The sequence below is a fragment of the Piliocolobus tephrosceles genome, chromosome 16 (assembly GCF_002776525.5).
Source record: "Piliocolobus tephrosceles isolate RC106 chromosome 16, ASM277652v3, whole genome shotgun sequence".
NCBI lineage: Eukaryota > Metazoa > Chordata > Mammalia > Primates > Cercopithecidae > Piliocolobus > Piliocolobus tephrosceles.
The window spans coordinates 18,115,992-18,170,348 of NC_045449.1; the positions used below are offsets into that span (position 1 = coordinate 18,115,992).

General features: G+C 57.3%; 4 protein-coding genes across 10 annotated transcripts in view; 2 read left to right on the forward strand and 2 right to left on the reverse strand.

Annotated features, from left to right (window-relative positions):
* Window positions 1–3,935: 3,935 nt before the first annotated feature.
* On the forward strand, window positions 3,936–18,618 carry LLGL1 (LLGL scribble cell polarity complex component 1). The gene is made up of 23 exons (XM_031934340.1): window positions 3,936–4,005; window positions 4,134–4,251; window positions 6,752–6,833; window positions 6,929–7,059; window positions 8,061–8,219; window positions 8,296–8,458; window positions 8,552–8,687; window positions 8,928–8,982; window positions 9,118–9,272; window positions 9,368–9,591; window positions 9,751–9,818; window positions 11,016–11,169; window positions 11,244–11,348; window positions 11,897–12,189; window positions 12,485–12,632; window positions 12,874–13,027; window positions 15,005–15,300; window positions 15,864–16,128; window positions 16,298–16,412; window positions 16,578–16,690; window positions 16,923–17,043; window positions 17,157–17,236; window positions 17,985–18,618. The coding sequence occupies exons 1-22, from the start codon at window positions 3,936–3,938 to the stop codon at window positions 17,233–17,235; spliced, it is 3,204 nt and encodes a 1,067-aa protein (XP_031790200.1). The 3' UTR covers window position 17,236; window positions 17,985–18,618.
* On the reverse strand, window positions 18,558–32,833 carry FLII (FLII actin remodeling protein). 4 transcript variants are annotated; one of them, XM_023191734.2, is made up of 30 exons: window positions 32,585–32,690; window positions 30,862–30,972; window positions 30,476–30,547; window positions 29,140–29,220; window positions 28,725–28,810; window positions 28,476–28,637; window positions 28,034–28,137; window positions 27,498–27,673; window positions 27,255–27,412; window positions 26,431–26,515; window positions 25,962–26,109; window positions 25,644–25,780; window positions 25,241–25,453; window positions 24,820–24,999; window positions 23,084–23,166; window positions 22,885–22,959; window positions 22,550–22,633; window positions 22,300–22,471; window positions 21,659–21,763; window positions 21,387–21,578; window positions 20,893–21,081; window positions 20,662–20,801; window positions 20,340–20,577; window positions 20,054–20,208; window positions 19,908–19,968; window positions 19,674–19,802; window positions 19,480–19,586; window positions 19,291–19,396; window positions 19,097–19,162; window positions 18,558–19,015 (listed from the first exon to the last, which is right to left on the reverse strand). In XM_023191734.2, the coding sequence occupies exons 1-30, from the start codon at window positions 32,645–32,647 to the stop codon at window positions 18,881–18,883; spliced, it is 3,813 nt and encodes a 1,270-aa protein (XP_023047502.1). In that variant the 5' UTR covers window positions 32,648–32,690; the 3' UTR covers window positions 18,558–18,880. The 4 variants fall into 4 exon arrangements, with proteins under 4 accessions (XP_023047502.1, XP_023047501.1, XP_023047499.1 ...); XM_023191735.1 differs by having other exon boundaries at window positions 18,881–19,015; window positions 25,644–25,777; window positions 32,585–32,660; XM_023191733.1 differs by having other exon boundaries at window positions 18,558–19,162; window positions 25,644–25,777; window positions 32,585–32,833.
* Window positions 32,834–34,174: 1,341 nt separating this feature from the next.
* On the forward strand, window positions 34,175–39,437 carry MIEF2 (mitochondrial elongation factor 2). 4 transcript variants are annotated; one of them, XM_023191747.1, is made up of 5 exons: window positions 34,199–34,372; window positions 35,139–35,362; window positions 36,363–36,516; window positions 36,736–36,898; window positions 37,367–39,437. In XM_023191747.1, the coding sequence occupies exons 2-5, from the start codon at window positions 35,349–35,351 to the stop codon at window positions 38,419–38,421; spliced, it is 1,386 nt and encodes a 461-aa protein (XP_023047515.1). In that variant the 5' UTR covers window positions 34,199–34,372; window positions 35,139–35,348; the 3' UTR covers window positions 38,422–39,437. The 4 variants fall into 4 exon arrangements, with proteins under 4 accessions (XP_023047517.1, XP_023047515.1, XP_023047516.1 ...); XM_023191748.1 differs by having other exon boundaries at window positions 35,208–35,362; XM_023191749.1 differs by lacking the exon at window positions 35,139–35,362 and having other exon boundaries at window positions 34,175–34,372.
* A 7,701-nt stretch (window positions 39,438–47,138) lies between these two features.
* Window positions 47,139–54,357, reverse strand: part of TOP3A (DNA topoisomerase III alpha) — a 34,469-nt gene continuing 27,250 nt past the window's right edge. Inside the window, exons 14-15 of the mRNA XM_031934341.1 lie at window positions 51,091–51,773; window positions 47,139–48,438 (exon numbers count right to left, since the gene is read on the reverse strand). Of these exons, the coding sequence (XP_031790201.1) occupies window positions 48,260–48,438; window positions 51,091–51,773 (862 nt within the window). The 3' untranslated portion in view covers window positions 47,139–48,259. The remainder of the gene's footprint in view (window positions 48,439–51,090; window positions 51,774–54,357) is intronic.

A 54,357-nucleotide genomic window follows, 5' to 3' on the forward strand; every position in this document is an offset into this window, starting at 1 on the left:
GGCGCGGGCGCGGGCGCGGGCTCGGGCGGGAGGGGGCGGGCCGGGGGCCCGGGCTGGGGACCCGGGGTCGGAGCCACGTCGGGCCCGGGGGGGCGGAGGCTGGCATGCAGCGCGGCGCGGGGCGGGGGCTGGGCCGGGCCGGGCCGCGCACCCCCTCGGCGGGCCCAGCTCTGGCTCGGACTCTGGGTGGGTCTGGGTCTCCGGCCGACTTTACGTGTCTGCTCCCGAGTCTCTGCGGGCCGCTCTGGCCCTGGGTCTGCCAGTCTCTGTGTCTGGGTCTCTCTGTCTCTGAGACTCTTTGCCTGTCTCTGGGTCTCTGCCCTTCTTTCTCCGTCGCTGACCGGCTCCCTCGCCCCAGTTGTGCCTGTGTGTGTGGTGGGGGTGTCTCTGCCTCTGCCCCTTCCTATCTTTGCCTGTCTCGCTTTATCTCTCTGCCTCTCATTTCTCTTTCTGCCTCTGCGTCTCTGAGTCTGCCTGTCTCTCCCTGCGTATCTCTCTCTGTTTCTGTGGAGTCTCTCGATTTCTTCTCTGTCGCTCACTCTCTGTCTCTTTATCCTTTTTCTTTGGGGCTCCTTTGCGTCCCTGCTCGGCCCTTGGGACAGCCCGGGGTCCCGGTTTGTTTTGTGCTTTGGCACCCAGGAGGGCGAGAGAGTTAGTGGAGGTGAGGCAGCTGTGGGGGGTGCGGCCGGGAAATCCTTTCAAGGAGCCTCTCCTTCCTTCCCCCACTGCTCCAGGCTCTGCCTTGCCCTGCTCTCCCCAGCCCTGCCCGGGGCCCCACGTCCAGGGGACATGCCTGGCTGTGTACTACACTGCCCTTCACATCGTGGGGCCTCAGTTTCCCTAGCTGTGAAATGAGGCTACTTTTCTCCTTACTGTGGGCCCTGGCTCCCTCTGCCACATGGGCCAGCTGTCCTGCTGCTCCGCACCAAGGTGGAGTGAGGTGGATGGAGGCTTTTCCTTCCTTTCCCCAAGTGGGACACTAGGGGCCAGGGAAAGGGGCCGCCTCAGCCCCGGCCTCCCTATGCACTGATGTTAGAGCAGGGCCTCAGCCTGCTCCTGGCTCACTCCTCTGGGGGCGTTGGTTTTGTCCTCATTCTTACCCCAGAGCCCACTGATTGCAGAGCCTCTCAGTGCTCTTTGAAATTAGAGTTATCTTCAAAATACAGGTGAGAAAATTGAGGTTCTGAGAGGGGTGACGGTTTGCCCAGAGTCAGAGTGAGCTGCACCAATATCTTTCTCGAGTTCCTGTGTCAGTGGGGTTGGATTTTAGCCTTGAGGGGCAGGGATTTTTCCAAGGTGCTGCTGTGGTCCTGGGCCAGTGTTGTGCCAGGTGCCCTGGGTTGCCTTGAGGAGACCCTTGTCTTGGAGGAGGCTCTGGGACGGTTGGACCTGGAGTAGCAGAGGCACTGGGATGTCTCAGGGTTTCCCTGCCTAGGTCTGCAGTGGTTGCCGGTGAGAGCTGCCAGGACCTTCACAGGGTGGCTGAGAACCTGCCAGGAACCTGAGAGGGGGCCCAGAGGGGAAGCTGGTGCTCCGTGGTCCCCAGATGGTGCCTGTTTTCTGTGCTGGGGAGGCTATTCAGGCCCTTCAGGGACAGGCAGCAACAGGCACAGGGCTAAATGTCACTTTTTTTTTGAGACAGGGTCTCACTCCCACCCAGGCTGAAGTGCAGTGGCATAGTCACAGCCCACTGCAGCCTTAACCTCCCTGGCTCAGGTGATCCTCCCACCTCAGCCTCCTGAGTAGCTGGGGCTACAGGCTCGTGTCACCATGCCCGGCTAGTTTTTGTGTTTTTTGTAGAGGTGGGGTTTCACCATGTTGCCGAGGCTGGTCTCGAACTCCTGGGCTTGAGCTATCTATCCATCCATGTTGGCTTCCCAAAGTGCTAGGATTACAGGCATGAGCTACCATGCCTGGCCTAAATGTCGTTTCTTCAGTCAGTAAATTGGGGTGTGTAGTGGGGACTGGAGACAGATGGAAATGAAGCTCATCCCACTCTGTCTAGCCTTGGGGTGGTGGGAAGTAAGGGCCCTCCACTGAGGATGAAGTGTGGGCAGCAGTGGTGGAAAGTGGGGTGGTCTTGGGGAAGGGACTTAGTCACCTAAGTGGGTCATAGGGGATCGCTAGGGAATAGGCTCCTGATTCCTGAGTTTGGTGGGTGGGAGACAGGTCAGGAGTGAGCAGGGACTTTGGACTCCGAGTCTTGGGTTCAAATCCAAGTCCAGCCCACATGCCGCCTGTGGAGTGTGCCTTCTCTGTTAATACTGAGCCCCACTGTGTGTGAGGTCTCCAAGGTTCTGGGAACAACAATAGTTATCAAAAAGGACAAATATGTCTTAACTCATGCAGCTGATACACTAATGCAGGAGACAGTGAAAAGCCAAAACAAAAAAATAGACAGTAGTTGGGATGTTAGCCAGTGCTGTGGATCAAATAAAGCAGGGCGAGGGGGTGGGAGGTGTGGCCAGGGCGGCTGCTGCAGCCAGGGTGGCTTAGGGAGGCTTCTCTGAGGAGATGACTCCTGAGCGACAGGAAGTGCTGGAGGAAGTGCATGCCAGGCAGAGGGGCAGTAGGTGCAAAGGCCCTGAGGCACAAGCCTCCCTTAGCTGGGAACCCCAGGAGGATCCTGAGCAGGGGAGGGACGAGGATCCGGCTGTGGCTTTCATAGGATCCCTCTGGCTTCTGTGTGGGAACAGACTGTAGTGAGCACCAATCCAGGTGGGTGACAGTGGGGCCTGGAGCAGGGAGGGGGGTGACTTCTGTGTGTTTTGAAACTGAGTTGATGGGGCTCAGAAATGGGCTGGGCGTGGGGTATGAGGGAAGCAGATGCTGGACAGTGCATGTAACCTCCTTTCCTCTTCTGTAAAGAGGGAAGGCTGTGGGGATTTGTGATGCAATGTCCTGTCTGTGGACCCTGGTTGTAGCAAGGGACTGGCTAGACAAGGTCAGGTGCAGCAAGGGTGTGGCATTATTGGTGGGAGAGAGAAGCCCCAGCCAGATGCCCAACTCTGTCCTTAGTTGGGCTTACTGTCCCCAGGGCCCTTGTGAGAGACGGAGGCTTGGAGAGTACTGTGACTTGCCCAAGGCCGGACAGCTAGGCCATGACCAAACCAGCTGCCCAGAGGGCTCAGTCCCCACCTGGATGGGTGGAGACAGGCAGGGAGGGAGGTTGGGGTTACAGGCTGGGAACTGGGGTTTCTTACAAATGTGCATCTTCCTGAGGCAGTGGGTCAGGAATTACCAGTGGTAAAAGTAAAAAATAAATAAATAATAACAACAACAAAAGAAAAGGAGTTACCATTGGCCCACATGGGTGTCCTGTACTGGTGTTCAGGATGGGGCTGGAGCTCAGCTGTGCAGGCTTCCCAGGGAGGGCACAGCCAGGCCAAAGACAGGAAACCGGTACAGAAGGGCCTGCGCTGCGAAAGGGGCAGGGGAGCGGGTGGGAAGCTGTTCCATCGACACTCTGGGCACACAAACCCTCTTAACACCATCTCCGCCGCTGATGGGCATGCGAGTCATGTTGCCTGGCTGTTGGCAGGTGGGGAGGTGGGAAGGTGCCTTCAGAGTCCAGGCAGAAAGCTGCCCTCTCTGAGTCTCCATCTCCCTCTGTCTGGGAGGAGTCAAAAGCCTCTGCCTAGCTGATCCTGGGTTTTGTCCCTTGACCTCTGACCTCCACTCAGGCCCGTGTTTGGGGAGTGTCATGGCCATCACGTGGGGCTCCTCAAGCTTTAGTCTGTGCCTCTAAGAATGGGGTGCGGAGCCCTTCACGGAGCAAGTGGGGCCTCATCAGTGCCTGCATCTCTGTGAGCCTTGCTTCACCTGTTTGTTGCTGGAGCCTCCATGCAGTGGGGTCCACATGAGCCCGTGTGCATTGAGGGGCACGGGGGCTTGGCAAGGGGCGGGCCTCTGTGGGCCATGCACGCGGTAGAGTCATGGCGGAGCCCGGGGGTTTAGCCACCTCCCCACCAGCTGGAGGCATGGTAACCCATTTCACAGTTGAGGGTACTGAGGCACAGAGCAAGTAGACCTGCCTCCTACCCGCAGTGTGTCAGCTGCAGACCCTGGAGGCTGCCATGGGGTGGGCCTCAGGGTGGGCCACGGCAGAGGTGCCTGGGAGTGCTGACCCCCAGCAGCCCTCCCCTCCTCACAGACGGTGGAGCATGGCTTTCCCAATCAGCCCAGCGCCCTGGCCTTCGACCCTGAACTTCGCATCATGGCCATTGGCACCAGGTCTGGGGCTGTCAAGATGTATCCTTTGCAGGCTAGGTGTTCAGGTCTGTTCAGGACCACCTGCCTGTAGTTCCTGTGTTCTGGGGTCCTGGTCTTGGCAGCGTCCAGCTCGAGAGTAGAACAGAGGTGCTCTGCTGGGCAGTAGTGGGGGCTTCTGTGGGCGCTACAGTAAGTGCTGGGATCTTGGTGGAGGTTGGCGTGGCTTCTGTACCTGAGACGACTGTGCAGAGATGATGGGGTCCTTTTGCTGAGAGACGGGTGGTCAATTTGCAGTAGCACAGCTGTCCCTTGCTACATGTCAGCCAGCCAGTTACCTAGGCGACCCTGCCATCGTCCCAGCAACTCTGGGGAGGCCAGGGAGGGGGGCTGGGCCGTGATACCAGTGGAGGGTGGCAGGTGGGGCCACCCTCCTGCCAGGGTGGCAGGTGGGGCCCTGGTGAGCCAATGCACACACGTGTGAATGTGAAGACACATGTGTTCAGCCAAGGGGGCTGGGGGCAGTGCCAGGCTCGGCATGGTGAGTGCAGCACGGCCCCCACCTGGATCCTGGCTGCTGCACAATGGGCTGTGTGAGCCACACAAAGCGGGCATTTTCCCTGCAGGCCCGGGGTGGGGGTGGGGGGCAGGCCAGCAGCTCAGTGTCTCCTTGCTGGCCCTGGAGAGTCCCACCCCAACTGCTCTTGGGGAAGCCGAGGTGCCAGGGTCTGGCTGATGGCGACTTGGTGAGGGGTGCTGACCCCTACCCCTCCTGTGTGGCCCTCTGAGTTTCAGTATCCTGGTTTCGGACATCAGTTCCCAGAAAATGTGTCAATGCTGGGAAAGGGGAGGGTGTGGGATGGGGGTCTCCTCACCCCAGGTCTGGGGGCACTGGCCAGGCAGGGGTAGGAGTCTGAGCCTGTGGTTTGTGAGCTCTTTGCCTACTCTGGGGAGTGTGGATGGGCTGAGATGTCCCCTTCTCTCCCATGGCCCCAGCAGCACCTGTGGGTGACTAGGGCAGTACTCTGGGCCTGACATGCCCCACTGCCTGGCCTGCTGCTCCCACTCCTGTGGGTGCTGCGCTGCCATCCGCACATGTATCCCTGCAGCCTTCAGGTGTCCCTCTTGTGTTGGAGTCTCCTGTGCTCTTGTCCTCAGGCTCAAAAAGAACCTGAAGTGCAGATGAGGAGACTGACCCTCAGAAAGGAGGCTGGAGCCCGGGGTCCTCTTCCCTTCTTCCCCTGACCACCACTGCCTGGAGCCCCTCGGGTTGGGAAACTGAGGCTGGAGAGGGCCAGCCCTGGTCACTAGAAGCTGCCCCTCCCCCTGCCAGACCGGCCCCATCTCCTTGACGACCCTGGTTCCCGCCCAGCTGCTCCTGTCCCCTCTTTTGTCCCTTCTTCAGAGTTTCTCGCGGGGCTCCTGTAGGGAATCCCAGCTCAAGCTCCAGGCAACGGCTCCTGTGTTGTCACCGGGGCAACGTTGCTGACTCCTCCCTGCACCCTCTGTCCTGGGGCCCTTTCAGGCCCTGCTGTCCACCATCAGCCCTGGAGTTGCCGGGACTGAGGCACTGACACTGGGCACTTCAAGCAGGTCACCCACCCCCTCCGAGTCTCTGTGTGCTCATCTGTTAAATGGGCAGGCTGGGGTCTCTCCTCCCTCAAGGTGGCAGTTGTTGGCTGCCCGCCTTGGAGGGAGGTGGGTTTTCTTTTTTGTTGTTGTGTTTCTGAGACAGAATCTCACTCTTTGTCGCTCAGGCTGGAGTGCAGTGGCACAATTTCGGCTCACTGCAGCCTTTGCCTCCTGGGGTCAAGCAATTCTCTGCCTCAGCCTCCCAAATAGCTGGGATTGCAGGCACCTGCCAGCATGCCCGGCTAATTTTTGCATTTTTAATAGAGACGAGGTTTCACCATCTTGGCCAGGCTGGTCCTCAACTCCTGACCTTGTGATCCACCCACCTCGGCCTCCCAAAGTGCTGGGATTACAGGAGTGAACCACTGCACCCGGTGGAGGTGGGTTTTCTTACCCATGGCTGAAGTTTGGCCTGAAGCTATGGGAAAAGGCAGTCTGGACTCTCTTGCTCCCTGGCTTTCTTGTCCAGGCCTTGCACCTCTGGCCTGCCTGATCCCATCTGGCAAGGCGCAGCTCCCAGAGCCCATAGAAACGTGGGGCTGAAGTGGAGCGGAGCCCCAGCCTCTCACCAGGCTGAGGCCAAGCCTGCTGGGTGTGTTTATTCTCACTGGATCTGCAACAGCCCTGTAAGGTGGGCGTCACTGGCCCAGTTTACAGGAAGTGAAGGTCCTATAGCAGCACCTGACTTGCAGGAGTGAGTGGAGCCTGCACACTGATCTTGGGGATACTGTAGGGGTGAAGGGTGGGAGCTTTAGGGAGGGGGGCCTCCGTTCTTCAGGGAGGCCTCCTGGATGGGCAGGCCCATGCCGGGGTCCACTGGAATAGTCCGGGTTAAGGAGGAGCCTTGGGTGTCTCCCTCGCCGTGGTTTGCTGGTCCATGCCTGTTTCCACCTTGACCTGCCACCCTCAGCTATGGTGCACCTGGCGTGGAGTTCACAGGCCTGCACCGGGATGCAGCCACCGTCACACAGATGCACTTCTTGCCCGGCCAGGTGAGCCTCTGCTTCCCACTGGCCATCTCCCTGTGACCCCCATATCTACTCACCCCCCTAGGCCAGACTAGTTTTCACCTCTGCTCACACACCAGGGCCGCCTCCTGACCCTGCTTGATGACAGCAGCCTGCATCTCTGGGAGATTGTCCACCATAATGGCTGTGCCCACCTGGAAGAGGCACTCAGCTTCCAGCTGCCCAGCCGGCCCGGCTTTGATGGTGCCAGGTACTAGAGAACTTGGCTGGGGCCAGCCACTGGGCAGGGAGGATCTGGGGGAGTCTGTGGGAACCTGCTGTGCAAAGGCAGCATGGAGACAGGCAGCTGTCAGTGGGGGCTGTGGTTCAGGGCAGGATGCTTTGAGCTGGGCCTGGGTCCCAGGCTGCGGCTATTGGACCCTGCTTTACTGAGGTATACTCTGTGAACTTTTCAGGTTAAATGGGAGGTTTGGGTTGAGTCCAACATGAGCAGGTAATTAACATTGTGAGCAGCAGGAGGTACATGCATTATATGCCAAACTCCTAGGACCTGAGGCCTGGCACTATGCTTACTGCAATGATGGGGGTGTCTAGGGGTTTGGGGCAGGGCCTAAGCCAGTTAGTAACAGCGAGGGTTCCCTGGCCACTTCAGTTGTGGGTGGGCGACAGGCCTTTCTGTGCACAGGTGAAAGGGCAGGGTTGAGGGCAAGGAGGGTCCCACGGGCTGTACTTGGTAAGGTTCTGGCAGCATGCCCAAGCTGGGTGAGAGTATGAGGAGTCTCTCCCCCCACCCCTGCCTGAAATAGCTGGAAAAGGGGAGTCCTAACCCAGGGTTGGATTCCTGGTGCCTCCCAGCTTCTGCAGATGAGGGTATCTGGGGCCCTCTTGTGAAGTCAGGAGATGTCTGAGGGCTGGCAGCCGGAATCCTAGGAGGGACTCAGCGGGGAGATCTGGTCCTGGCTTGGGCAATGCTGTGGTTCCTGCTGTCCTCTCCTGGTGGGTGGGAGGAGCTGGGAGCCCAGTCTGCAAGACCTGGGGAACCTATTTTTATCTGTCTCCCTGCTGACATCCTTATGAATAATTGAGCGGGCTGATTATGATGCAATGTCTTCCTGGGGTGGCTCTGTAAGTAGGCCCTAGTGAGTGCTGTGGGGTCAGTAATGAGTTATCAGCAGTGGCCCAGCTCCTCACACCCCACCTCAGCAGGTGGATGGGCTTGCACCCTTACTCCCTTTCCCTTTTTCCCTGCAGTGCTCCGCTCAGCCTTATCCGAGTCACAGTGGTCCTGCTGGTGGCTGCCGGCGACATAGCAGCTCTGGGCACTGAGGGCAGCAGTGTCTTCTTCCTGGATGTTACTACCCTGACCCTGCTCGAGGGGCAGACGCTTGCCCCAGGCGAGGTTCTGCGCAGGTGAGAGGCTGGTGGGCTTCCCAGCACACACTGTGTGCCCAGGAGGTTCTACTGGCTCACCTGCCTTTCTCCACAGTGTGCCAGATGACTACCGCTGTGGGAAGGCGCTGGGCCCCGTGGAGTCACTCCAGGGACACCTGCGGGACCCCACGAAGATTCTCATTGGCTACAGCCGGGGCCTGCTGGTCATCTGGAACCAGGCCTCGCAGTGTGTGGACCACGTCTTCCTGGGGAACCAGGTATGTGGGTGAGGCCTGTGTCCCCTCAGCCTGGGCCCCTTGTGCGTGCCCACCATGGCTCATGCCTGCCTGCCTGCCCCTGCCTGCCCACAGCAGCTGGAGAGCCTGTGCTGGGGGCGTGATAGCAGCACTGTGGTCAGCTCACACAGTGATGGCAGCTACGCTGTCTGGTCTGTGGATGCCGGCAGCTCCCCAACGCTGCAGCCCACGGTAGCCACCACACCTTACGGTGAGTGCTGGGGAGGCCTTAGCCAGAGGGTGGTGATGGGAGGGGGCACCACTGAGCCAAGCCAAACTGGCTGAGGAGTGACTCCCCCGAGGGGGTGGTCTGGTGGCAGTGTGCCTCCCGCCGACTTCCCGGGGAGGCAGGAGGCAGCTGCAAGGTAGAGAGCAGTGGAGGGCAGAGCAGGAATGGCAGAATTGCTAAGAACCACCAGCGAGTCTGGTCTGACGCTGTCCCACCCCTCAGGCCCCTTTCCCTGCAAGGCCATTAACAAGATTCTGTGGCGGACCTGTGAGTCTGGGTAGGTCAGGGGAGCGGGTGTCCGACGTGAGCCGGGTCTGGCTAGGGGGCTGGAAGGGTGGGCTCTTCCTGGGTTGTACAGTATGTGCTCGGGACCCAAGTGGTTCATGGCTCACACAACTCTCTATGCACACAGGGGCCACTTTATCATCTTCAGCGGTGGCATGCCCCGTGCCAGCTATGGTGACCGCCACTGTGTAAGTGTGCTTCGAGCCGAGACATTGGTGACGCTGGACTTCACCTCCCGCATCATCGACTTCTTCACAGTGCACAGCACGCGGCCTGAGGATGGTGTGTGCCCTGCCGTACCCTGCCCTTTCCCAGCCTCACCTGGCGCCCTCTGCCACCTATGATTGTGCTCACCCCATACCCGCTCTGTCCAACAGAATTTGATGACCCCCAGGCCCTGGCTGTGCTGCTGGAAGAGGAGCTGGTGGTGCTGGACCTGCAGACTCCTGGCTGGCCAGCTGTGCCTGCCCCATACCTGGCCCCACTGCACTCATCTGCAATCACTTGCTCGGCCCACGTGGCCAATGTGCCCGCCAAGCTGTGGGCCCGCATTGTGAGCGCTGGCGAGCAGCAGAGCCCCCAGCCTGTCTCCAGTGCCTTGGTGTGTGCGGGGATCAGGGGGGTCTTACAGGGTGGAGTCTTGAGGAGGGCGAGAATGTTTCACTTCTAAGCCTGGAGGTCAGAATGTGCCATGCTCGGGGTGAAAGGGAGAAGATGTTTGTTCTAACCTTGTGCACACATCTCTGCCACCCCCTCCCAGAGCTGGCCCATCACTGGGGGCCGAAACCTGGCCCAGGAGCCATCGCAGCGAGGGTTGCTGCTGACCGGGTAGGTGTGCGTGCTTATGTGGGTGAGTGGGCTCCTTGCTGTTGGGGGAGAACTCATCCTGGGCCTGGTGGGTGCAGAGGTACCAGGAGACTCAGGCCTGGCCCCTGGCCTCGCCCAAGGTGGATTAGAATGAAACCTCTCTGGACCTTGGTTCAAGGTGCTGCCCTGATCTGCCTTTTGGCCTGGAACTGAGCTCTACCAAACCCCAGGGCTCCACCCGCCCAGCCTGCCTGCCCTGGGACTGGAAAATCTGGGCTGGCCCACGCTGAGCTGCCCAGGGAAGGTGCCAGAGAGCCCAGCCTGGGCCTGGCGGGCGCTGACGTGCCCGGTGACTCAGGCCTTAACTTCCTGCCCTGCCCCCACTCCCGCCTGTGCTGGGACCCTCAGGCCTCTGACTCCGGTGTGCCCTTCCCTGCTGAAGAGCTTGCTGTGGCTTTCAGGGCTGCCGGAGTGAGTCTTAACCACCCCACAGTCACACACCTCTCACACCCGCCCCCAGTCACACACCTCACACCCGCCCCCAGTCACACACCTCTCACCCGCCCCCCAGTCACACACCTCTCACAACCACCCCACAGTCACACACCTCTCACACCCGCCCCCAGTCACACACCTCACACCCGCCCCCAGTCACACACCTCTCACAACCACCCCACAGTCACACACGTCTCACACCCTGCCTCTGGGCTTTCACCACTGCCCGGGGCCCTGCTTGGGCTCTGCAGCTGTGTCCCAAGGCTGCGCCGTAGATCTGCTTCCTTCCGGCCTCTGCAGTCTTCCTGCTCCTCCACCTACGTGATTGCCTCGGGCCCCAGGCAGCTCCTCCCCCGTGATGCCCCACGCTCTGTTCTGTGACTGCCTTGCTCTTGATCACCTTTGATGGCTGCTGCAGTGCAGGCAGAACCCCCATAGTCCTCTGTTCTCTACATGTCCCCCTTGGCCACCTGTTAATCAGGGTGGTCATTTCCACCCTGTGGTTTAAAGGGCCGTGGTGCATGTGGCCTGGCATATAGCAGGTGCACGGTGCGCCTGTGCTGTATACAGTAGGTGCCTATTGTTTTTTGTAACAATAAGATTCCGGTCAGTGTTTGGCACGTGCAGTAGGTGCTTAGTGAGTGGTCATCAGATGAGTGAATGGAGGGGTGTGCAGGCCTCCCAGGAACCCAGGGGTAGCCCTGACATCTTCCTTCCCTGTAGCCATGAGGATGGCACCGTGAGGTTCTGGGATGCCTCGGGTGTGGCGCTGCGGCCGCTCTATAAGCTGAGCACAGCTGGCCTCTTCCAGACGGACTGTGAGCACGCTGACAGCCTGGCCCAGGCTGCCGAGGACGACTGGCCACCCTTCCGCAAGGTGGGCCCCTCCCCTGGCCCTGATGAGCTGGTCCCAACTCTGCCTGGACTCATTATTCCTTCCCATCCCTCTAGGTGGGCTGCTTCGATCCCTACAGTGACGATCCCCGGCTTGGCGTGCAGAAGGTTGCTCTCTGCAAGTATACAGCCCAGATGGTGGTGGCTGGCACTGCAGGCCAGGTAGGGCTGGGTGTCCCCTGGGTTGGAGATGTCAGGGAGGGCTTTCTGGAAGCGATGGGTCGAACTGAAGGGTCTGGTGGAGAGGGAGATGGACTGGCACAGGCAAAAGCCAAGGTGGGAATAGGGCTCTGGGTGGGCCTGGCTGGGGTGAGGACAGATGGGAAGTGCGCCTGTCGCTGGGGGAACCACAGTGTTGAGGAGGGGCGGGAACTCATGTCAGTGCTGTGCTCCGGCACTCACACTACATACAGGAGGGGCTCAATGTGTCCTTATTGCTAAATGGGAGATAAAGGCTCAGGGTAAGGGTGAACATTTGCCCTTAGAGGGCAGGGACTAGTGTGTCTTGGTCACCACTGTGTTCTTTGTGCTCAGCGAGGGCCTTGGTATACAGTAGGCATTCAGTGACTGCTTATTTAGCTGATGAACTGAAGACAGTCCTAGAACCACCTTGGTGGTGTCTGGGGCTGCTTCAGAGGCTACAGGCTGAGTGGGGCCCAGGGCGGCCCCTCCCCTGTGCTGATGCTCACCCTGCCTGGCTGTGGGCTCAGGTGCTGGTACTGGAGCTTAGTGATGTGCCGGTGGAGCAGGCGGTCAGCGTGGCCATCATAGACCTCCTCCAGGATCGCGAGGGCTTCACGTGGAAGGGCCACGAGCGGCTGAGCCCACGCACGGGACCGCTGCCCTGGCCTGCTGGCTTCCAGCCCCGTGTCCTGGTGCAGTGCTTGCCGCCAGCTGCTGTCACCGCTGTCACACTCCACACCGAGTGGAGCCTCGTGGCCTTTGGCACCAGTCATGGCTTTGGCCTCTTCGACTACCAGCGCAAGAGCCCTGTGCTGGCCAGGTGTGTGGGGTGGGGGCGGCTGGGCAGCTGGAGCCCCCAGCGAGATGGGGTCTGGGCTTCTGTTTCCACCTCTCGTGTTTGGTGTGGCAAAGGCCCCACTAACCTCCATTGCCCCATAAGAAATAACCTGGCAGCTCCAAGAAGGACATTCTCAGCACCAGCAGCAGCTAGGTCCACAGGACTGCACCAGAGGGGCTGTGACTCCCTGACCTGGGTGCCTCCACAGGCCAGCAGGAGTGTGGTGGCTGCTCCAGGAGGCTGCTCTGTAGCACAACTGGACCCTGTCTTCCCCCAGGTGCACTCTTCACCCCAACGACTCCCTGGCCATGGAGGGGCCGCTCTCCCGGGTGAAGTCTCTGAAGAAGTCGCTGCGCCAGTCTTTCCGGCGCATTCGCAAGAGCCGTGTCTCGGGCAAGAAGCGGGCTGCTAATGCCAGCAGCAAGGTGAGCTGGGGTGGGCTGCATGGGAGCTGTGCCTGTGTCCTGTGCCTTGGCCTGGCCCTGGTCTGGGACCCCTGGGGCCTGCTTAGCTCAGTGCTCCTCCCTCGGCAGCCCCTGGGCCCTCCGGACGGATGGGTGAGCTGCGCTGGGTGGTGGAGGAATGGTAACAGAACACAGGGCGCAAAGCAGGATGCAAGCCGCGGGGGTGCTAGGGAGATAGTGTTCAGGAGCCCCTGCCCGGCAGTTGCAGGAAGCCAATGCACAGCTGGCCGAGCAGGCCTGCCCCCACGACGTGGAGATGACGCCCGTGCAGCGCCGCATTGAGCCCCGCTCTGCCGATGACTCCCTATCAGGCGTCGTGCGTTGCCTATACTTTGCCGACACATTCCTTCGAGATGGTAAGGCAGGGGCAGAGAAGGGGCAAGGGTTGGGGAGGCTGGCCTCAGTTGGCCACGTGGGAGATGGGTGGTGGGACTGCACCTTCCCGGAGGTTTGAAAGTTTTACTGAATGTGGCTGGGCACAGTGGCTCACGACTATAATCCCAGCACTTTGGGAGGTCGAGGCGGGTGGATCACCTGAGGTCAGGAGTTTGAGACTAGCCTGGCCAACATGGTGAAACCTCATCTCTACTAAAAATACAAAAATTAGCCAGGTGTGGTGGTGGGCACCTGTAATCCCAGCTACTTGGGAGGCTGAGGCAGGAGAATTGCTTGAATGTGGGAGGCTGAGGTTGCAGTGAGCGGAGATCGTGCCACTGCACTCCAGCCTGGGCAACAGAGAGAGACCCTCTCAGAAAAAAACCCTTACCATCCAGCTCCCCCAGGGGGACTGCTGGGTCACCCCCCATCTCCCTTGGGGGGCTGGATGGTAAGGGATTTTTGAGTGAGCTGGGTGGGCCTCTCAGATCTGAGCCAGGAGAAGGGAGGTCGAGGCCTGGTGGATGACAGTGAGGGGCACCAGCCAGTGCCCAGGTCCTGGGGCGGGCATATGTGTGGGCAGCTGCCCAGCCACTTGGCTGGAGTGGAGCAGGTGAGGGTCGAGGAGTGTGCCCAGGGAGGTACTGCTGCTGGCCAGAGGCTGAGGACCTGGCTTTGATTCTCGGTGGCCTGGGAGCCCTGGGAAGGTCCTGGGTTTGTCAATTGAGTCACTGATTGATTTTGAACTTGTACAATGGGAGAATTTCAAACATACACAAAAATAGAGAGGTGGAAAGTTGTCCCACATATCTCACATGCCTGCCACCAGCCGTGTGCGCCTTGCGGAGTCTGCCCACCTCCTCCCCCACACTCTTTGCTGGTTTTTTGCTGGGGTATTTTAAACGAAAACCCAGACAGAAGCACTTCAGCGTGTTCCTGACAGATGTCACTGACAGTCACTGCTCACATCATGTCCTGTAGAATCGATGTGAATTCCTGAGTGTCATCTGCTTGGTCTACGAGCCCAGCTTTCTGATGCCATTTATTTGTTGAGAGTCTTTGTGCAGTGGATTTTCCCACTGTCTGGATGTGGCGGGTGCAGCTGGAGGTGGGGAGTTCCTTGGCTTTTTGTTTTTTCTGACTACAAAGACCCAGAAGAGGACAGCCTGGGGTTTTTTACTTGTTCCACTGTCCTGAGAAGGCTGACAGGTTCATGTTCATGGCCGGCTGGGGCTCCTGTTGGGCATGTTTTGCGTTGTGCAGACACTTAAACTGCCTCAGGATCCATCGGGTCATCAGAGAGCAGGTGGCGAGTCTGCTCTTGCTTCTGCTGGGCTGGGCTCCGATTCTCCACTAAAGCTTGTCCCCCAGAGGTTCAGTTCACACAGGCGGAGCAGGGTCGATGGATGGGCGTCCTAGGTGTCCCCAGGCTTGGTGGCTTCCTCTGGCTGTCACATAGGGAACACACTGAAGACGAAGGGGGTGAAGCAGGGCTGAGACAAGGCGCACCTGTCGACAGGACTAGCAAGGGGATGCGGGGGTGGAGGGAGGAGTCGGGGTCTTCTGGGGCTTGGGGCCTGAGTGATGCTAGGATGGAACTGCGTTTACTGAGATGGGGGCTGAGGGTGCAGTGGGATGGGGCTGGAGGGCTCAGGGTCTGGTTTGGGTGCCCATCGGCATCCTGTGCAGATGCGCTACAACTGTTCGGGCCTCTGCAGGAGGGCTGCATCCTGGGCTCTGACTGCAGTCAGCAGCATAGAGCTGGGGTCTCAGGCTTTGAGACTGGAGGTCACCAGGGAGGCATGGGACAGGAGGGAACCAGCCCTGAGTCCCAGGGTGTCATAGTTAGGAAGCAGGGGTACAAGAGAGGCAGGGCGGGACCTGCAGTCTGTGGGGAGACCACAGGGGAGATGCCTGGCCCACAGGGAGCTCCCTCTTCATGCACTTGTTTTCTGCAGGGGCCCACCACGGGCCCACCATGTGGGCTGGCACCAACTCAGGCTCCGTGTTCGCCTATGCACTGGAGGTGCCGGCAGCAGCGGTGGGTGGTGAGAAGCGGCCTGAGCAAGCGGTGGAAGCCGTGCTGGGCAAGGAGGTGCAGCTGATGCACCGGGCGCCTGTAGTGGCCATTGCCGTGTTGGACGGGCGTGGCCGCCCACTGCCCGAGCCCTACGAGGCCTCACGGGACCTGGCGCAGGCACCTGACATGCAGGGTGGTCACGCTGTGCTCATCGCGTCTGAGGAGCAGTTCAAGGTGAGCCACTGTAGTCTGGGGGGGACTCCCCTCCAGGCCTCAACCTCATGGACACCACTGGACCCTCTAGAACCCCTTCCTGCCTGTATCCCCCACTGTTGGGACCCTAATTCCCTTGCACCCCAGAAAACACCCCCAGTCAGCAGAGAACTCCTACCGAAGAACCCTGATACCCCCTCAGCCTGCTCAGTTCCCCTGGGAGGGCAGGAATCTAGTCCTATCTCACTGTGCCCTACAAGGCTCCTGTACCCTGCCCAGACCCCTGATTCCAGTCCCCAGGGGCTCTGCCTCGAAAGAACTCTAGGTTTGGTGGGGATACCAGTCTCATAATCTTGGCACTCTGTGATTGATTTTGTCACAGATCGAGAGAGGGCCTGGGAGGTTTCTGGAGTAGTGTGAAGTCTGGAGTTTAGTGGGGCAGTCAGGTGTACAGGCAGGGAAGGCCACGTGGCAGTGCAGCTGGGCTTCGTGGTGGGAGCTGGTGGGTCAGCAGCTATGAGGGTGAGAGGCCCTAGGGATGAGGACAGGGCCAGGCTATGTGCTCACCGGCCACCTGCTGTCAGGTGTTCACACTGCCCAAGGTGAGCGCGAAGACCAAGTTCAAACTGACGGCCCATGAGGGCTGTCGTGTGCGCAAGGTGGCACTGGCCACGTTTGCCAGTGTGGCCTGCGAGGACTATGCTGAGACCTGCCTGGCCTGCCTCACCAACCTGGGTGACGTCCACGTCTTCTCGGTGCCTGGCCTGCGGCCCCAGGTGCACTACTCCTGCATCCGGAAGGAGGACATCAGCGGCATTGCTTCGTGTGTCTTCACGCGCCATGGCCAGGGTGAGACGGGGCAGAGGCCGAGGAGGCCTTCCTTAGGCGAGCGAGCTGAGCGGGACCAGTACTGCCTGGGAGCAGGAAGGGCACTCCGGGTGGGCACTGGCCCAGGCCACGGAGGAGCTGTGGTTGGTGGCATCTCCTAACTGCACTCCTCATTCTTCTGTTCACCCAGGCTTTTACCTGATATCCCCGTCAGAATTTGAACGCTTCTCCCTAAGTGCCCGGAACATCACAGAGCCGCTCTGCTCTCTGGACATTAAGTGGCCCCGCGATGCCATCCAGGCCAGGTGGGTGGAGGGGCAGCCCCTAGCCTGGGGGACCTGTGACCAGGGCCAGGTCTCATCCCACCCCCGAGATTTCCTTCCCTGGGCGTGGGTGTGGGAGGGCAAGGATCTAGGGTGCCAGCCTTGAGTCATCCACCTATGGTCCCCATCATGGCCTCATCTCTGCAGTTACAGGCTCCGAGAGTCACCCAAGCTGAGCCAGGCTAACGGGACCCCAAGCATCCTCCTGGCCCCACAGAGCCTTGATGGAAGCCCTGATCCAGCCCACAGCAAGGGACCTGGTGAGGGGGGCATGAAAGGGGTCCAGACCCTGGCCCCACAGTGCCCTGGGGGAGGGAGTCAGGACTCACATAGCTCAGGGATCGGGCAGGCTTCTGTAGAAGATGGGTGGTTGTGTGCTCATTGGTGCCACCCCTCACCATGGGCTGGCTGCCTTTGGATCTGTGTCCCCAGGCCCCCAGGTGCAGAGGGTGCTAAGGGTCCTGGTAAGGGCTGATCACTTGCTCCCTGCAGACACCCCAGAGCCACCCGAGGCTGCACTCTCACCCATGTCCATCGACTCAGCCACCAGTGCTGACACCACGCTGGACACGACAGGGGACGTCACAGTGGAAGATGTGAAGGATTTTCTGGGGTGAGGCTGGTGGGCAGGTCCACAGGAAGGGCTGCCCTGTCCCCTAGGCCTCCTCCCCAGGGCTGCCAGGGGCTTCCCCGCCCCAACCCCTGAGCACCATCCCCATCTTGCAGCTCCTCTGAGGAGTCGGAGAGGAACCTGAGGAACCTGGCAGAAGACGAGGCCCATGCCTGTGCCATCTTGATCAAATGAGGTGCTGCAGGGGTGGGGCCCTGGTCCTCACCACTGGCAACGTCCACCCCCTTCAGCCCCTGCCTGGGTACCACTTGGCCCTGCTCTTCCACCTGGGACCGTAGCAGGCCCCTGTGATGGTGGCACTCTGAAACCTGGCTGCCTTCCGTGGAGTGCCTCAATTGGGGCTCACCCAGACACCAATGTCATGGCTGGGTATTAGAAAAGCAGGGCCAGCCCCTCAGCCCTTGCATGTGGCAGGTGGTGGTTAGGACAAGACCAGATTAAACCACTTAGAGGTGGCAGTAGTTTGGAGCTTGGGAGCTGGTTTGGCCAGTCTGTTTCATAGATGAGATCACTGAGGTGCATGAGGTCAGGTCTCATCGGTTGTGCCCAGCAAGTGGCTGACTTACCCTGCCCGAGTCTGTGTGGATCCTCACCTAGATCTGGGGCCCATAGATCTGCCCAGTGCATTTGCTGCCTCGTGCTCCCAGCCACCTGCCTGGGCCATAGCCTCACCCTGCACAGGACATGGACACCTCCCAGCTCTTTGGTGCCCCTCCCTGGCCTCAGTGGGGCATATGTGGCCTGGTGCTTGGATACCCACCTGGAGACTCAGCAACCCCATCTCAGGCGGTTACTGAAGGGCCCTGCCTGCCCTGCAGAGGAGACAGTGGCAGCACCTGTGTGGTCCGGCCACTGTGGCAATCCATCTGCCCTCTTTGGCCCTCCCTCACTTTCTGCTGATATCCCTTCTTTCCCTCTCCCAGGAAGGCCAGAACTATCCCGACCTCCACCTGCCCTGCTCGGAGCTGGAGTGCTGGATCCCTGGCACCTGCCTGGCCCATTAACATAGACCCACGCCTGCTAACCTGTAGGCTCCACTGGGACCTGCTGTCCTGTCCTGCCTGACCCTGGACCCTGGAGCAGCACCAGCCCCAGGGTGTGGGCCTGGAACGTGGGTCAGAACTGAGCCCTCCTGCAGGCATTTGGCTGCCCTGGGGGCCCACTGCCTAGGGAAGAGGACAGGTGGGGCCCAGCACCTTGTGCCACCTCCCACTCCACACACCGTCCTTCCCCCTCACTTTGCAAAGAGTATTTTTCTAGCGCCTGGGCTGGACAGTTGTTTCTAAAACTATTTTGGTACCTGCTCCTGGGCCAGTCCCCAGCCTGTCGTGAGTGTGTGTGTGTCTGAGTGTGGATGTGACTGGGAGCTCTGCTGGGCATCCACAGCTGGGGCCTAGTCAGGTGTGTGTGTTGGGGGGGTAGGGAAGGCCCAAGATGAGTTTTCCTGTAGATTGTACCTTGGGGTTTTTTCTGTTATTTTGTTAAAATTAGCGCCATTTTAATATTAAAAATACTGATTTTTAATATTGAAAATAAAAGCATTTAATATCTCTTAAAGGGCAGCCACATCTGCTTTATCCCTGGCAGAGAAGTGAGGGGGTTTCACACATGTGCTCACACTGTGGAGGGAGTCGGATTTCCCAGACCCCTGAGGGCACCTGTCAGGGTCATCCCCATTGGTGCTGCTTGAGGCTACTGGCGACTGTGGCACTGGACGTGGCTGGAGCAGGCGTTGTCACCTCAGTACATTCTTTGCTAGCAGACAGTGGACGAGGCTCCTTCCTCTTCCTCACCAAGCCTGGGGCTGTGCCAGCCTGTCTTAGGCCAGGGTCTTGCGGAAGGCACTCCAGGCATGGAAGCAGCGGGTAAAAGCGTGCTGCTCGTTGCCCTTGCGGACCAGGCGCAGCCGGCGCGGCCGCTCGTGTTCCTTGGACCGCATGTGCTGGATGTACACCTGGCAAAGGGACAGTGAGCCTTGGGTGATGACCCCGCCCTGCCCACAGGCCCACCTCGGCCCTCCCTCCACCCAGCTTACCTGGCAGGCCTTTAGGCTCAGCTTGATCTCCACCTGGCTAGTCTGGGTCCCCACCCACATGTAGACCTGTGGGGGCAGCAGAGGAGATACGGTCGCATGGGTGCCTGGGAACACCCCCTTGCTCCTGGCTCCAAAATTCCCACTTATAAGTCTACGGGTGCCTCAGAAGGGCAGGGCCAGTGGCAACATCGCACCTCTTGGCCGTTGTCTAGCAACATGATGTCGTCATCTGCCAGGTCATCTTGACAAAAATCGGAGCATTTCTCAGTCACTGCAAAGTAGCCCTTCTCGTTGGAGCACCTGGGAATCAAGGGTCAAGGTGAGGCCAGAGGTCATAAGCAGCAGTGCCAGGACCGAGGGGAGGGTCAGGGCCCTGGCCTCACCGGAAGAGCCGTGTGTGCTTCATGTACTCGGCATCGTCATCATAGGGCTTCTGTGCCCCAATGCCCACCCAGAAGAAGTTCTCAGGCTCCTCGCCTTCGTTGATAACCTGTGGGAAAGGCCAGTCCAGCCCAGGGCCCCTGCCTGCCCTGGCTCCCCTGTGTGTGCCCGCCTGCCTGCCCGCCTGCCTCCTGACCTGCTTGCTGTAGGAGGTGTCAAACATGGTGTTCAGGATGTCTTCTGCCAACTTGGCTTCGTCAGGGTCTGATGCCCGGCCCACCCAGGCATACACGATGCCCTGGTTGTCCTCACTCTCAAAGGGAACCTGGGGAGTGTGCAGGGGTGGGGGTCAGGGTGTTTGTAGCTGACTTAGCCCCCAAACACCCCACCCCTTGGTCCACGGAGTCCTGGCTCACACCCACAACCCCACCTTGAGGATGAAGCAGAACTCGGAGTTGAGAAGGCTGGAGTCAGTGTTGATCTGGATGCACCTGTGGAAGGGATGGGGGCATCAGCAAGGAGTCAGGCCTGGCTCCCTGACCCCTGCTCGCCACTGTGTCCCCCCCAGCCAGGCACCGGGTGCAGAGGGCGCTGCCGTTGGTGCGGATCTGGTAGAGGCTGGGCTGCTGGGCGCCCTGGGCCGCCTTCCTCTTGCCCCGGTGGATGATGAACTTCCTCTTGAAATGCGACAGAAACTTGGGGTTCTCCTGCTGCTGCGTCATGCGTACCACCTGGGGATGTGGAAGTGTTAGGGGCAGCTCCCTGGACCCCCACCTTCCCCTTGGGAGCCTAACCTTCGCTGGGTCTGGGCCCCACCACACCCCTCCGCCTGGCCTCGGGCTCGCGGGGCTGCCAGGCACACCTCCAGCTTCCCAGGGAAGAGGCTCTCGAACTTCTTCTGCAGGCTGAAGGTGAAGGTGAGCCAGCCCATGTTGGAGGCTTCCCGGCCCTGCCAGAAGTACACAATGCACTGGAAGTCCTCCTCTGGCTGCTTCTCCTCTGCCTCAGCTGTTGCCTCCTCGCCTTCTTTGCCCTCGGCCTTCTCCTCCTCTTTGTCTTCCTTCTTTTCCTCCTCCTCATACTCCACGGGCACCCAGTACCTGCCGGGTTGGAGGGTTGTGAGCAGGGGCTAGAGCCCCCAGCACTAGGGGAGGGACCTAGGGAAGGGAGTGCTGAGGTGGCACCTGCAGAGGAAGACGTAGCAGTCCTGCGTATAGAAGTGGCCAAACTCCTCTTCTGGCAGCCGTGCAAACTTCTTGCCCTCCAGCACGAAACCCTCCATGCCGTCTAGGTCTTCGTTCCACTCCTCCATCAGCTGCTCCGCCTGCAGGCGGCAGGGACCCGCCCCGCGGCAGGTCAGAGTGCGCTGTGCGCATAGGGCCCGCCCTCGGCCCGCCCCCTGGCCCCGCCCCCACCTCCGCCACCGACATGGGCGGCTGCCTCGGCAGGAAGAGCGCAGTGAGGTCAGCCTTCATCTGGTCTTTCTTCTCGGCGTCGCGTTTCACCTTCCCCGAGAGACCCGGGCTCTGCAGCACGGCCTCCGCGTTGCGCGTGTAGTCCACTGTCAACACGTCGTCCCAATTCTTGAACTTGGCCTTGAACACCTGCCAGGGAGGCCATCAACTAACCATGAGGGGTGCGGCATGGTTAAGGTTAGGGTTGGAGGAAGTAGCCCGAGGCTTGAGGCGGGACCCAAGGGAGATCTAGGGCGGGGCTTGGGAGGCGGGGCCTCGGACGCGGAGGTAGGAATAGGAGTGGCAGCTTGCAGATGGGGCGGGGTCTGGGCAGAGTCAGCAAAGAGGAGGTGGGTTTGGGCCCAGCTCTGTAGGGAGACAGTGGAACCACAGGAGGCAGGGCATGTCAGGGTGCAAAGGATCCTGGAGAGGGGCCTCCGAAGCAGAAAGCGCACCTGCGCCTCGGTGCCCTCGAGGCTGCGGCTGACCGTGGCATGGCGTGGCCGGTGCAGCATCCCGCACAGCTCCTGACCCAGCTTGAGGGCAGCAGCGCGCACCAGGCGCGGGGACTTGCGGCCGAGCCAGATGAACACGTCGGACCAACAGTCCAGAATGTACACGCAGCGTGTGTCCAGCAGACTCTGCAGCTGCGGACCGAGAGCCTGGAGGTCAAAGCCCAGCCAACAAGGAGGGATCCGGCCCCGCGCCCTCCTCCTGCATCTCTTACCAGCCGCATTCTTGGCATCAGCTCCACCTTGGGACGCTGCTTATGTTCCACGGAGAGCTTGTAGTTGATCTGCGGCAGCTCCAGGTAGCCCAAGCCCAGGCCCACCTGGCAGGAAGGATGAGCATGGCAGGGAAGGGGTCTGGAGACAGGAACCTCACCCACACAGCCCTCTGCTCTGGAACCAGCCCTGCCCTGCAGCGTGGCTCACTGACTGCTCCCGTTTCCCCCTCCCCGTCAAAGTCTTTAGGGCTATCCTTTCAGAAGGGCTTTTAAATGGTGTTTTCCCTGCCTGCCCTCTCCAGGCCCTTCATGTCATTTCTAATTCTCTAACTTGTCCCTTTCCTGTTCACAACAATCTGGTTAATTGAGCCAAGGTTCCCAGCCCTGGCACTAGGTGCTTCTGTCTCCCCTCCGGCCCCACCATCCTGGAAAGACTCAGTCAGGCTACTTCTGGAAAGCAGCCTCTGGACCTTTGCTCATACTGTTCCTTGTCCATAAGGTGGCACCCTCTCCCCACCAAAGTCGAGAAGTCGCGCTGGAGCCCACAGCCAACTACATGGGTGTGTAGCCTATTCCCCCCTCCCCCCCGGGTCAGCGGGTGAACTTGGGAGGCCAAGGTGGGCCTCAGCAGCAGGGCTCACCTTGTATAGCTTGGGCTGAGGCGGCCAGAAGTCATCAGGCACATGCTTCTTGATCTCAGAGGGCTCCCCACCCAGTGCCTCCCAGAACTCTGGGAGCTCCTGGCCCTGCACCAGCAGTGTGATCTCGGCCTTCCCTTTCCGCTCATTCTTGTTAATTTTCTCTGCAAAGAGCCTGAGAACAGGACGCAAAGCCATCAGCGAGGCTCACACCCCTTTCCTTCGCACAAAAGACCCCACAGCATCCTCGTACCTGGCCTTGGTCGCGCTGCTCAGTGTGGCCTGGGCCCCCCGCCACACGTAGATGTCTAGCCCTCGGTCCAGAAGGAAAACAAACCTGGACAGAAAGGGGCAGGAAGGAGCTGTGATGGGGCATGGGGCAATGGTCACCCCATACTCCTGACCCCACCAAAAAAATCCCTCACTATGGGGTTTCTAGGTAAGCCTCAGGGATCCCCCGCCAAGCTCGTGGGCAGGAGTTAAAGGGGTTGCTAGAGGGCCTCCTCTTCTAAGAGGCCCACACCTGCCCCCACTGGTGGGGAGGAGGGTGAGGGTGAAGCACCTCCACCTCACATTGTTGGGGCTCACCTTGGGTCCAGAGAGGCCCCCTTGAGGGGCACAGGTTCCAACTTGATGTTCTTTTTCCCATACACACGATACATCCTGGGCGCAGGACAAGAGTGGCTCAGTGTAGGCACCAAGGGCCTAACTTAGCCACAACACCCTCCCCTCCACCCCTTGCCAGCAGACTCCAGGTCCATGGCCCCCACTGCCCCCATGCCCTCACCTGGTGACGTAGTGTGTGTCTTCCACAGTGTAGAAGCCACTGGCTGTTCCACCCTCAATGTAGGAGATGTCGTTGTCAAACACCTGTGTGTGTGAGGGTGTGGTTCTTCATCACTGAGCTGCTCCCTCCCCCACCAACCACTGCCTCTCGGGTGGGGTACAGAGTTGCATACAGGTGAACTGAGCTACAAATCCCAGCACTTCAGGAGGCCGAGGTGGGTGGATCACCTGAGGTTGGGAGTTCGAGACCAGCCTGATCAATGTGGAGAAACTTCGTCTCTACTAAAAATACATAAATTAGCCAGGCGTGGTGGCGCATGCCTATAATCCCAGCTACTCAGAAGGCTAAGGCAGGAGAACCACTTGAACCTGGGAGGTGGAGGCTGCAGTGAGCCAAGATCGGGCCTGGGCAACAAGAGCAAAACTCTGTCTTAAAAAAAAAAAAAAAAAAACAGATCTGGCTGGGCACAGTGGCTCATGCCTGTAATCTTAGCAGTTTGGGAGGCCAAGGCAGGTGGATCACCTAAGGTCAGGAGTTCGAGACCAGCACTACTAAAAAAATACAAAAATTAGCTAGGCATGGTGACACATGCTTTTAATCCCAGCTACCTGGGAGGCTGAGGCAAGAGAATCGTTTGAACCCTGGGGGCGGAGGTTGCGGTGAGCCAAGATTGTGCCACTGCACTCCGGCCTGGGCAACAGAGTGAGAGTGCGTCTAAGAAAAAAACATACACAGCTGGGCATGGTGGCTCATGCCTGTAATCCCAGCACTTTGAGAGGCTGAGACGGGCGGATCACGAGGTCAGGAGATCGAGACCATCCTGGCTAACATAGTGAAACCCCGTCTCTACTAAAAATGCAAAAAATTAGCTGGACGTGGTGGCAGACGCCTGTTGTCCCAGCTACTCGGGAGGCTGAGGCAGGAGAATGGTGTGAATCCGGGAGGCGGAGCTTGCAGTGAGCCGAGATCGCGCCACTGCACTCCAGCCTGAGGACAGAGCAAGACTCCGTCTAAAAAAAAAAAAAAACATACACATCTGTGCCTATAAACATACACACACTGGGGTGTTAGGATGTATGAAAAATATGGATGCGTTCACCCACGTGTGTAAAGATGCCAGCAGTAGGTTTAGATGCATGCGTATCAGGGTACACAAGCAAGTGGGTTCATGGAAGAGTGGAAACCTGGGTGAATATGGGTAAAAAAAATCTCAGGCGGGGGGTATTTGTACATAAACTCCATGTGTGTGTACGTGCGAACATACGTCCAGGTATAACCAGCTGGCGGCTAACACTGCTCAGTAATTTATTCAAGACTGGACTCTGGTCCCACCCTTGGCCCCACCTCCTTGGCACCCAGGTGTGTCCCTGCCTCCTAATAACAGGTTTTGGCCTTGCCTCCTCACTGCTCTCAACAACACCCCTTCCAACCTACTCTCAGCTCCCGTGTCAGCCCACTGGTCTAGCTCCCGCGCCCAGCCTTGTACCCTTACCCTTGCCCGGCTGAATTCTGCCCCATGTTCCAGAACTCTCCTTTACTGACCCGGGCTTTGGCTACCTTAGACCTCACCCTGCCATCTGCCTTAGGTCCCGCACAGTATCGTTGATCCAGCCCCCTTTAATCCCAGCTCCCTACCTGCCCACCTGTTCTGCCTACCTTCCTTGGGCCCACTGCCCCTGCACCAGAGTTCTCTGGGTCCCCCACTCTGTCCACCCCCAATTTTATTGGGCTGGCACCTGTAGGAACTCCTCGCTCTCATCGCCCATCTCCTCCCGGACAGTGCGGCACTCGGCACCCAGGTAGTTGCGCAAGTTGACAGCGTGGATGGCAGAGCAAGCTTTCTTGTCGAGTGTGGCCTCCCCACCAATCCAGTAGTAGATCTCCCAGTTGAGGGAGCCGCTGTCATCCAGAAAGGTCTGGAAGCCAAGGCCCCGTCCACATCAGCCTTCATCCTGGCTTTCCGGCAACCCCAGAGAGGCCACTCTGAATAGCACAGGCTTCCCAGCCCCTGGGCAGTACAAAGGTGCCTGGAGCACCTCTAGCAGCCTGCCCACCTCCCACCTGGCCTCCCTGAACAGAACTCGAGAGTTGGGGACTAAGCCATCTTAGAGGAAGGCACCGGGCCACACGGCCCCTAACAGCATGCCAGGCCCTCACCTTGAGCACGATGTAGCAGTCAGCCTCGTAGAACTTGCCGTGGAAGGCTTCCTCCACTAGCACAGGCACGAAGTTCTCGATCTGCCAGATAGTCAGGCCGGGCAGCTGGCCCACGTCCTCCGTGAAGAACTCGGAGTAGTCAAGGCGTGGCTTCTCCAGGCCCTGGTCCCAGCGCCGCACCTTCCCGCCGGGGGCCCGGGCATCTGCGCTCTCCTGGGGGCAGAGTCATAGAGCATGGCTTGACTCTGTGAAGCCACTCAGGCTAGTCTTTACTTGCTACCCACACCTCAGGGACTTTGCACAGCTGTTCTCTCTGCCCAGCGCCCCCCATCCCTCTTGGCCAGGGTCAGCCTTCAGTAGAAGTTAAGGCTCCCTGCCCTGTCCCAGCCCTGGCCTGGCTCACCTCCTGCTTTTTGTTCTTCTCCTGGGCAACATCTGACATGCCTTTCAGCACCTGCTTGGCCTGGTCATCCTGGGCTGAGTCCTTGCGCCTCCGCAGCCGCATCTTGCGAGCCATAGGGTCCTTGGGCCCACTCCCTGCTTAAGGGAGGGGCAAACAGCTGAACCTTCACTGGGTCTGCTGCCCCCTTGGGCATGCGACCCACCAGGGGCCAACTCTACCCACCAGGGTTCAGAAAGCTGTACGCCACCCCATTTACATGGTGTCATCTGAGGCCTGGAGAGGAGCCCCTGCTCCCAGGCCAGATCCTTCCCCACTCACCAGCTGCAGCCGCAGCCACGGTAGCAGGGGAGGCACCTGCCAGCCGCAGCTGGTTCTGCAGCGAGAAGTCGATGTTGTACCACTCAGCGGCACGGTCTGCGGGCTTGGGCGGCATGACCAGGTTGGGGTTCTCCCGCACATCCAGGACCTGCCCCGTAGGGTGAGCAGAGCTGGCACTGAGCCTGGGTCCCACCTCCCAGACACACCAATCCAGTTTCTTGCTCTTGTCTGCAGCCACCAGGGCTGAGAGGTCAGGGACCTGGGTTCTCCTCCCACCCACCTCTGGGGCTGGTTAGGGGTTTAAATGAGACTGTGGAGTGTACTCTGGATGCAGGGAGCTGGCCCACCTTCTCCCCACGGGCACCCTGGCACTGGCCACACCCCTCAGGAGGCCTCTGCTGGGACCCCCTTGCTCCAGGGCACACCCCTTGCTCATTTCTCTTGAGCCCTCTAAGCCAGCATGCCTGACCTCGATCTCCATCAGGAAATGGATGGCTTCTGGGAGGGTCACCAGGCGGTTCTTGTTCAGGACAAGTTTCCTCAGCTTTGGGCACCTGTGAAGACAGGGCCGGCCAGGGCCTCAGGGAGGTGATGGACAAGGGGAAGTGGGCAAGAAAACCCCTAGTCCCGGGCAGGGGAGGCAGGTAGGGTCAGAGGACCAGGCAGGGTCTCTATTCTCTGCCTGAAGGACTTCTCTGAGCCAAGAGACCATGTTATGGGCACTGTGACCTCCAGAAGGGGAGGGAAGCAACACTGCGTTCCCACCGCATGTGGCCGTGTCCCTAACAGTGCCCTCCCAAGGGTGCTCTCAGGAGCTCAAGTTGGGAATGGCTGGCATGGGACTGTGGTCTTCATCCACAAAGGTGAATTAACCGGTTCGGGCGCGGTGGCTCAAATCTATAATCCCAGCACTTTGGGAAGCTGAGGCAGGCGGATCATTTGAGGACAGGCGTTCAAGACCAGCCTGGCCAACATGGTGAAACCCCATCTCTACTAAAAATACAAAAATTAGCTGGGCGTGGTGGCACACGCCTGTAATCCCAGCTACTCAGGAGGCTGAGGCAGGAGATTCGCTTGAACCCAGGGCTTGGAGGCTGCTGTGAGCCGAGATTGCACCACTACATTCCAGCCTGGGCAACAGAGAGAGACTCTGTCTCAAAAAAAAAAAAAAAAAAAAAAATTAACCCATCTTCATTTTGTCTGCCTTGCACTGACCACAGGGTGGGCTCTGACTACGATCCTGGGGTTCTCTGTGCTGGGAGCGCCCCTGCTAGCCCCAGCCCTGCCCAGCACCTGCAGAGACTTTCAGGGATCAGCTCCAGGTTGTTGTTGGCAGCCATGAACTCCTCCAGGTTGGTGAGCTTGCCAATGCCCGAGGGTAGCCCATCAAAGTCCAGCTTGTTGGAGTTCAGATACAGCTTCTTCAGCTTGCTCAGCTTGCAAATGGCTGACTGGACGGGGAATGGGCAGGGGTGGGAGGTCAGGGCCAGGCTCACTGCCTCCCTCCCATCCCCCTACCGAGGGTCTCTGACGCACGGGCAGTGAGGTGAGCTGATTTCGGGACAGGTTCAGAGTCTCCACGTGCACCCACTGGTCTATGCACAGGGACAGCTCTGTGATCTGGTTGCTGCTGAGGTTGAGCCGGCGCAGGCTGGGGAGGGTGTACAGACACTCAGGCACCCGCGTCAGGTCGTTGCAGGACAGGTCCACATCTGGGGTGCAGGGTGGGGTGCATCAGCTGGGGCCCATACAGCAGGTGCCAGGGCAGCCAGCCCTAGTGTGAACCCCAACTCTGCCACCTCTAAGCTGCGTGGCCTTAGGCAAATGACGACTGCTGTGCGCCCAAGTTTCTCCATTTGGACAAACTCCCTCACACAGGGCTTGGGAGGGGTGTCTGGGCATAAAGTCAGTGTTAAGGCATCATCATAATCGCAGAAGTCACTGTAACATAACTGCAGCTTCTTCCCTCTGGGCATTGGTCTGAGGAGCAGGGTTCAACCCCCTTCACCCATAAGGAAGCAAGAGGGCCCAGAGGGGGCCACAGCTCAGAGGGGCTCCTGGGGCTGCCTGACCTGCGAGGTTGCTCAGACCCTCAAGGCTGGTGGGGAGGTTACTCTGGGTGCGCTGGGTGCTCCGCAGGTGCAGGGTCTGCAGGGCGGTCATCGCTGGGAGCTGCCTGCCAGGGTGATGTGAGTGGTCAGGACCAGGGCTCACCGAGGGGGTGTCAAGGGTGGGGCTTGGCAGGGCAGGACCAAGAGCACAGGGCCCTGAGGGTAGGTGTGAGGTCACATCTGGCTGAAGGGACAAGCCCAAGGGTGGTTGCAGGGCGTGTAAGCAGGAAGACAGGACTGAGAGGTGGACATGATACTTAGGAGGTTGGAGGCTGAGGGGTGCTGCCTGCATGGAGGGATGGCTGGGCCCAGTGGAGAAGGGCTGGGGCCCTGGGAAGTTAAGGGGCCAGGCCAGACTCCTCAGGGTGGCTTCTGCAGGAGTGCGGCCCGAGGGGGCGCCCACCGGAGCTGTGCATGCAGCAGGGGGTTCCCATTGAGCACGAGCGTCTGCAGGTGCACCAGGCGGCGCATCTGCGGGGGCAGGCTCTCCAGGCGGTTCTCGCTGAGGTCCAGGTACAGCAGGTCGGTTAGGTTGATGAAGAGCTGGTTGGGGATGGTGTCGATACTACGGGTGGGGAGCAGGAGCCACCGAAGTCAGCACCGCCCACCCTTCCAAGGCCCACCTGCCCCCTGCCCCCGGCTGGCCTGGCACCTGTTGTGGCTGAGGTTCAGCACCAGCATGTTCTTGGCATTCTCCAGCTCCCGCGGGCACTCTGTCAGCTGGTTGTGGCTCAAGTCCTGGGTAGAAGGGGCAAGACCCAGGTGAGGGAAGTCTCCACCCTGCCAGGCTTCTGCCAAGCTTGGGGATCAGGCCAGGGCACTGAGTTGGGTGTGGGGGTAGATGAGGGGGTTTCAGGGCCAAAGGGAAACAGTCAGGGACTTGGGAGGAAGAGTGCCTGGGTTAGGGATCTGACTCCAAAAGTGACCTCAGGCAAGGTACTATCCACTCCAAGACTCAGTTTTCCCATCTGCAAAATGGGATGACAATGGCCCCAGGGACTTTTATAGTGAGTGGGGATTGAATGGTCCGGCTAGCATAGGGGCTAGATGAGTGGGTAGCCACTGACCAGGACTGAGAGGTCATCTAGCTTGAAGATGTCATCGGGGACTCCGGAATTCTTCAGACAGTTGGCTCGGGCCACGATGGCCTGGGAATAAACCATAAGAGTCTATGATTCCTGGCTTCCACTCCCAGGAAGGAACAGAGAATCTAGAGAGGGACACTTCCTCAGGGAGCTCACTAGAGGCCAGGCCTTAGGACTCTCTTACCTCTGGCCTTTGATCAAATGGCCCCATTCTCTTAGAGGGCTCTTACTAGCCTCCCAGTGAACTCCTATTCACACCTCAAAGCCCAGCTCAAATGTGCCCCAGCCCAGCACAGGGCCCTCAGGGAATCTTTTCTGTTCAAACAATTTCTCTTCTTCTTCATTCCAGAAGGTAAGATAGGGGTGAGGGCTGAGTCAGGGTTTTCAGAACACACGGAGAGAACCGGAAATCAGCATCTGGACTGAGAGGAAGTCTGCTTTCTCTCCCTAACTTAAGGCTGACACCTCCTTACACCTTACAGATATGCAGAAAGCTTGAGCATGAGAGGGAACAGGGCCAGAGAATGGTGCTGTGACTGCAAGTGACAACGGGAGTCACCGGAGCTGCCCCACCACTTCTCCAGTCCGAATGCCTGCGTGGCACCTGCTGCTGCTTCCCCCCGAGGTCACTGCTGCCCCTCCCAACCACTGCACTTGCAGATGAGACGCAGAAAGTAGAAGGGATTTGTACAAGGTCACATCGCCAGGAAGTGGCAAAGCCCAGCTTTGAACTCAGAGAGTCCAAGTCAGAAGCTGTGCCCTAAACATCTCCAGGGTTCTGACTTCAGATGGGAATGGCCCTTGTTGAGGCCTACAGGGTCTGGCCAATGGCCTGATGCTCTGGGACGTTCAAGTCTTGGGTAGAAGGTACACGGTGCTCCTGGCCAAACCCTACTCAACCCCAGCTCTAACACTGCCTGGCTCTGTGACCTGGGGCAAGTAATCTGCCTTGGTGGCCAAGTTTCTCTTCCGCAATATTAGTGGAGGGTTACAGCATATGAAAAAATCCTAACAGAATAATGAGAACATGGCTCACCCTGTATTGGTTATTATTACTATAGTTATTGTCCATAATGGCTGGTAAGATTTTGGATTTATCTTTTTCCCGAGGGAATTCTCTGATCCACATGGGTTACTTTACGCAGGGCACTGCTGTAACCTCTAACAAGGGGGCCCCTCTTGTGACACCTGAGCCTCTGAGCCTGACACGGAGGTGGGCAGAGATGCTGGCCCAGCCTGGTGTGTGGCCCAGGCTTTGTGTCCCTGGCCAGACCCTGGTCCCGACCCCAAGCCCAGTGGCCTCCCGGCCAGCACTCACGCGCAGTGACGGCAGGCTGGACAGTTCCCCGTGAAGCGTGGTCAGGTTGTTGTGGCTCACAGACAAGTGTTCCTGGGCCGGAATGGGGAGCACAGGCTCAGCACGGTGGATGGGGTGTCCAGAGTCCCCGCCTGCCTCCACAACTCTGCACCATCCAGGAAGGCCTCAGCCATGCTGGCCCAATTCCCCCTGCAGCCTCCCTCCCTCACAGACCCGGCCTCTTCTTGCATACCTCCCTGGACAGCGTGCCCACTCCCTTTCTTCCAGCTGTGCTCATAGCTGTCGGTGTTCTTCCTCTCTCTGGAGAAGTTGTTTGCCTTCTCCACGGGCTCTGCCCATCTGGCTTATCCACAGGGACCCTCCCCTGCCTGCCCAAAGCCCCTTACCAGCTTCTGCAGGGCAGCCAGTTCCTCGGGCAGGTAGCAGAGGCCAGTGCGGTTCAGCTTCAGCCATCGAAGGCTGGTCATGGCCTTGACATTCTCAGGGAAGTAGCCGCCCTGGGGGAAGGATGTCAAGGTGAAGCACGGAGCCCCCGCTCACCACCTTCTATGGCTCCTCCAGCCCATGGGAGCCTTTGGGGAGCCACAGAACCAATTCTCACCAGCTGTGAGAACACAGACAAGTCATTTCATCGTTGTACCTCAATTTCTTCACCCATAGAATGGGACCAATAAGAGCCCCCCTGTGACAAAAGTGTTGGCCTAAGGTTTGTCTGTCCTACTGGATTCTGGGCCCCAGGAGGGCCAGGACAAAAATGGCTTGTTTCAGGTTGAGAGCCCAGCACCCGGCACTGTGGTTAGCTCTGCTCAAATTCCTTCACCCAGCATTCCACACTCTGACTGGAGGCCTGGGCTGGGGGATTCCCCCCTCCAAACCTTTGCAAAGGCCCCACCCGTACCCTCACCCTGCCATCAGCACACAGGCGATTCACACAGCCAGGGCCAAACTCTTGCTTGCGGAGACCGTGGCTCCCCACCCTGCAGGGCAGGGCCGCATCACTGCACTCCCCCAGTGTGTGAATACCCGCCTTGGCACCCAGCCCTTGTGGCACCAAGTCTGGGGCAGCACGTGCCTTTAGTGCCCGCGACTGGTATTCCTTTTCCCCTAGGGCCACATTCCCAGCTGGTGACTCAGACTCTCCCAGTTCAGCAAAGAGGAACGGAGACCCCAGGTTAGGGTGGTGGGGATGGGGTCAGGGAAAAGTGGTGTGGCCACTTGTACTTGGGGTCAAACGTGTGTACACATGCAGGTAAATGCAGGAAAAACCTGCGTTTTCGTCCTCAGCCCCAGACTGACAACCCAGGCAGACCCTGCCAGTCACCCACCCTGAAGGTGAGGCTGACCCTCCAGCCAGCTCTTCCCTCCTCTCTTTCTCTGCTTCCCCTATGGTGCGGCAATGCCTGTCTCATTCCTGAGTCCTGGAACCACCTCCCGCCCCACCCATTGGCTACAGAGAGCTGGGCTCCGTCATTTTCCCTCTCAGGACAGCAGCTGCTCAGACAACTGCCCCCCAGCACCTGGCACAGCCGCCTGACACACTCTCCACACCAACAAATCTCACTACACCCCTTGCATCCAAGGAGGCGACTTTTAAGCCCCTTCACCGGCTGAGAAAGCCAGGGCTCTGAGAGGGGAAGTGATCTGAGAGGCCCAGGATCACACAGGATGGCGGGTGGCGGTGGCGGGGAGAGGGCAGTGATGAGTCGGCTCCACACCCGCCCTTGGGCTGCCAGGCCGCCATCCCTGAGTCAAGGCCTGGCTTGGGCGTGTGACCTCTGGCGGGCGGGGAGGCTCGCCCGACCCCCAGGCCACCGTCCGGCCCAGACGGATAACACGGACGCGGGGTGGGGGCTCCTGGCCGGGTCCCCGGAGGGACTCCGAGCCCAAGCGTCCGTCCTGGGCCTGCCCGGCCTCGGTCTCCCCGTACAGGCACCGGGCGGAGGCCTCGGAGGTCCATTCTTAGCCAGGGGAGAGCCCCACCCCCGCCCCGGCCGCAGTCCCGGGGACGCGCAGGGCCTGGAGCCGGGCGGGACAGGAAGCGGAGGCCAAGCGGGCCGGGCGGAAGAGAAGGCCTGCAGGTAGGCCCGGCACGCGCCCGGTCCAGCTCACCTTGAAGTCGTTGCCGCTGAGGTCCACGCCACGCACGAACGGCAGCACCCCGGTGGCCTCCATGGCGCCCCTCTCGCTGCCGGGCCGGGCAGGGCTAAGGAGGGCCGGGGCGGGGGCGGTGCGGGGAGACACGGGCTGGGCCACCGCCGGCCCCGCCCCTTTAACCCGCCCGCGCCCGTCGCTTTCTGCCGGGAAGTGTAGGCTTTAGGCCTCTTAGGGCCTCAGTTTCCCCGTCTGTTCGAAGGCTGCGGTGGCATCAAGGAGTGCTGGGCGTCTCCTGTGCAGGAGCTGGAGGCTTCCACCATCTCCAGGCTTAAGTCCCAGCGTCTCAGGGCAGGGGCCGTAACGGCCGCTGGCCAGGCACCGTCCCCTGTACTGCTGCAGCACATGAAGCTGGCCCTGACCTAGGAGAGATTCTAAACCCCGGCCCCGGGTCGCAGGGGCCCAGGAAGTGCCTGTACTTGGCTGACCAGTGGTAGTGAGACACCTGGGTCCTCGGGTCCTAGCTCTCCAGCTTCTGGACTTAGTTTCCTCGTGTGTTGTTTTTATTTTGTTGAGACAGGGTCTTCTTGCTCTGCCGCCCGGGCTGGAGTGCAGTGGTGTGATCATGGCTCACTGCAGCCTCGAACTCCTGGGCTCAGCCTCCCGATTAGCTGGGACTATAGGCGCAGACCACCACACCTGGCTAAATTTATTTTTATTTTTTGTAGACACGGGGGTCTTGCTACATTGCCCAGGCCGGTCTTGATCTCCTGGCCTCACGTGATCCTCCGGTCTCAGCTTCTCAGAGTGCTGGGATGACAGGCGTGAGCCACCACGCCCTACCCAGTTTCCTCATTTGTAAAATGCTTCCTAAGGTTGTCATCATAAGCAAATGAACAAAGAATGCACGTGTAGCCCGCAGCATACAGCAGGCGCATGAGTGGCAGGTTATTATTCCGTTTTGTTTTGTGTGCCAGGTTTATTATTCCCACTTAGTGTCAGCACCACTCTGCTCGTGCCCCCCTACAAAGGGAGGCTCCAGAAGAGAAGCATCCGTCTTGGTCCCCGCTGTTCACAGGGGGCTCGCCTTGGCTGACACATAGCAGGACCCCGATAAATGAGCCACAGCTGTTACATGCCCAGCCATCCTTCATAGGGGAGGAGGGGGTCTAGTGTCCCCATTTTACAGGAGAAAAACAGACCCAGGTGGAGAATGGCCCACATAAGCTCGCACGGAGCAGGTGGCAGGGGTAGGCGCTTTCGCCACACTGTGCCTCGCAGGCCCACAGGTAAGAACGAGGCCACCAAGACACTCTCTCGCAGAGGTGCTCTAACAGGTTGGATGTGCCGGGCCTCTAGCCATGTGCAGCCTCTCTACCTGGCTCCCGGAAGGAACGGGGGCCCAGACAACTTTTTCCAAACCGGTGGCTCACATTGCAACGCACAGACTTCCTGGAGGGCTGCCTATCACATCACCTGGTCGCAGGCTCGGAATGCAGCCCTGCACCTTTAAATCCGGACTGCGTCAGGGAGTCCCGCCCCGAAGGGAGAGCATCTGTCGGCTGGGGGGCGGGGCCTGCCCTTCATTGGCTGAGCCGCGCAGTATTTTGGCACTTGTGCTGCGGACTCGAGCGCTCCGATTGGACTTAGGGACTGCTTGTCTGCGTGCTGCGAAGTCCGCGGCCGCCCCCGGGGACCTCGACGTCAGGTTCCGTGGTCCTTCACGTTCCAGTCCCAGGCTGGTCCAAGCTCAGGGGCCGTGGTCCCGCGGCCTCCTCCGGTTGTTGTGCGGAAGCTGCTACGCAGGTACAGCTGGAGCGCGGCGGGGCGGCTTCCAGGGGCACCGGGCTCAGGGCTTGGCGCGCGACGGAACGCAGATCGGGGGCGTGGCCCGTGGTCACGGCTGGGGAAGGCGGGGAGGGGACCTTTGGGGGACCAAGGGCCGCGTTCGAATCCCAGCCCAGCCCCCTTTCCCTCTCGGTCTCTTGGTTTCCCTGCGAACGGGGCGTCACTCGTCCACCTAGGGCTGCTGCTGGGGCCTGCTCCGCCTGGGCCCACGGCAGGCGCGTTTGGCGGAGGAGGGAAGGCCAAACGGCCTCTAGGGCCTCGTTGGGCAAACTCGGGTTGTTTTCAGCCACCCGTGCCCTCTCCTGCTTCCTGGAGCTGGAAGGCTGTGGGCTGAGGCCTGTGCGACCCCGCCAGTGGTGGGGCTGAGTCCCAATTTAGACAGGTTGGGAGTATTTAAAGCGTTTTACAGTTTGCAAAGTAGATTCCTGGTCTCTCTGAGGGTGGGTGGCAGTATTGATTCCCGAGTCACGGATGAGGAGACTGAAACCGGCCTTGGGGCCATGGCGGGTCACCCGGTTGGCCTGGGATCTCCCCAGAGACCGTCTTATTTTTAGTCTAGGGCGAATAGGCGGGTGTACGGGGCTGAGTCACACAGCACTTCGGGCTTCAGCTACTCCAGGCATCTGGTCACCTGGCAACTGGGCCCCTGGCACCGATACTCTGGCAGGGCAGGTAGAAGTCCTTGGTGCCCGGGCAGGCTGTGACCTCATGGTCATCTGCTCAGGCCTCCCTGGGAGAATTTTGCCTGGTGTCTAACTGATGTCCGAAGGTCACAGCCCAGCTCATCTCCCAGGGCCTGAGGGCAGTGTCCCCCTCGCAGAACGTGAGGAACGTGGACTGGGCCCTAGGAGATCTTTGCCTCCACTTCCCAAGTGCTGGGCCCCACCCAGCCACACACTTCAAGCCTGCCCACATCTGCCCCTCACTGCTGCGTATGCCATCTTACAGGTGAGCAAACAGGCTGGGGCCCAGGCCCTCATCTTCCTTTCTCTGTTGCTTGGCCTTCCGGCAGCTGAGAAGCATCACCCACCACTACCTACACATTGTCCCAAGACTGCGAGGCCCAGGGAGCCCTCTGGACAGAGGCACTGGGCAGCCCTTTCTGCCCTGCCAAATGGGCTTCAACCCTGAGAAGCACATCTGCATTGGCCTGCCTGGGCAGCTCGGGCTGTCTCACTCTGCCTGTGCTCTGACTTGGTAGCTCTGCCTCTTGGGGCTACCCTGTCAAGATTTGGAGGGTGACTGGTTCCAGTGGTCCCCCAGACTGGCTGGGGCCCCAAATTGTTGGTCTTCTCTGGACTTTGGGCTCTTCTGAAGAGGTTATCAGAGAGGGCTGCCGTGCCCTCTGGTTAGGGACCTTCAGATGAGGCTGCTGCTGAGGACCTGGCCACCTGGCACAGGGAGAATCCATCAGACTGTGGGTGATGAGAGTCTGGAGGCCTTGCAGTCGTGGGTTGGAGACCTCACCACTCACTTGTGAGCTGGCAGCCTGTGGCTCTGTAACACAGCGATGGGGATGATGACACCCTGGTGATGTCAGAGGTCCTGGAGGGTGGGCTCTAGGGAGAGCGGCCTCTTCCTATACCTGCACAAGCCTCAGGGCCTTTGCAAGCTTCTTTCCAGGGAGTGGGTTGTTTGCAGCTTTAGGGGAAGGGGCTTGGCAGCTCCCTCATCTCATCGTGAGAGATGGGGGCTTGGGGCCCCAAAACCCAAGTTCATATCCCATCCCTGCCCTTTCTTAGGTACTTTACATGGTTTCCCAGGACCTCAGTGTCCTCCCCTGTGGATGGGTGGCCCCTTTCTCTTGAGAAATTCTCAGAAAGCCCCCCTTATGGGCTGAGCTCTCTTACCCAGCATAAGGACAGCCAGAGCACCTGTCCACAGCAGCCCCTCTCCCAGCCTGGCCACCTGCACCTGAGCTGCCCCTTCACCCCTGGCTCTCTTACAGGCAGACCATGGCAGAGTTCTCCCAGAAACGGGGGAAGCGGCATGGCGACGAGGGGCTGGGCAGCATGGTGGACTTCCTCCTGGCCAATGCCCGCCTAGTGCTGGGCGTGGGCGGGGCTGCTGTGCTGGGCATTGCCACCCTGGCCGTGAAGCGGGTAAGGCCAGGTGGGCAGGTCATGCCTGGGGCTCCTACAGGAGGACAACAGGGTTGGGCTTTTCAGAGGGGCCCTGGGGAGGGGTGGGGACTGCCCAAGGCCTTCATGGGAGCCCAGGGCACCTGCTTCTCCACCCTGCATCCTGGTTTCCTTTGCCCCTGGGCTTTGCTATGGCTGCCCAGACTTCATATACACTGATCTGTGTGACTCTGCCTGCAGTTCATTGACAGGGCCACTAGCCCGCGGGATGAGGATGACACCAAGGGAGACAGCTGGAAGGAACTGAGCCTGCTCAAGGCCACACCACACCTGCAGCCCCGGCCTCCACCTGCTGCCCTCAGCCAGCCAGTGTTGCCCTTGGCCCCCTCGCCCTCTGCCCCAGGTGAGTGGCCCTCCTCCCCCTCTGTTGGTGTCACATTCGAGAGACACAGCCCAGGCTTTGCCCTGACTGACTGTGTGGCCCTGTGCGAGTCCCTGCTTCTCTCTGGGTTGTGGGCTCCTCAGACATTTAACGGGGGTGGTGTTTCTTTGCCCTGCTCCTGGAGCAAAGTGGCAGTGTTGTGATGGTGGGGAGCCTTAGATGGGGAAACTGAGGCCCAGAGGGGCGTGACTACCTACCTACTCTGCATGAAGCTGTTTTAGCCGTAGGGCCAGGGTGTTGGACTCTGGGACAATGAGAACTCGTCACCAAGCGCTCACTATATGTGAGGACCTGAACTGAGTGCCTTCTCAGGTGCCATTGCAGGTGAGGAAAGTGAGGCCCTGGGACGTCACACAGCTAGTTGTCGGTGGTGTTTTCTTAACTAATCACAGGCTGTTCCGACATGTTCCCCGCCCCTTCACTCTGCAGAGGGGCCTGCAGAAACTGATCCTGAGGTGACACCACAGCTCAGCTCCCCAGCACCACTGTGTCTGACACTGCAGGAGAGGCTGCTGGCCTTTGAGCGGGACCGTGTGACCATCCCAGCAGCCCAGGTGGCTTTGGCCAAACAGCTGGCTGGCGACATTGCCCTGGAGCTGCAGGCCTACTTTCGGAGCAAGTTCCCGGAACTGCCCTTTGGGGCATTTGTGCCTGGGGGGCCGCTGTATGATGGGCTGCAGGCAGGGGCCGCGGACCATGTGCGTCTCCTGGTGCCACTGGTGCTGGAGCCGGGCCTATGGAGCCTGGTGCCGGGCGTGGACACTGTGGCGAGGGACCCTCGCTGCTGGGCCGTGCGCAGGACTCAGCTTGAGTTCTGCCCCCGCGGGAGCAGCCCCTGGGACCGCTTCCTGGTCGGGGGCTACCTCTCTTCCCGCATCCTGCTGGAGCTACTCCGCAAGGCGCTGGCTGCCTCTGTCAACTGGCCGGCCATTGGCAGCCTTCTTGGGTGCCTGATCTGGCCCAGCATGGCCTCAGAGGAGCTGCTGCTCGAGGTGCAGCACGAGCGCCTGGAGCTCACCGTGGCTGTGCTTGTGGCAGTCCCTGGGGCCGATGCTGACGACCGCCTCCTCTTGGCCTGGCCTCTGGAGGGGCTGGCGGGGAACCTCTGGCTGCAGGACCTGTATCCAGTGGAGGCTGCAAGGCTGCGAGCCCTGGACGACCATGACGCTGGGACTCGCCGGCGGCTGCTGCTGCTGCTGTGTGCTGTCTGCCGTGGCTGCTCGGCCCTGGGGCATCTGGGCCGGGGTCACCTGACCCAGGTGGTCCTGCGTCTGGGGGAGGACAATGTGGACTGGACGGAGGCGGCCTTGGGTGAGCGCTTCCTGCAAGCCCTGGAACTGCTCATTGGCAGCCTGGAGCAGGCCAGCCTGCCCTGCCACTTCAACCCCAGTGTGAACCTCTTCAGCAGCTTACGTGAGGAGGAGATTGACGACATTGGCTATGCGCTGTACAGTGGCCTACAGGAGCCTGAGGGGCTGCTCTAGGTGGGTGGGAACGGGTGCCTGGCATGTTTTCTAATGCTGGGAAGCTGCGCCCACCTCCCTTCCGGGGATTCGAATAGTGGTTTTTCTCTAGCTTTTAGCCAGAACAAGAGAGGGTACATTACTTAAACCCAGGGCATCGGGATGTACTTGGGCTATGGTGGCCGTAAACCCTGAGCCCAGAGAGCTTGGGTCACTGTCACCTGAGTACGGCTGGGCTGGCTCAGGCAGCTTGGAGTGCCAGCCATTTCTGCAAGCACCTTTTCAGCCCTTGGGGCCAACCCCAGGACCTTGGCTGTGTCCGTCACCAGCAACCAATCCACCGACAGAATGTGGTTTCTGCCATCCTGGGCAGAAGCTGAAGGCCAACTTCACATTTCTGCTGAGAAGGCGACTTACCGCCTTCTCCGGCTCCAGCTCCAGGCGTTTTGAGGCCTCTGGTGCCTGGTGGTAGGTATGGTGTGTTTGTTCTGTCCCCCGGGGGCTGGAGTCACCTGGTGCCCCTGAATGACAGCTTTTTGGCTGTTAAAGGATGGCGTTTTCCTGCTGTTTTCTGTGCGTTTAGTTTTTTTGTGTTCTTGAGCCCTGGAGCAGGAGCTCAGTGTGACTTGCTACCCACCTGATACCTCAGGGCAAGGCCCTTTATCCCTCCAGCCAGGTGAGTGTTTTCTTCGAGCAGCTGAGGGCCCTGGCGGAGCCGAGGCTCTGTGCTGCGCCCCCAGCCCACAGCTGGGGCATATCACTGGAGCTGTTCCAGGCCCCACTGGAGAGCAGAGGGCCTGATCCCCCACCAGAGAGGTCCAGTGTGCAGAGCCGGCCTCCCAGTGTGCCAAAATGAACTGCTCTCAGCCGATGGCTGTATTCTGACTTTGAAGCCTGTTAGAGGTAGCAGGGGGGCTAGAGGAGGGAGATTCCACCTCCCTTCCCAAGTGACCCTCCTCCTGCCTCTGGTATCCTTCCTGCTGAAACGAAGCTCTGCTTCGAAGAGGTGAACAAGAATAAAAATTCTAACACGTATAACTCAGGCTGGATAAGGGGGTCTTGGCACTTTCATACACAGCTGTTGGGGGTTTTCTGTAAGTACTGTGGCTTGTCCTGGCAGTTAGGCAAGGGTGCTTGAGGTCAATTGGAGGTGGTAGAGTTTACTTTAAAAAGTAGCATCTTGGCCGGGTACGCTGGCTCAAACCTGTAATCCCAGCACATTGGGAGGCCGAGTGGGCGGATCACAGGGTCAAGAGATCGAGACCATCCTGGCCAACATGGTGAAACCCCATCTCTACTAAAAAGACAAAAATTAGCTGCGTGTGGTGGCGGGCGCCTGTAGTCCCAGCTACTCGGGAGGCCGAGGCAGGAGAATCGCTTAAACCCGGGAGGTGGAGGTTGCAATGAGCCAAGATTGTGCCATTGCACCCCAGCCTCGGCGACAGAGCGAGACTCCGTCTCAAAAAACAAAACAAAACACAAGTTTCTAAAAACTGATGGGCATGGCTGAAGGGCCATCAACAGCCCACTGATTACAGAAAGTATGGTGTGGGGCTCGGTTCAGCCTTGCAGGAAGAAACATCCCAAACTGGTTGGTTCCCAGTACTAAAGCAACACCAAGCTTTTCATCTGTTCCTTCCACGTACCCTACTTGTCACAGACAAAGTTTGTGTCCCCTTAAACTTGTATGTTGAGATCCTAACCCCCAAGGCACTGCTAACAGCAGATGGGGCCTTTGGGAAGTGATTCGATCATGAGTGTGGGCCCCCACCCCATGGGTGGGCTTAGTTGCCTTTAAAGAGACCCTAGAAGAGCATTTCCCCGCGTCCTCCACGAGGACAGCTACATCGGGACACCTATGAACCAGTATGTGGGCCCTCATCAAACATGGGATCTGTTTGTGACTCATTCTTGGACTTCTAGCCTCCAAAATGGTCAGACATAAATTTCTGATGTTTATAAGCCACCTAGTCTATGGCATTTTGTTTTCACAGCCCAAACAGACTGAGATGCTTTTTTTAAATTTTTTATTTTTTTGAGACGGAGTTTCGTTCTTGTTGCCTAGGCTAGAGTGCGATGGCGTGATCTCAGCTCACCGCAACCTCTGCCTCCCGGGTTCAAGCAATTCTGCCTCAGCCTCCCAAGTAGCTGAGATTACATGCATGCGCCACCACGCCCAGCTAATTTTTTTCTGAATTTTTAGTAGAAACGGAGTTTCTCCACGTTAGTCAGGCGGGTCTTGAATTCCCAACCTCAGGTGATCCACTTACCTCGGCCTCCCAAAGTGCTGGGATTACAGGCGTGACCATGGCACCCGGCCAAGATGCTTTTTTATTTTTTATTTACTTATTTATTTATTAGCCAAGCTACCACGCTCGGCTAATTTTTATATTTTTAGTAGAGATGGATTTTCACCATGTTGGCCAGGATGGTCTCAATCTCTTGACCTCATGATCTGCCTGCCTTGGCCTCCCAAAGTGCTAGGATTACAGGCATGGCACCCGGCCAGGAACCTGTGTTCTCTCCCTCCCCTTGCACCTATTTGTGGCTGCACAAGTCGGGAGGAAACTTGCCCCGCCTTGCGCAGGTGAGAGGCCAGGGCATCTTATCCCCCCCACCCCCAAGAGCCAAAGCCAGGGCTCACTTCCTATCACCAGATGACAGATGTGGGCTGGGGAGGGCTCTGGTCTGCGTGCAGGGCTGCTTCCAGCCTAGCTGTGCCACTTGCGCTCTGCTGGTCCTTCCCCCACTTACGTCCTGAGGGGACTCCCCTACCCCTTCCAGCTGTGACTGCAGGACCCAAGGGAAGCAGAACCATGCCAAGCAAATGGAATAGTGGTATAGGCCTCTGGGTGTTGGGTGCAGGGCAAGGGGCGGGCACGAGGGCTCCTTGCAGAGGATATTATAAGGGTCCAAGGCAGGAGACACTTGACCAAGGTCCATTCCAATCACTTGATGCCTTGATGCTGGAGAGCTTTGAGTAGTTTCTCTGGTGGTGGAAGGGCAGCAAGGGAGCAGTCTGGGGCAGAGCCTATGCCTCAGTCTTCTCATCTCTTAACTGGGGGGGTCATGCAATGCCCAATCCCAGGTGCTTGTGACGATTAACTGGGATAGGCGGTGCTAAGGTAATGCCTGGGAACGAGGACTGGTGGGCCTAGTTGTGCCTCACCCTCCGGCCACATCCAAGCCCCAGCACAGCAAGGCGCTCCCAGCTGCCAGGCCAGCCCCTGGTCAGAGTGCAGCCGTCTGGGAAGCAAGCTCAGTCTAGAGTCCCTCTCCTTAGATGGCCAGACCCCAACACAAGCCTGATGTAGGCCGATCTGTAGAGGCTACTTGCTTCTGGTAGCTCTAAATTTGCCATCTGAAACCATGGCTTAAAAAAAAAAAAAGAAAAATCCAGGGTAAGTTAAAAGTGTTCATGGTTCATCTTCATGGTTCCATCACCTAGCCAAGGTTAATGTCTGGGTCTTCCGTTTCTAGCCAGAGAACTGGAGACAAATCACTGTTTTGCTAAGAACTTTGCATGACCTCACGCCCTGGGCTGCTAGGTCTTGGGCTGTCCTGATGGGCTGTGAAATCTCCCTTCCCCACAAGGCAAGGACAGCCCCCGCCCTGCCTGCCTGGGAGCAGGATATGGGCTTGTCCAGGCCTCAGTGTCTTAACACTCAGAACCTTTGGCTGTGGTGACTCAAATTCCTTGTTTTACTTTCACCAAGTGACCCAGAGCCAGGAGCCTTGATGACTGTGGTAAGGCAGTAACTACCCCTGCTAAGAATGCAAGGATCGCTAGGGAAGATTGTAGAAAAAAAAGGACTCCAAAAATGGAGAATCTAAATGTAGTCCTTTGAAAATGTCACCCATAGATCCTCTGCCCCTAACTCTGATAAATTTCACCAAATAGCATTTCCTTTTTCTAAATCCACTTGTATGCACGTCACACTTCTCTTCAGGAATACTTAGCTGTGGGATTGTCCTCAAACGGGGACCATTTATTCCTATAGAGCTGACCTGTTCAGAGCTCATTTCCGTATCTGCTGCTAATATTTAAAAAGGCAAACAAAAAAACAGCCAGCTATGGTGGCTTATGCTTGTAATCCCAGCATTTTGGAGGTTGAAGTGGGAGGACTGCTTCAGGCCCGGGGTTCGAGACCAGCCCAGGCAACACAGTCAGCCATCGCTACAAAAAATAATTAGCCAGGTGTGGTGTACCTATGGACCCAGCTACTCAGGAGGCTGAGGTGGAAGGATGGCTTAAGTCCAGCAGGGTGAGGCTGCAGTGAGCCGTGATTATCCCTGGGATTACAGGCTGGTCTCAAACTCCTGGCTTCAAGCAATTCTCCCAGCTCAGCCACCCTAAGTAGCGGGATTACAGGTATCGGCCACTGTGCCCGGCCAATATTTGCATTTTTAATGACATTTTTCTTTTGTAATCTATCTATCTATCTATATTTTAAATCTTAATTCCTTAAGGCTGTAGTGGAGAAAACCCAGGTGGGTTCCAAAGACAAACACCAGTGACTCTGGTGACCTGCACTGGGTCATCTCTGCACTGCTTGCTGAATTCCTGAGACAATGAGACCAATTCATTCAGCGGGCTGGGGCCTCTGGCAGGCAGGGAGGCCACTGGGGCTCACTTGCTTGCATGGGTTTCAGAAGGAACTTTCCAGGTTCAGACTGCAGGCCAGATCCTGACTATATATTAGTGTTTTCCAGAGGGATAGAACCAATAGGCTGTATGTACATATAGAAAGGGAGTTAATTAGGGAGAAGTAGCTCACAGGATTACACAGTGAAGCTCCAGAATAGGCCGTCTACAAGCTGTGGAGAGAAGCCGGTAGCGTGACTCAGTCCAGTCCAAGTCCAAAAGCCTCAAAACCAGGAAAGCCCACAGTGCAGCCTCCAGTCTGTGGCAGAAGGCTCCAGGAAGCTGCTGGTGCAAGTCCCAGAGTCCAAAGGCCAAAGAACCTGGAGTCTGATGTCCAACAGGAGAGAAAAGAAAGCAAACATCTGGCACAGGAAGAGGAAGAGGGCTGGAGAAGACTCAGCAAGCTGCTCATGCCCCTTCTTCCACCTGTTCTAGCTGTGCTGGCAGCCGATTGGATGGTACCCACCCACATTCAGGGTGGGTCTTTCTCTCTCAGTCCACCGAGTCATGTCAGTCTCCTCTGGCAACACCCTTACAGACACCCAGAAAAAAAAATCAGCCATCTGAGCATCCCTTAATCCAATGAAGTTGACACCTAACATTAACCACTGCACCAGCACCACCTGTGTGTGAGCTGGTGGTCTAAGGTGGGGATGGGGTGCACAGATCTGTCCCTGGTAGGGAGGGTCAACAGGTGAGTGGGAACACCCAGGTGAGCACATTTGAGCTGGGGTCACCATCCAGCTGAATGTGAACATCCCAGGTCCTCGGCTGGATTCTAGAAGAGGCTGGTAGTGAATTCATCCCGAAGGGCAATGGGGTCTCTGCCGTGTCTCAAAAGCCAGTGTCTCCAGGGGCAGGCCCCAGCACTGTTGGGTACATTGAGCCTCACTCTGGGGGGTGACGGGCTGGGTGTTGGTGACAGGGCTTATTTTTAATTCTGGATGCTCTAAGTATCCAGTGTGGGATCAGGCAGACTCCTCAACCACTACCAGTTGTGTGGGGTGGTCTCTCATTTCCTCTGCTGTTAAGTGCAAGCAGTCACCTGAGGAAGCATGTGCAGGACATCAACTAGGCTTTTTTTTTTTTTTTTTTTTGAGATGGAGTCCGTTGCCCAGGCTGGAGTGCAGTGGCGCGATCTCAGCTCACTGCAAGCTCCGCCTCCCGGGTTCATGCCATTCTTGTGCCTCAGCCTCCTGAGTAGCTGGTACTACAGGTGCCCCCACCATGCCCAGCAGCTAATTTTTTGTACTTTTAGTAGAGACAGGGTTTCACCGTGTTAGCCAGGATGGTCTCAATCTCCTGACCTCGTAATCTGCCCGACTCAGCCTCCCAAAGTGCTGGAATTACAGGCGTGAACCACCGTGCCAGGCAGCCAAGGCTTCTTTGCTTGGCAGGGAAGCCTCCAGTTATGCCATGGGCTCTCGGCTTTGGTGTGGAGAGCAGGGAGGGGCTTTTTACAAAACTCTGATGGGGTTGGGGGGTACATGGCATCAGAGACTAGGTTTCAAGGCCAGGCTAGCTGCTTGGTAGAGGAAAGCACTTAACCCAGCTGAGCCATGGTTCCTACAGAAAACGGACAGTAGATGCTGTCTTGCTGGCAGCTGGAGGTTGAAACCACTGTATGTGACATCCTGGCCAGTGCCTAGTCTCAGCTAGATCCAGCAAGGGTGGGGTGGGGGGTCATTTTCTTCTTTGGTTGTGCATTAAACAAGCTGCAGATGTGGCTCAACACAGGGACTAAAAACCCTTCCAGTCAATGTCGATGGGGTACGATGCGCTGCATGCTGCTAACCTGAGTGGGCTGAGAGACTTGGAAATTCCAACAGGTTTGATTTGTGAAGCTTTAATTTGCAGTCGTGCCTGACTGTAAGCCTTCACTAGAGAGCCTCAATATGAACAAGAACACCCCATTATGGATGAGGCAACTGGGGCTCCAGGGATGAGGGCGCACACCCAGGGTGGCAGAGCAGGCCGGGAAGCAGGAGCTGAGCCTGGGTCTGTCTGATCTCAGATGCCTAGCCCAGTCCATAGTGCAGCCCAATCCTGCAGTTTGGTTTTGAGACACACCGGAGTTGCCTGTAGAGATGTAAAAACCACAAAGGCATCTGGTATCCAGAAACTATGAAGAACTACTACAGCTCAACAACAAAGACAGACAACCCAATTTAAAAATGGGTGACGAGATCGGGCGTGGTGGCTCACGCCCGTAATCCCAGCACTTTGGGAGGCTGAGGCTGGTGGATCACCTGAGGTCACGAGTTTGAGACCAGACTGGTCAACATGGTGAAACCCCATCTCTACTAAAAATACAAATTAGCTGGGTATTGAGGCGGATGCCTGTAATTCCAGCTACTTGGGAGGCTGAGGCAGGAGAATTGCTTGAATCCAGGAGGCGGAGGTTGCAGTGAGCCAAGATCATACCACTGCACACCAGCCTGGGCACAAGAGCAAAAATCCATCTAAAAAAAAAAAAAAAAAAAAGGTGAAGAACTTAAATAGACATTCTCCAAAGAATGTATACCAATGGCCAGTAAGTAAGCCTATGGAAAGATGATCAACGTCACTAGTGACTAGGAAAATGCAAATCAAAACCACAATGAGATACCACTTCATACCCACTAGGATGACAATACACTAGGATGGCTATAATACAAGAAAAGGAAAGGAACAACTGTTCACAAGGATATGGAGCAGCAGTAACCTTGGTTTGCTGCTGGTGGGTGTAAAATGGTGCATCCACTGTGGAAAAGTTTGGAGGTTCCTCAAAAAGTTAAAACGTGGAGTTATGGTATGAAACTACAACCCCATTCCTAGGCATATGCCCAAAATAACTGAAAACAGGTCATCAGACACTCATACACCAATGTTCACAACAGTGCCATTCACAATAGCCAAAAGGTGGAAAACAACTCAAATGTCCATAAACTGACAAATGGATAAACTCGTGGTATATTCATACAGTGGACTATCAGTTATAATCATCGAGGACCGACACATGCTACAATGTGGATGAGCCTGACAAACATCAGCCAAGTCAAAGAAACCAGACACAGGAGGTCATGTATGGTAGGATTCCATTTTCTGTTTTTTTTGAGACAGAGTTTCACTCTTGTTGCCCAGGCTGGAGTGCAATGGCCCAATCTCAGCTCAGTGCAACCTCTGCCTCCTGAGTAGCTGGGATTACAGGTGTGAGCCACCACGCCCTGGCTAATTTTTGTATGTTTAGTAGAGATGGGGTTTCATCATATTGGTCAGGCTGGTCTTGAACTCCTGATCTCAGGTGATCTGCCTGCCTTGGCCTCCCAAAGTGCTAGGATTACAGGCATGAGCCACTGTGCCCAGCCTGGTATGATTCCATTTAAACAAAATATACAGAGTAGGTAAATCCATAGAGACAAAAAGTGGTTGGTGGTTCCCCGGGGCTGGGAGAGGCAAAACCACACATGCAGGGCCACAACCCACACCCACTCAGAGATGCTCCAGGAACAATCTCAGGAATCTGCATTTATAAAAATCCTCTCCAATACTCCACCAGGACACAGAGCCACTGGTCTATGGGGCCAGGAGCCCAAGACCTGAGAACAATTCTAGTTTCTTCAACAACTAGCAACGTGACTGGGCAACTCACACCCACCTCTGCTCATCTTCTAAACTGTAAATCAGAGTCCATATGGCTTGTGTTATTCACAAGGTTTTTGTGAAGGCAAACGGGGAACATGGCCACCACTGGAAAAAGTGGAAGATGGAAAGTTAGTGATCTGAATCTGAACCTTTCATTGGACATCTTCTCTGCTCTGAGGGACCACCTGTGGGGTGGGAAGAAATTGGGCTCAGTGCTTACCACGTGGAAAGGGAAGAAGGGCTGTCCACATGGGACACGAGGGACAGACATGAGGGACAGAGGCTGGTGAGACCTCCCAGGGTGAGCTCCTTCCAGCACTGGCTGATACCTGTTGCTTCTGCAAATGTTCCCCAGACACTCTGCACTCTCACAGGTCAGAGTAAAAAAAGGTTGGATTATTTATTTAAAACAAAATGTTTGAGAGACAGGGTCTTGCTCTGTCACCCAGGCTGGAGTGCAGTGGTGTGATCATGGCTTGCTGCAGCCTCAAACTCTTGGGTTCAAAGGATCCTTCCACTTCAGCCTCCTGAGCAGCTGGGACTAACTAAAGGCGTGTACAACTGTGCTTGGCTTTATCTTTAATAATAGAGACAAGGTCTAACTATGTTGCCCAGTCTGGTCTTCAACTACTGACCTCAAGCAATCCTCCAGCCTTGACTTCCCTAAGTGCTGGATTAGGTGTGAGCTTCCACACCCCGTTGGGGTTGGATTCTTTTATTTTTTTTAATTTTTAAATTTTTTTTTAAACTGAGTCTCGCTCTGTCATCCAGGCTGGAGTCCAGTGATGCAGTATTGGCTAACTGTAACCTCTGCCTCCTGGGTTCAAGCAATTCTCCTGCCTCAGCCTCCTGAGTAGCCAGGTCTACAGGCGCATACCGCCACGCCTGGCTAATTTTTTGTATTTTAGGAGAGACAGGGCTTCACTGTGTTGCCCAGGCTAGTCTCCAACTCCTGAGCTCAGGCAATCCACCCACCTCAGTCTCCCAAAGTGCTGAGATTACAGGCGTGAGCCACTGCACCCAGCCTGGGTTCTTTATTAAGGCAATGAATTCTGGGTGTCCTAGCTTAACTAAAGAGGGAATGAAGCTTCTTCTGCGGGATCAGTGTTACCACAGCCACTTCCTTGTATTACACTGTCCTTCTCAGGACATCTATGAGAGAAGCCCTGGGCAGCCTGGACATGGCCTGCCCCATGAGTGCTGCCGGCTCACTTGGGGCTTTCTGGAGGTGAAGGAAGCAGTCCTGGGAGCTTCTTCCTTTGGCACACAGTGGGCTTCAGCTAGGACTGCACCAATCCTCTGCTAACAGCAACCACACTTGGGGGGTCCGAGGCAGCAGCTGCAGGACTTTTCAGCAGTGGCTATGGTCACTTCTGAGGCTTGGGAAGAGGGCCACTGTCCAACAGAGCTGGCCTGCTCCACAGTGGTCTGGACCTTGTGCCCCTTAACACAAAAAAGGCCCGACTCCAAAGGCCAACACTGTCCTCCAAGTTTCCAGGACACTAAGTGGCCACTTGGTCCTGGTTAACTCATTTCCCAACACAAAGGAGGCAGGTCTGAGAAAGTGGCACGCTCTACCCTACCCTGAGCTCATCTGTTCTGAGGACAAAAGGGACGGGTGTGTCCAGGTTGGTGGCAAAGGCTGCATTTCCGGGGTTTCTTTGCTGTGGACCCCGTGTCTGAGGAACTGGCCCGGGACCTTTTGCTTCTGGCTTCCGACCCCAGGATTCTTCCTCTGTCTCCTGTCCAGGACGGGGCTCCAGAAGTCCCTGTGGGGAGAGTCAGGGAAGGACTGAGGTTAGAACTGACATGTAGAAGTGGCAAGTCCTGAACACGGTGGCTCATGCCTGTAATCCCAGCACTTTAGGAAGCTGAGGCAGGAGGATTGCTTGAGCCCAGGAGTTCAAGATCAGCCTGGGCAACATGGCGAAACCCTGACTAAAAAAATGTAGACGGGCGAATCACGAGGTCAGGAGATCGAGACCATCCTGGCTAACACGGTGAAACCCCATCTCTACTAAAAAATACAAAAAAAAAAAAACTAGCCGGGCGAGGTGGTGGGCACCTGTAGTCCCAGCTACTCGGGAGGCTGAGGCAGGAGAATGGCGTGAACCCAGGAGGCAGAGCTTGCAGTGAGCTGAGATCTGGCCACTGTACTCCAGCCTGGGGGACAGAGTGAGACTCCGTCTCAAAAAAATAAAAAATAAAAATAAAAATTAGCCAGGTGTGGTGCATGCCTGTGGTCACAGTTTCCTGGGAGGCTGAGGTGGGAGGATGCCTGAGCCTGGGAGGCTGCAGTGAGCTGTGATCACAACACTGCACTCCAGCCTGGGAAACAGAGTGAGACCCTGTCTCAAAAAACAAAAAAAAAAAAGTAGCCTAAGAGCAGATGATATGGATGAATCAACTTTTTTTTTTTTGAGACGGAGTCTGGCTCTGTCGCCCAGGCTGGAGTGCAGTGGCACAATCTCGGCTCACTGTAAGCTCCGCCTCCTGGGTTCACGCCATTGTCCTGCCTCAGCCTCCCGACTAGCTGGGGCTACAGGGACCCGCCACCACACCTGGCTAATTTTTTGTATTTTTAGTACAGACCGTATTTCACCGTGTTACCCAGGATGGTCTCGATCTCCTGACTTCATGATCTGCCTGCCTCGGCCTCCCAAAGTGCTTAGATTACTGGAGTGAGCCACCGCACCCGGCCGGCTGAATCAACTTTTACACAGCCACGTACACCCCACCAGCCAGCCTCCCTTCACACTGTGTCCAACTCTGTAAGGTTGAGGTGCAATATGCCTGCTGCCTTATGTTACCTGACACCTCTCCCTCAAGAATCCTAAGCTCCTGGAGACATCATCCCACATTCACTTGGTGAGTGGACACTGGCATCACTTCGTGCTGAGCTTTTTACAGAGGGAGAAACCCAAGCAAGCTGATCTGTGTGGTAAGGTGGGAAAGACAAGCAGCTTGTGACCAGCAACCTGTGACTCACCTTCATGCAGGAAAGTCCAGCTCTGGATCCCTTCCTGTCCCTCAATGGGCCTTTCCAGACCAGCTGTCCATTTACCCAGGACAGTCAGCCAGCCAGTCTGGGGGTCAGATACCATGTCCTTCCAAGTGGGGAGACAAGAGGCCAGACTGCATCTCACTTCAAATGTGGGCCTCTCATCGCAATGGCCATCTCTGGGCCCCACTGGCACTGGTAGCCAGTTCCAAGTCCCACAGTTTTTACCAAGCCTCTGGGTTCTTTCTGTGCATGCTGGGCTGGTGATACATGCATAAGAATCATAGTCTGAGACTAAACTCCTTTCTAAAACAGGAACCCTATGAATGTAGGCAGGGACCATCTTGTTGAGCAAACTTGAGGCGGAGAGGCTAAGTCATTTGTTCAAGGTTATACTGCTGAGCTTTGGAACCAGATTCGCACAACTCCAAAGCTCCCACTAGGCCTTTGGGTCATTCTCAGCTACTTAATTAAGCTCTGCTGTGCACTGGAGCAGGAGGAACCATTCAAAATGCCTCCACCTACACCACTCAACTTGATGCAATGTCTAGGTGCCACTTCTCATGACACCCAGTTCCCGGACATTGACCCAAGCTGTGTCACCCTGGGCAGGTTCCTAAATATCATCGGGGTTGGTGTCTTCATCTGAACAAATGAGGCTAGGCCGGGCACGGTGGCTCACGCCTGTAATCCCAGCACTTTGGGAGGCCAAGGCAGGCGGATAACCTGAGGTCAGGAGTTTGAGACCAGCCTGACCAACATGGTGAAACCCGTGTCTCTACTAAAAATACAAAATTAGCTGTGCGTGGTGGTGCATGCCTGTAATCCCAGCTACGTGGGAGGCTGAGGCAGGAGAATCACTTGAACCTGGGAGGTGGAAGTTGCAGTGAGCCAAGATCGCACCATTGCACTCCAGCCTGGGCAACAAGAGCAAAACTCAGTCTCAAAAAAAAAAATAGAAATGAGGCTGATGCTCATGGTCTGCCAAGGGTCACGACAGCTGCAAGGGCACAAGGCCGTTGGGAAGGCCTATGTCCTCATTCTGGTGTCTGTTGCTATGAGACCCTGAGCAACGCCCACTTCATGTGTCTGGGTCTCACCTTTCTCACCTATAAGTAAAATTGTGATCATAATGCTTACCCGATGAGGATGGAAGATGCATAGGAAGTATACTTAGCATAGTGCCAGGCATAGGGCAAATGACACCATTACTGGTAGCTACCCTTTAATCTGGAATGAGGACTGTACAATCATCACCTTGCTGAAAGTGATCAAGTGAGGAAACAGAGGTGCAAGGCAGCCCAGGTGCCCCTCCCAATCCCACCATGACCCTATCTTGCCTTCTTTCTGCTGTCCCCAGTCTCTGAGGTAGATACCTGAAAACCCAAGGCAGGGATTCCCATGCCCCTCCCTGCCTCACCTGGAGCGGTGTTCTCATCGACCCACTGGAAGAAACCACACTGCTGCTCTCTCGGCTTGGCACACGTGTGGAACTGGCGCCCCTTGTTGGGCCCATCCTTCTGCACAGTCCGTGTGACAGTGGGCTGGCTGCACAGGCAGGATGTGCCAGTACCACTGCCATCACCAGGGTTGCCAAACCCACCCAGGTGGATCCCTGGGCCTGGGGGGCGTCCCAGGGAGCCGCCTAGGGGTCTATATGCCGAGGCGGGAGGCCCTCCTGCTCCCGGATTGGGGCTGTCTGCCCACAGGAAGAAGTTGCAGCTACCCCCGTTACACTTAAAGAATTGCCGGCCCTGGTTGGGGCCCTCCTTACGGACAGTAAGCAGCACAGCCTCCTGGCCACAGTTGCAGGTCACAGAATTGCTTTCACCAGCAGCCGTGGGTGGTGGGAGGGTCCGGGCCAGAGCCTTTGAGGGCCCAGTCTGTCTGCTGTCAGCAGGCTGGAGGTGCTGGCTATTGTCCATCCTGTTCACGGACTGGCTAGCCTGCAGGTGACCAGAGGGCTGGATAGCCCTGGGGGGGCCCCATGAAAATCTCAGGTCCAGGATCTCCCTCAGGGTCTCGTCGCAACCACCGATGCAGCAAACAAACTCCAGAGGCATGGTCGGGGGAAGGCTACCGCGCTTAAACTTTAACTTCAACCTAGTGAGGCCAGAAGATGGGAAAAAACATTAACCACCAGGTGCCAGCTTCTCCTTAGTCCACTGACGGCCGCTTTAGCCCTAGGCCTCTCTCCACCATTCCTTATGCATCAGGAAGCCCACACAAGTCCCCTGTGAGGCCTTCTGTCAGCCCACCACAAGCCCTTGCCAGTCATCACAGGAGTGGACAGTGGGAAGCAGTGCAGATGAAATCTAAGATGCCAGTAATTCACTAAAATAAAAACACCTCTGAGAAGTTCCATGCCTCTATATCAGTTCTCCAAGTGTGGTTCCAGGGTGCTTGAGCCCTTTCAAGGAGAATGCAAAACTATTTTATAGGCCGGGCGCGGTGGCTCATGCCTGTAATCCCAGCACTTTGGGAGGCCGAGGTGGGTGGATCATTTGAGGTCAGGAGTTCGAGACCAGCCTGACCACCATGGTGAAACCCTGTCTCTACTAAAAATATAAAAAAAATTAGCCGGGCATGCTGGTGTGTGTCTGTAGTGCCAGCTGCTTGAGAGGCTGAGACAGGAGAATCGCTTGAACCTGGGAGGTGGCGGTTGCAGTGAGCTGAGATTGTGCCACGACACTCCAGCCTGGGTGACACAGTGAAGACTCTGTCACACACACAAAAATTTTTATAATAATTCTAAGGCCGGGCATGGTGGCTCACGCCTATAATCCCAGCACTTTGGGAGGCCGAGGTGGGTGGATCACGAAGTCAAGAGATTGAGACCATCCTGACCAATATGGTGAAACCCCATCTCTACTAAAAATACAAAAATTAGCTGGGCGTGCCTGTAGTCCCAGCTACTCAGGAGGCTGAGGCAGGAGAACCTCTGGAACCTGGGAGTTGGAGGTTGCAGTGAGCTGAGATTGCGCCACTACACTCCAGCCTGGCGACACAGCAAGACTCTGTCTCAAAAAAAAAAAAAAAAAAAAAAAAATTCTAAGAGGTTATGTCTATTTTGCTCTTATTCTTCCATGTGTATACAATGGAGTCTCCCAGAGGTGCCAGCACATGCAATGACTCAGCAGACTGACTGCAGAAGCAGATATGGGAATCCAGCTCTCTTCTATTAAGCCAGACATACAAACTGCAAAATGTAAAACAGTGTCATTCATGTCATTATTATTTTGCTTTAGAAAGTAAGTATTTTATTACCCCAAAAAACATGATATTTACAGGAGTATGTAATGCATTTACTAGAAATAAATTATTATAATTTTTTTTTTTTGAGACAGTCTCACTCTGTTGCCCAAGCTGGAGTACAGTGGCGTGATCTTGGCTCACTGCAACCCTCACTTCCCGGATTCAAGGGATTCTCCTGCCTCAGCCTCCCAAGTAGCTGGGACTACAGGCGCACGCCACCACGCCCAGCTAATTTTTTGTACTTTTAGTAGAGACAGGATTTCGCCATGTTGGCCAGGATGGTCTTGATCTCTTGACCTCATGATCCGCCCGCCTCAGCCTCCCAAAGTGCTGGGATTACAGGCGTGAGCTACCGTGCCTGGCCCAATTATTGAATATTTTAAAAGATGTTTCCACTTTAATTTCACATATGGTACGTACTGATAAACCACCAACAACAAAAGCTCTCTGGGCTCCTCAATGATCTTTCAGAGTGTTAGGGGTCTGGTGACCAAGAGGTTTGAGAACCACTGTCTTGTACTAGGGCTGTGCACTTTCTAGAGGAACTTAAGTAATTTATTTATTCATTTATTTCTTTTTTTTTTTGAGACGGATTCCTGCTCTGTCGCCCAGGCTGCAGTGCAGTGGCGTGTTCTCGGCTCACTGTAAGCTCTGCCTCCCAGGTCCATGCCATTCTCCTGTCTCAGCCTCCTGTGAGACTACAGGCGTCTGCCACCACGCCTGGCTTTTTGTATTTTTAGTAGAGATGGCGTTTCACCGTATTAGCCAGGATGGTCTCAATCTCCTGACCTCGTGATCCACCCGTCTTGGCCTCCCAAAGTGCTGGGATTACAGGCCTGAGCCACCGCGCCCAGGCTATTCATTTATTTCTAGAGACAGGTCTGCTGTCATCCAGGTTGGAGAGCAGTGGTGAAATCATGGCTCACCACAGCCTAGACCTCTGGGATCAAGCGATCCTCCTGCCTCAGCCTCCTGAGCAGCTGGGCCTATAGGCATGTGTCACCACATCTGGCTAATTTAAACAATTTTTTGGCCAGGCGCAGTGGCTTATACCTATAATCCCAGCATTTTGGGAGGCCGAAGTGAGTGGATCACTTGAGGCCAGGAGGTCGAGACCAGCCTGGCCAACACAGTGAAACCCTGTCTCTATTAAAAATATAGAAAGTGGCCGGGCGCGGTGGCTCAAGCCTGTAATCCCAGCACTTTGGGAGGCCGAGACGGGTGGATCACGAGGTCAGGAGATTGAGACCATCCTGGCTAACACGGTGAAACCCCGTCTCTACTAAAAATACAAAAAAAAAAAACTAGCCGGGCGAGGTGGCGGGCGCCTGTAGTCCCAGCTACTCGGGAGGCTGAAGCAGGAGAATGGCATAAACCTGGGAGGCGGAGCTTGCAGTGAGCCGAGATCTGGCCACTGCACTCCAGTCCGGGC

Coding starts and splice junctions, on each gene's coding strand:
- MIEF2 (XM_023191747.1), top strand. Junction 36,517..36,735: donor CCACCCTGGCCGTGAAGCGG/GTAAGGCCAGGT, acceptor CTCTGCCTGCAG/TTCATTGACAGGGCCACTAG. Junction 36,899..37,366: donor CCCCTCGCCCTCTGCCCCAG/GTGAGTGGCCCT, acceptor TTCACTCTGCAG/AGGGGCCTGCAGAAACTGAT.
- LLGL1 (XM_031934340.1), top strand. CDS start 3,936: ATGGCGGAGCCCGGGGGTTTAGCCACCTCCCCACCAGCTGGAGGCATG. Junction 12,633..12,873: donor CTGCTAATGCCAGCAGCAAG/GTGAGCTGGGGT, acceptor CCTGCCCGGCAG/TTGCAGGAAGCCAATGCACA. Junction 17,044..17,156: donor GATGTGAAGGATTTTCTGGG/GTGAGGCTGGTG, acceptor CCCATCTTGCAG/CTCCTCTGAGGAGTCGGAGA.
- FLII (XM_023191731.1), bottom strand. CDS start 32,647: ATGGAGGCCACCGGGGTGCTGCCGTTCGTGCGTGGCGTGGACCTCAGC. Junction 29,221..30,475: donor CCAGCCTGCCGTCACTGCGC/GTGAGTGCTGGC, acceptor GTTTATTCCCAG/GCCATCGTGGCCCGAGCCAA. Junction 21,764..22,299: donor CTCAGCCCAAGCTATACAAG/GTGAGCCCTGCT, acceptor CCTTCCTGCCAG/GTGGGCCTGGGCTTGGGCTA.